The sequence below is a fragment of the Corylus avellana genome, chromosome 5 (assembly GCF_965113065.1).
Source record: "Corylus avellana chromosome 5, dhCorAvel1.hap1.2, whole genome shotgun sequence".
In the NCBI taxonomy this organism is placed as follows: domain Eukaryota; kingdom Viridiplantae; phylum Streptophyta; class Magnoliopsida; order Fagales; family Betulaceae; genus Corylus; species Corylus avellana.
The window spans coordinates 21,135,212-21,190,667 of record NC_142494.1 but is presented as its reverse complement, the minus strand read 5'-3'; the positions used below and the strand labels follow the sequence as shown (position 1 = coordinate 21,190,667).

Genomic DNA, 55,456 nt, shown 5'->3' with positions numbered 1-55,456 from the left:
AGACAAAACTAAAAAATTATAAATTAAAATTTATTGTATCATTATATATAACATCCTTATTACTTTTCCGCACAAAAATGAGCAATAACATTCTAGGAAAAAATATTATATTATGAATCAACTGAAAAGTCAATTAATAACACTATAAACTTGACATATCAAGATTAGAAAAATCATAACTCTTTCAATTTAACTCTGAATGACACGAATTTTATTTTGAAATTCTCTTCATTTAAAGGCTCACGAGATATCAAAAAATCATAGCAACCCAAAAATATTTGATACCTTAAAAATCCCTTAACATTATGTGGCTTTATTTGACTAAAATTTCAGTTTTGACCTTTGCATTTCTAAAAATCATAGCTCCTCCACAAGGGTCCAAAAATTATGAAACTACTTCTAAAATCTTTATTTCTCATTATTTTATAAGGTCACTTATTGAATTTTCGGCGTCCAAAACAATGTGACTTTTCGTTCGATAACTATATATATTTTTAACTAGCAATTTCCATCATCTTTCATGTTAAGTATATTTACCTAACTCCATATAAATTTTAATAAAATTGCAAATCCTCCTTATCCTTGATATTAAGATCACCTGTATAAATTTCCGGGTATTACACCTTGGCCTAAAACACAAAACCATAATTTCTTATATACCTGATCATTGGTAAGTTTTATGAGATTCTTTTTCTCCTGTAAAGCGGCCATCCTTATAATTTTTTTTCTCCAAAATCCTGTTTCATTCTATGTAAAGCAAAGCGTCAACACTATAAGCATATACGTCTGATTCATTAGGCTTACATTCAGCAATAAGCTGTTGCGCAGATAATATCGATTTATTATGCTTGAATTCATCATTAAGTTGTTGCGCAGACAATATCTTCAAAAGTTGAATTGGATCTTGAACTTTAATAGCTCCAGTTAGGCGCTCTGTAGCAACCAATGCCCAAAACACAAAACCCTAATTTCTGATCGTTGGATAGTTCTGTCGTATTCTTTTTTTTCTCCAATAAAGGAGTCATCCTTATAATTGTTTTTCTCCAAAATGTCGTTTCATTCTATGTAAAGCAAAGCAGCGTCAACATTATAAGCATATACATCTGATTCATTAGGCTTGCATTCATCAATAAGTTGTTGCACAGACAATATCTTCAAAGGTTGAGTTGGATCTTGAACTTTAATAGCTTTTGGTAGACACTCTGGAGCAACCAATGCCCAATAGCATACTACAACAACAACAAAATATATATAATTAATTCCTAAAAAATGGTAAGATAATGTCAAATTTGAATAAGAGATTATACAATCCGTTAAATATTTTTTTATTTTTCTATTTTGTATAGTGATGAATCAAATTCAACACCTAAAAATTATACATTTTAAGTGACCAAGCTAAAAAATTAAAAAAAAATGATAAATTAAAATTTGTTGTATTATTATATAACATCCTTATTACTTTTCCGCACAAAAATGAGCAATAACATACTATCTTTCTTCTTCTTGAAGAGTAACTCTCTCGAGATAGTCAATTTCCTTTACTATTGCTTACATCCACGATGTATTCCATTCCTTTCATCATCCATATATCTATTTAACTATTATATATATATATATATATATATATATATATATATATATATATATATATATAACTCCTTCCATCTTTACAAGCATAATTCAAGAAGTATATTACAAAAATCATGGCCCATAGTTGATAGTCCTCCAAATCCACCTTGAATATGGGTCCATGTACGTAGGGAATGAGATCCTCTCAAATGCAAGGGAGCTAGTTCCCTATTTTATATAAATTACGTAATTTATTTATTGGATAAATACAAAATAAATACAGATCACTCCCTCAATTTTTAAATCCTCAAATATAAATTAGCAACACCTGTATATGAAAAATTCAATTGAATCCTTCTCCATATGTTTTTTTGTCCAAATTAGCAACGCCTGTCGTCTACCCCATGCTATCAAAGCCACGTCAGCATTTTGCCACCTCAGCCACGCCTCTCTTTCGTTTTAAGATTTTAATTGTAATATTTCTAATATTTTTTTATTTTAGAATTTATTTCCTAATAAAATAAAATAAATTAGGGAAAAATGCAGTTTACCCCCCTGAAGTTTCAGGAGTTTTTCAATTTTAACTCCAAAGTTCAAAAATTGGCAATCAATCCCTCTGAAGTTTCAAAAATTGACAATTTAAACCTTCCATTATTAATTTCTGTTAAATTGGACGGAAATTTTTTTAAAAAAGCCTGAGGATAATGATGTAATTTCATAGATTTCTGTCCATTTAGACTAAAAAAATTTAACGGAGGGTTTAAATTGCCAATTTTTTAAACTTCTAGAGGGTAAATTGCCAATTTTTGAACTTTGGGGTTAAAATTAAAAAACCCTTAAAACTTCAGGGGGTAAACTGCATTTTTCCCAAAAAAATTATTACTTTAACCTAATGTGGCCAAAATGATGATGTGGCACTCACGAGCGCCAATTATTTGGACAGAAAACACATGGAAGGCTCCAATTGAAAATCTTAAAAAAAAATATAAAGTTTTAAAAAATCAAAATTAAAAATCGAGAGAGTAATCTGTTTTGAAGCATTTACTTCGAGATTTATGTTATATTTACCTTTATTTATTTGTTAATATATTTATCATTTTTAGTAAAATGAAAGTCGATCATTGGTGATGATGAGAAGAAAAAAAAAAAAACTAAAACAATTATATATAACACATTATTATCCTACTATATTAACGTGTCATTTGCTAATTTATCATTTTTTTTTTCTTTTGATAAAAATAAATTGGCAATACCACGTCAGCGTAAAAGTAATGCTATACACAAAAGGGTGCTAACTCACACTTAAATTTTTCTTTTTCTTAACATTAGTTGTTATAAGAATAACTTGTATAGCAGCATTCATTTACTCACAAAATTATATAACGCAATTTGTTTTTATTAAGAGGTACTTTTTTTTTTTTTTGAATAGTGACTGATTTCATTAAAATCAACCGAGCTTACTCGTGAAACACGGCTTCGCGAATACAATCTGGAATAGACTCATTCCACAACATATCCTCACCTATGACTAAAGCCATACGTGCAAGCCTATGAGCAGCTATATTTGCTGAACGTTTAACATGACTAAACTGCCATTGCTGTCCATTTGAGAGAATATCTTTGACATCATCAATTAAATGCCCATATTTTCGCCAGCAAGGACCTTCTTTTTGCAGATCTTGAATCACCTGTAATGCATCACCGTCCACTACTACCTTTTGCATCCCCAACTGATTAATTAGTGCTGCAGATTGCCATGCTCCCATTGCTTCTGCTACGGCAGGGTCTGAAATATGAGGTCTGGTCATGCATTGACAGCCAATAAAACACCCTCCTGATCACGAACTACTATACCCACTCCCATCCGTCTACCATTCGTATCCAATGATGCGTCCCAATTGAGCTTATTAAGAGGTACTTTAATTCGCTAGAATCACGCCTAAGAAAGTAAAAATTACTAATTTAAATCTTCATACTCTATATATATATATATATATATATATTGGAAGTATCTGCACATCCATAGTGGTGGTTGACTTTTAAATGGCGTAAAGGTAATAATATAACACGTATCCCGAGTATATAGGATGACCACATGTCCTACCGTATGCCTAAAACGTGTAAAATCAAAACTCTTCTAGTGTTAGGCATCTAAATTATTCACATCCAGAAATAGATAAAAGCCTTTAATTTCAAGCGCCTTAAAATGTGCAAAAAGGCTTCCCGTATTCCACTTGCTTCAAATACAATTTTAGATGTATTCGGCTTCTACAATACTCTCCTAATTTATTTTTATTTTTAATCATGATTTTGATACTAAGCTAAATTAAGAATATATATATATATATATATGAAAGATATTGTTTATGTTATATATATATATATAAATCAATTTTAGCAATATTAAATGAAAAATGGAAACAGAAAAAGCATGAGCAATTATCAGATTCAACTTTCCTTATTTGATTTATTACTGTTTGGGGCCTTAGCCGAAGGGAGGTGATCCTATCCCTATGTATATGCCCATTTGGTGAGTTCACGTCCTTGGTCCGGGCCGGGCTTGCTTCGGGGCCCGTGTTTCTTTGGGTTGGGCCCATTAAACCTTGCAGTAATCTTGTCACTCCATAATTAAACCGACCCCAATCATAAAACTGGGATGAATAGAATAACGCTCCCTTTTTTTTTTTTTTCTTTCTTTTTTGTTGTGTTTTGTTTTTTTTCCTCTCCACCAAGAAACGCAAAGGGCGGTGCTGACAGTGACGGATTTAGTAGATAATTAAATTCTGACGGATCCCAAAGCCTGTGTTTTGGTGATCTGTATCTCCTAGCTTTCTGCCGAATGTAATTCCTGATCATGTGCCATGCTTCTCACCCTATGCATGGACTACATTTTCCAGATCTTTTTCTTCTTTTTTATTTTATTTTATTTTTTCTTTAAGGTGTAACATACCTTAAATATCTTTTATCTATTTGCTTTGCTTTTTAAAAGGTGTAAATAAAGAAAGAAAAACAACTGTAATATTGTAATCGAGAAAAAGAATATTGAATTAAATGAAGATCAAGAAAAAAAAATCTATAATTGCTAATTAATATATAGTATTAAATGAAGATCAAGAAAAAAAAATCTATAATTGCTAATTAATATATAGTATTAAATGAAGATCAAAAGAGGCATCATTGAGATTTGAAACGCATCCTTACAAAAATAAAATAATATCAAGAGACGACGAAATATATTTTTGTCATTAAGAGAGAAGATTAAAGGTAACTTAATTACTTAACGTTTAACTTTTTCAAAATGTTCATTTAATCGCCTATGGAGAGTAGACTTTTATCTTTAATATTCTATTTTATTTGCAACTCTATCTATTTTTTATTTCTTTTTCCTCCTCTTTTCTTTCACAACTCTCACTCTCATCTTCTATCAACCTTTCAATATCTTACAATTTGTCCATTTTGTACTTCATCTCTTAAAAAAAAAAAAAAATGTTATACCATTATATTAAAATTATAGATTCCTCACCAATTGTTTTTTTTTTAATATATAATTAAAAAATATAAGAGATAGCGACCACCATGACTACGGTTTAAAAAACCTAATACATTCTCTCAAAACCTCGACGCCAATTGAGCCATAACCTAATTGTCTTAAACCAATGTGTGACCTAGAGTTTGAAAATGGGTTAAAAGTAGATGTTACCCCAGCTGACATTTTGCCTATAAATGAAGATATTCTCCACACATCTCAATGCAAAATATAGAGAGAGAGAGATGGAAACCTATTATACTCTGAGAAATCCAATTTCATGCCATCTTCTCTCAATTCTTGTTACTTTTCTTTTCCTCTCAAACCTTCATACAACCTTAGCAGCAACAACCAACCCATCTTCCACCAAAAATAACACAAGTTATATCAAAAATGCTTGTAGTTCAACCATATACCCAAAAGTCTGCTACAATTCACTCTCCCCCTACGCATCCAAAATCAAAGCAAACCCCCAAAAACTCTGCAACACCGCCCTCTCAGTGGCCCTGAAAGCCGCGCGCAACGCATCGTCGACGATATCAGCGATATCGAAGCAGAAGGGACTGACGCAAAGCGAAGCCGGGATCGTTAAGGATTGCATCGAGAACATCAGGGACAGCATCGACGAGCTCAAACAATCTATAAACGAAATGGGGAATCTCGGAAAGTCCGATGTGAAACTTCAGATAGATGATATAAAGACTTGGGTCAGCGCCGCCATAACGGATGAAGGCACGTGCACTGACGGGTTCGATGAGCGGAAGGTGAGCGCGAAGGTAGAGAGCAAAATCAGGAAGATTATTCTCAATGTTGCCATGCCGACAAGCAATGCTTTGTCCATCATTGACACTCTCTATTCCTACTAAATAATTCAACTTCATCAACCCTTTCGTCGTGATCATGGCTTTTCTTTTCCTTAATTTTGGCGTTTTTTGCCTTTCTTATTTATATTGGCTAAATTAAGAGTTTGTCTTTCTCAGTTACTATATTTTGTAAGTAAAAAGTTAAAAGGGATTTGTAATGGCTTCTCGATGTACAAGAACGGTTGTGTTTTGTTAGGTTAATATATTAATGCTTCTATTTGCCATTCTTTTTTTGGTCGACAAAATGAGGCCCCAACCATCATGGTTATTTTGTTGTGTTCCTTGATGAGAATAAGTTTCTTAACATCAACCGGATCTGTATAAGACAGGTATTTAGGTTACATTTGTTTCGATATATATATATATATATATATATATATATATATATATATATATTTGGTACAACAAAAAATTGTGATTGAATCAAAAAATTCAATTAATTAACCAAAAAAACATTTTAAAATTGTTTCCCATTTTTGAAATTATAAATAATTTTTGAAGTTTAAAATTCTCATTTTCACACTCTTTCTCGCAATTCATTCTCCACGTTCATTGAAAGTCATTGGTTGTCACCAGTTGCCACCACAACCAAAAGTTGCCGAAATTCGCTATTGGCGGTCGTCGGAATCCACAATTGGAGGTCATCAGCCCCCGGCCATAGTCAAAAATCGCCTGCCATCACTAATTTTACCTACAAACTAAACACCGAAAAATGATGAAAAAAAAAAAAGGATAAAAATTAAATAAAACTTATTTACATAACATAAGAAGGGAAGCCACATGGCCCCCAACAACAACAACTCGGATGGCACAACATTTCAAGCAGGAACAGCAAGGTAGACTTGTAGAGCAACCAAGTCAACTAAATATCACATTATTCGGTTAACATCTGTTCTAAACGAGCCGTGTATTAAAAGCAGAAGACTAGAAAACCAGAAAGAGAATCAACCCTCAACCACAAACCCCAAACACAGATAATTACTAATCAACGACTATAGTTAAAACCCTCGGAAGCGTCAAAATAAAACTTTTTGAGATATAACAACATTAATGGAACAAAAACTGTTTGTTAAAAAAGTAATATTCTGAATTAAGAACTTGTCCTAACACGATCGAACACTTGTGAAACTTAGTAAACCCGGCCCTCTCCCCCCCTACTGTTCATTCAGTCCTCCAGAAAATATCTATGGGGAGCCAAAAAAATGGGATGGGATGGGATGTGGGAGGGGGCCCTGTTTGGAAACTAAAAGAAAATGGGTCATAACCAATGACAAAGATCAGAAAGTTGTCGCGGGTATTCCCATTGAGAAAGGTTATCAGCGACAACTGTTGTCTTTGCGGATAATGTTATTGTTGCTGATGATTGAAGCACCATGAACTGACATGCCGTTGCTAGTCATAATATTACACCTACGATTAATGTTATTATCAACGACAACGATTTAGGCACCGCTGATAAAAATCTATCACTGACAACTAACTTCTTGTTCTTGAGACCAATCGTTTCTAATAATGTTAATACTTGTCACCAAACATATCAACGATGACAATGATGAAATTTGGAGTTGAAGATATAAGCAATGACAACCATCAATAATAAGTTTGGATTTGTTTTTTTTCACAAATTTGAATTTTTCTTTTTAATTTTTATATATATATATATATATGTGCGCGCGTGCGAATTGCCGATGTATTTTTCATCTAGAAAAATTGCAAACTCTTTAAGGTTGAACACATTAAATTGAGAATTTTTAAACTTGAAAGAGTACGGATTGCAAAAGCGATGAAAGTTCTTCTATTTTTTATTAGATGATTGTACATTATATTTATGGATAAATTTTGAGTACCTATTATTAGTAAAAAAAATGAAATTTTATATAAAGATAAACTATTTTCCACTGCAAAAGAATTATTAACCTAAATTATTTTCACCTATTAAACTATTTTTCATCCTAACATACTTTCACCCAATAAACTAATAACAATGAGCATACATAATAATAATAATACATTTCACCCGTGATAATGAAAATAAAATAATTCTATAAAAAAGGAAAATATTTTAGATTCCTCTATATATGCTTTATCCGATTTTACAAATTTAGCTCCGGTTTTCAATTCTATACAAATTTAATATCTTGGTTTGTACGTTTCATTTCTTAATATATCTCCAATCTCCATGAACTTATTAATTATTATGGGATTTTCTTAGACAGAAAACTACTGATGTGGTCATGTGGTCCCACTTGACAAAGCTGTAAATTTTTAATAGAAAAAACTGCTGACATGCTTGACTGGCTTTTCAAATATTTAATTAATAATAATTTTACTAATGTTGCTATTTCATCCATTTTTTATATTTTTAAAATATTAAAAAAATTAAGATAGCCAGTCACCCCAAAATACTCTTGAGGTGATCAAACTACCCCTAAAGTTGTTTTAAGGGTAAGCTGACCCCCTTATAAATGATCAAACAATCCAAGATTGTTCTAGGTGATCGGCCATTACAAGGTTTATCACTCTTAATTTTTTAATATTAAAAAAAATATAAAATTGTTGAAATAATTGACAAAAATTAACTGGGAACCAATTTAATAAAGTAACATATATTTTTTTAACATTTGAGAAACACATGTTATTTTTAATAATATGTATTTTTCAATTATTTTTTTTTAATAATTAAGGGACACATGTCATTTTATTAGATTAGTTTATATGAATTAACTAATAGCTATAAACCAGTTTGTAGTTAATTTCTATCCAAAATAGTCATGTCAATAATTTTTATTGTTAAATAATTTAGAAATGACCATGAACTAAGATCTTTAAAAAAATTGTTCTTAAGAAGTAGCTTAATCAGCTGGAATCACGCATTATAAAGCGGAGATCACTAGTTCGAATCCTCCTCCTCTTTTGTGCGGATATGTTAAAAAAAAAATCTTTAAAAAATTAGGTAAAATATAAAAAGATTTTTTTAAAAAATAAAAATAATAAAATAAAAAATAAAAAATAAAAACAGAAGAAGGTGGGACCAATTCGGCCGTGCACCATACGCACTTGGCCCCATTGCTTAATTTATCATCCAAATCCACAATCGACGTGGCCTTGTGCTTTGATTTCAAACGTCCTTTCCCCAATCCAAGGCAAAACCGCTCACGTGGTCACAGTCTGTCAGTCCCGAAAGACTGCAAGAGTCCCCGCAAGACGTCCTATTTGTCCCCTTTATTTTTCGGCTCCTTTGTGTTTTCGGCCATGCTCTAACCTTTTGCTTTCATGCTTTCACAGCTTCGTCAGCCGAGCCTAACATATTGTCCTCATATATTAATATAATACAAAAGATTTGGCCATCCCTTATCAACTTGCATGTACTTCTTGTTTGGTAACTATGCATAATCAAGCATGGATCATGGATGGGTGGCCATTACTTGGATGGCAAAATTGTATGTCTTTTTTATTTTTTATAATAAAGAGAAAGAGAAATCTAATATACATAATTAGTTATAGAATTATACTCTACCAAAGGCATATTACACTAAAATGATAATTACTTAGAAATAAGAATAAGAATTTCTAGAATTACAAGAGGCCATAATTGTATTGCATGTCATTCCTATTTATTCATTTGGTGATTGTTGGAAGCATTTTTGGGTTGGGGTTGTTAATAAGTACGAGAGTCATGCTCAACACTCAAGTAAGTTCGACAAACTATCTGATATAAGGGCAATGAGGGCAATGAGGCTTATAGTTAGGAACGGAGCTAACTTTAAATTTGAGGGGACCAAGAGCCAAAATATTTTTGGGGAAGGATCAATTGGCAAAAAATATCTTAAATTATATTTTTTTACTTGAACTTTTTTTTTTTTTGGCCTTATTTTTCTTGTAATTTGGAGGAGACCAAGGCCATTGCCGGTCCCCCCCTCAATCGGATTCGGATTCCCTGGAGTTCCTAGGGGAATTATAGTTTCTTAAATTTCTAAAGAAATTATAGTTTATGAAATTTCAGATCCAAACTATTCATTTTTATCTAAGAGTCATTATCCTGTCATGTGTCCCACTACTATTAAAATAATAAAATAACGATGATTATTTATATTAATAATAACATTACATATTTATTAATAGTATAACACGTGACAGGATAATAGATGGTTTGTATCTGAAATTTCAGAAATTAAAATTCTCGTAAAATTTGATGAGAATCCGGATTCCCCTCAATTCGTCACTGCTTACCATTAAATCAAGGGATGTACGGATTCTCACGATAAAGACCTGAGAGGGTCTATACAAATAGCCTATGAGAGTAAAAGAGATTGCCTAAAGTATATGGTGTAATGATGAATTGTTCAATGGACTTGTCGTGGATCAGTGGGTATCTGGGCATATCAATTATATAAAGTGAAATACTTATTATGCTTAATCAAATGATATCTAAGAGTTTTACGAGCAGTGTGATCCCAGTGGGTCATTTTCAATTTCTTCAACTTTAACTTCATCCTCTTCTTCTTGTTTTTTTGAAATATATTTCATTATGTGCGACTAGCCGACTAGGGACTTTGACGAATCTTTGTCTTTTATTCTTTTATTTCAACTAGAGAAAAGATTAAAAAATTGGATGCACTTCCCCAACCAAAAAAAATTATTTCCATCTACCAAATATTACGAGGACCACCAAAGTAGAGATATTTGTACGTCCATAATATTATATAGCATTACTCTTTGAGACATCATCAGTTAATTTTACAGATTTTGATATTTTAACTATAAAGTTGGGAGATTCTCTAAAAAGATATTTTAACCATATGTTAATGGTGAAACAGAAACAAGAAGGGTGAGAGACTAATGGAATTGACTATTGAGTCATGAACTCACGATTAATTATTGATCATCCACTGAATACACTTGGGGAATCGGAGACTTTTGTCACTTCCACACTCCATTATTCCGAGCCTATCCCTTAAATCACGGGATGGCCATTTTAAAACTCAACCAAGCTTTTAGACCAATTCAAAAAGGCAAGATAGAAGACAACTATGGCAGACAGTAGGCAGAAACCAGAAACATATATAGATAGATACAGAAGCAGTTCTATATATATTTTATGCCATAATACAAGCCACAACATTCACTGAAATATACATAAAAAAAAAAAAAAAAAGGCTAAACCATAACCAACAACCCTACAAAAAGTACTTCACGTTGAAAGTGGCTCAGTGCTTTGAGGCATAGCGATTGGTTAGTGCCAGCGCATTACTGGTGACCTGGGCAACATTAACAACCCGTGCCTTGATGGAAGCCTTGACTTTGCCGTCCAACGCCCGGCCGGCGAACCCATCAACGCAAGTGTTCTCGTCGGTCAGCGCTGCGCTGACCCAAGTCTGCACGTTACTCATGTGCCACAGAAAGTCCTGACCCTTGGCCTGACCAATGTGCTTCAGCTCCTGAAAGGACCGGCTGAGCCGGTCCACGCTGTCGCCCATCTGATCCAAGCAATCCTTAATAGCCGCGTACTCCCTAGCCTTAAGCCCCTTGAATTTTGCCATTTTTGAGACGAATGTGTTGGTGGACTGTGCCCTTGCGATGCTCACGGACAAGGCGGTCTGCGCCAGCTGGCGTGGGCTCTGCTTGATTTCTGCCGCGTGGGAGGAGAGAGATTGCACGCAGAGGGAGGGATAGCTGGTGGCGCTGCATGAAACCTTGATGAAATTGACGGCGGCACCGGCGCTAGAAGTGGCTGCAGATTTGGCTGTGCCGGCGAAGTATATGAAAGAGAACAGTAGGCAAAGATGGGAAACTTTAGCCATAGCTATAGGGCAGGAAAAAGTGGTCTTAGAGTGGATGATTGGTTGAGTGGGAGATATATGGGTTATGGGTATGAATTTATAGAGGGCCTTGAGAAATGGGTAGTAATGGAAAAGAATCCGCCAATCAAGCGTAAGAAGGACGGCCGAAATCTTTGTCAAATTTTTGGAAATTTAAGTACATGGTATTTTATTTTATGTAATAATTTCACCGTCTTCCTACCGACATGACTACTACCGGATTTTGGAGTTATTAGTTATTTATATTTGGAGTAATCAATGTAATTAGCTGGGGCCTACTGAAGAGGCCCTTCGTCCCGTCGACAGAGAAATCCTTTGAATTATATAAATATTGAGAAATAATTCCAAACGAAGAAATATGGAAGGGAGGGGGGGGCCCACCACGTGGTGTACAAATGTGAGCACGTTCCATGCAGTGTAATATCAATTATATATATAATTACTTTAATCAATATTCAGGAATGGGGAAATTCTAACTTAAAGCTAAAGCTGCCGATGACCCCCAACTTCTTTTTTTTTTTTTCGTCTGTTGAGTAACATGCCCTCCAACTTGGACCAAAGCCAAATCTGATCAATGCATGGTTAAAAAATCTTCACCTTGTCTGGTTCCGTTCGAAGAAAAAAAAATATATGGGTGGGTCTTTATTTTGTATTTTTGTATTTGTTTTTGGTGGTGCCATTGTTATTTGAAAGGACACCCATTTCATAGTAAACAATAGTATTTGAGATGTTCCAATAAAATTGAGATCCTCTATAATACATAAGGGGATGATGATTTGATTTAATAATCTCTGTTTTATGAGTCGTAGTTTTTACTGATTGAATTATCCTTTAGAGATTGTGATATTACTTTGTAACAAAGAATCCAAGATATACAAATCTCACCGATCCTGATATTACTTTGTAACAAAGAATCCAAAATATACAAATCAATTCAATTAAGGCCCAATTGTAATCTTCTTAAATATAAATAATTGTGTTGTATATCTATATCGTGCTTATTTCTTGTCCATTTCTCTTGTGAATCTATTATTAAATTTACAGGACTTACATGTGGTCCTACAAATTTAGTGATAAATTCGTTCTTCTCTAGATTGACAAAAAATAAGCAAAAGATATAAAACCAAACATTTCTGTAAATAATAATCAAGTTCAACCTACATATATCCCCACGATCAACAGCTAGTTCTTATAAAATAGTATCATGAAAATATTACCCAATTAAGTCAAAGTACAGCTAGAAATTTCTATGCAATTCCGCATAATCAACACGAATTTCACATGTTATCAAAGTGCACAACTATCACGTAAACCAAATTGACGCTAAGGATATGGATGACAACAAATAAATTGAAGAATCATCATCTAGTTCATCACGGAATCTATCTCAACATAAACCTCCAGCCAATGATGATCTTTGTTAGTGCAATTTTCTGGACGGTTGGACCGGCAATGAATTACCTACAAAATAAAGAAAATTTTCACAAAGTCTGGCAATCCCGATAAAATTAGAACACTCTGATGCATATTCTTGAGATACAGTAGAGTTTTTTGAGAGACCGAGAGTCCCATTTTACCTAATACTAGGCTTCTTTTTATATTATTAAGTATTTGTTTATATACATTTGATTATTTGAACATAATTTGTTAATCATAGTCATATGGTATTAAATCACTACTTATTTTAAAAGTTTAAATTAATACAAACAAGTAAAATTAATCATTTATAATCAATATTTTAATACATACATATTATAAAAATCTATTATGAATAAAAGAAAAAAAAAATTAATTAAGTAAATTTCAGGTAAAAAAATTAATCATGTAAAGCCGATTGACAAACGAATATATAGATGTGAAACCGTTCAAAGGGCACGCACAAAAGTAATGCGAAATGATTCAGGTGGAAGCAAATTTAACGGAACAACCGACCAACTTTCCGAAAAGTAAAAGTAATTACTCGGGGTTAATTTTATTTCAAAGATAATTATGTGTCTCTCTCTATCTTCATCTGTCCTGTTCTCACCTTGCCGACCAAACTGGTCAAGCATAAATTCACTTGTGGCTAGCTAGGAATGGTCACAGTCAGATGACAGAGGCGAGCATTAATTAAAGGCTTGAAAACTCTCTTACGTACATTTATTGTGAGCTGTAAAAGGTGTTTTAATCAATCAAAGCACAAAGGACGGAAGTTGTCGAATAATGCAATTGAGAAATTGGGCTTTCGTAAATAATTCTTTTTTTTGGCCTCAAGTCAAAAGACAAGGTTTTTTATTATTTTTTTTTATTTTTATTTTTTTAAAGTAAATTGTAAGTTGGAGGTGTTTGTTTGTGTATGTTATATATTTTAAAAAGAAAACTAGATTTATAGAAGTTCTTTTTCTTTCTTTTTTTTTTTTTTGTCTTATTAATTAGTCAAATGAGAATGCACTTACAAATAGTGGACCCATAGGCCATAGGGGAAAGAATGGTTATGGCTAGAGCTCTAAAGTGATCCACACTATTCAATGATCAACTAGATTTATTTCTGGTTATTATTAGTTTTGTTTCATGTCATCCATCAGATTTTTTTTATTTTTTATTTTATTTTTTATGAGATTACGTACAATAAACAATAAAGAGCTGAGCAATTCAACAATAAGCTAAAAAACGATCTTTTTAAGTATGAATAAACAAAAATTAAAAGAGAATCCATTAAATAAATGATGGGATCTTATATTTTTTTGACACGAAGACCAAAAAACTTAGCCACCAATAAGGTAGTTTGAAAAGGTGCATCAGAAATGTTGCACACAAGAAATATACAACTATAGTCTATAGTGGTAAAGGAGAGTTATAGCAGTATAGAAAACCCTGATGATGGTCGAATCAAAGCGAATTAAAAAGAAAACCAACATGAAGTCTAGGTGATATCGGATAACAATCTGCAACCAGATCTAAAGAGCACCAAAAAGGTGAATATAACATTTAAAGCCATGAAACTACAACGGAACAAAATTAAAAACAGTAACATCAGTGGAAGGCAGGAATGGGAAATAGTGGACCCATAGGCCATAGGGGAACGAATGATTCTGGCTAGAGCTCTAAAGTGATCCACACAATTCAATGATCAACTAGATTTATTTCTAGTTATTAGTTTTCCTTCATGTCATCCATCCGATTCATGTCCATGGTTTTTGAGGCCTTGCTGTCGGGAGATGTGTTACACACAGTAGTGCACAGTTTTTAATGTGATAATTTAAATTTTTTATCCCTTATTAAATTATTAATGTCAAGTTCAAAAAATGTACACATATGTATATCATCTCTTTTGGATGCCGGGGTTTAAAAAGTTCCCAATTCTATGAATATGTTACTCAAACTATCGTAATATAAACGCAAGGTGATCAATTCCTAATAAGCAGTCTGATAATTAATGCTAATACACATTTGTCGGGGAAAAAAAGGGAGGGCTCTTGATGATTGTTAGAGATCATACGCTTGCTTTGTTTTGGGATTTTAATTGTTTGATTTTATAACAATTATATCACTACCATGCTTTCATAAGCTGTTCATATGGACCACTTTATTTGACTATTGTCTAAGACTCTAAAGTGCTCTGAGATTAATTTTTTTTTTTTTTTAAAAAAAAAAAGGGACAAAGAAAAAGAAAAAAGACCATGGTACAGCAACCATGTTCCCACCATGGAGGTTGGTCCTCAACAACCACAACCTGTGGTTGGCCGTGCAGTGCCTAGCCCCACCATTGCTAAGCTATTGTCCATTCATTGTTATCGTCATGCCTGAGCAAACTCCTGCATGGATGTGGAAGAAAATTATTGTGTTACCCTAAAAGATTAGCCTTGCATTAAAAATATGAATTGTTCACATTGAGCGATCAATTGATTATAAATGTATTCATGGATGCTGAGTCCCACATTATGCTAAACTTTATAAATTATTTTAGGGAGCTCTAATCCCATAATCATTTGTGATAGCACACATATGTTTAACGCTTTTCCTATGCCATGTATTGCCACATTGAGTGCACGAAGGTTAATCAGGTAGCCTAAATTGATTATTTCTATAGTCACAGGTTGAGAATTGGTCATTAAGGATTACACGTAACTCCAAGCATACATAATGTAATAGTATGCGAGGCCTAGTACAAAGTAAAAAAAAAAAAAATTAAGTTCAGATTCATGTAAATTTAAAGTAAAATTATTTTTATATGTTGAATTTGATCTTTTATATATACCACATTTCAATTCTACAATTATCTCACAATGTTGATGTGTCAATTCCAACCAACCTTTGATTTTTTTTTATTTTTTTTTTAACATGATTGATCAAATAGTTACTGGAGACTGTCATATTAACATTTAATTGGTTGAGAATGTTATTATTGAGCCTTTTGCTGACCTATTTTGTTTTGTTTTTTTTTTTTTTTTCCATGTTTTGAAGTGAACTAGGAGGTCAGATTATACACTTAGTTATCATGTCATGTTATTTAAAATTTTTAGTAAGTGGCTTGGAGCACAAAAGATACCTTTTGATACTTTATCTTTATATTTTTGTAGCAAATATTTTATGTTATGCATTTAGTTTACTTATTTATTGCTGTTCAGATTCCTATTAAATGTCTTTTTGCCTCTTGAGCTTTGAAGTTAAGAAAACTTAGTCGTAGCGGGTTGGAGGTGTTACAATGACCATGACCGAAGACTTGGCTCGATCTAGCACAACTATGGTCATAACAGCCCAATCATGGTAGGGCTGAATTGGTCCAACCATGACCGTGGTTGGGTGACATCCTTCATGACCATGACCATGGAGCCGGAGGCTGACCTCCATGGCCGTGCCCTTCACGGCCATGAAGGTTGAGCTTCTTGCATGGGGCATTTTGGTGGTCTTTTGACCGTTCCACATCAATAGCTTTTTGTCAATAATTTGACAAAAAGTCTAACAAATGTTCGATTTACAAAAATTTATAGCTTAATTAGGTTTTAATTTCTTCAAATTAAGGTTCAAGATCTTAATGTCAAAAAATGCAAAAGCATAGGGACTGATGACATAATTTCTATTTTATTTATTTATTTACTTTTAGGTTGTAAATTATGAACTTTTATTTTAGAAATATAAACCAATTCGTGTAACTAAACACTCAATCAAACAATTAGTTCGACCCTTCCTTCTCGTTATAAAGAGCTAATGCCATGTGCACGTGTATTAATATATTTAAAAAGTATATCATGAGAAGCATGTACTATTAAACAAAAAATGGCGTTCTCTCTTGTTAAGAAATACATAACACTTTAAGAGACTAGCTAGATTGAAAAAAAAAAAAATTCAACGCAATTTGGACGAAATGTTTGTCCTTAGATAAGTTTTTTGAATTTCTTCTAAACACATGATATTCTTACGCCAATCTGCCAAAATTGCAATTGTCAATATTATTTTTTTAAAATTTGGTCTTTAAAAGTGATATGTGTCTTGTTTTAAAAAAAAAAAAAAAAAAAAAAAAAAAAAAAAAGTGACATGATATGTCTTTTAAACATGCATGTGAGAGTCCCCAAGAGATAGTTCAATCGGCTGGGACCACACTTAATGAAGTGGAGGTCCCTAGTTCGAATCCCCCTCCCCCTCTCTTGTACGGACAATTCAAAAAAAAAAAAAAAAAAGCATGCATATGAGAAGCACATGTATTTCTTTTATTATTAATTATATTAAAAAACATGTGAGAATCAAACATTACTAAGTGCATCTTGTATGCATGTTAAGGGACACATACATAACACTTCTAGAAAATAATAATAATAATAATAATAATAATAAAATAAAAATAAAAATTCCTCCAACTACTTATTAATTTAAAGGAAATTTCTATCCATAGATACATTAATTTTACAAGTAAGTTTTCGGAATTTATTGTAAACCCATGAGAGATTCTTAGGTTGATTGCTGCCAAAAATGCAATTGTCAAAAGAATTTCTTAACCGACAAGAAACAGTAGATGAAGGAAGTTGCTTCCACCTTCTTTAAGACAATTTAGTTGTAAACGATGGAACCATTATTATAAACAAATTTATTTTGTTTTTTTTGTTTTTTTACATGTCCACACAAGAGGGGAGGAGAGATTCAAACTAGTTACCTTCGCTTCATAAGGCGTGGTCTCTAGCCGATTGAGCTATCTCTTGGAGACATAAACAAATTTAATATTGAATCAACATCAAGAGAGATATTTATGATGTATAGTGTGTACGTACAGTACATGTTTACATGAATTATTAGGGCAACAGACAAGAAGTCTTGTTTGGCGATGAATTAATTACGGAAATCTCTAATTTGTTGATCACGTGCAATGTATCTCGTACAAGATTTATGGGGCGATGCTGGAGAAATAATGTGTTTATTTATTTTCGGCAATAGCTTCTATGATTTCATTGGAAGGATTAGAAGCAATCCTGCACATGTATCATCAGCAAAGGCTGTCCCATTAACTGTCATTGCTCAACATTCTCGAGCACAATCTTTTAATTTATAATGCTGCCAATGCCCATTATACACTTTTAATTATACATTGAATTTGGCTCAACTATTTAGATGTAATTCCAAATTTGTCACAAAAAGTGAAAGAAAATTAAATTAAATCTCAATCATTTATGCTTTAGGATTTTTTTTTTTTTTTTTTTTTTGAACTACCTAAGAGCTTATTTCGGATTGCGTTTAAGAAATAGAGCTTTTGAGCAAAATCCTCATTTTTTAAACTTTTGCCAAAAGTGCATTTTAACAATTTTTAAGCTTTTTGAACTCAATTTTTTTACCAAACAAATACATTTTTCTTCAAACGAACTTTTTAAGTGTTAAAGCATTTTTAAGCCTTTCAAACGCAATGCCAAACAGACCCTAAGTCAAATCTTAATACATATCATACCATCCCAATGGGTAGCTCAATTAGCTAGGGGTCACGCATTATGAAGCAGAAGTCACTGATTGGAATCTCTACTCCTCTTTCTTGTGTGGACATAAAAAAATAAATAAATAAAAAAGGTACCATACCGTAACAATATCAGGGTCCATTGTTACTTTCTAAACCATAAACACCCCTTCCAATTCCATTGAAGTTACGCTATTAATTTAATTGCCTTTGTAGACATGATTGGGTACAGAAATGTTTCATTTTTTTTAATTTTTTTTTTTGAAAATGATAGTAGCTTCATTAATTAGCTCAGGTACCCTTGTTCAAAGGCAAGAAGATCTTTAATACAATCCGGTAGGTCAGTGAACCACTCACTGTCCATGCATTGTTTTGATGCCCTTCTTGCTAAGACGTGAGCTATTTGGTTTGCTTTTCTTGTCACATTTAGCATCTTCCAGTGAGAAAAGGATCGGGTAGCTGTCCTAATCGCCTCAATAATATGGCCCTTATTACTCTAGTCAGGTTCATCTGTTGTCACCGCCTGCACCACCACCTTCGCATCACCCACAAACTGAATCCAGTCATGGCCCAATCTGCTGCAAAAATGAATGGTTTCCAAAGCAGCTATTGCCTCAGCAACTGTTGGGTCTAAAGCTCCCAACCGAGAGGAGCACTTTGCTGCTATCATCCGCCATGTATGGTCCCTTAGGATCACCCCCATTCCCCACCTTCCTTGCTGTTTATTGATCACTGCGTCCCAGTTTGCCATTATCCAGCCCACCGGCGGTGCCTCCCACTGTGTGGATCTCATTGTGCTGGTTGGAAATCCTCCCTCCACGTGAGCTACATGATATTCCATAATAGCATCCGTAGTGGACTTGACCACCGCTGCTGGAGAGGCAAAAGGGCCCCCATGGACAACTTCATTTCGCCTTAGCCATAGTCTCCTTGCGATGCCTGCAAACTGAATTATTTCCTCCCGATCACACCTTACAAACATTTCCTCGGCCACTTGTAAGAAAGTCCAATCATGGGAAGAGCTTTTCTGGAATATTCTTTCCCCTATGCCCTAGACATCCGCAACTGAGGGGCAATTCCAAAGAACATGGGCCGCCGTTTCATCTTCTAATTCACAGATTGGGCACTTTGGGTTCGCAATAATTTTGCGCCTGAATAGGTTGGCTCTAGTCGGAAGGATTTCATGACAGGCCCTCCATAGAAAGTTCTTTTCCACGTTTGGGATCAACAGTTTCCACAGCTTCTCCCAAATTGCACTAGGCTGACCCCCATGGGAACTTTCAGCTTGAGTAGCCTTTTCCACCTCTTTTTGTATATAGTAAGCACTACGAACGAAGAAGACCCCCTTGGCCGTATCCCTCCATACAAGTACATCATCTTGCCGTGAGCCACTAAGTGGTAAAGAGAGGATGAGTTGGGACTCCTCACGTGAGAAAATCTGATTCACCAAACTCTGATTCCACCCTAGTGTTGCATTGTCCAATAGTTCACTAACTGTGGTTGTAGGAGCTAACAGAGACGGTTAGGATTGAACCTTAAAAGTGTGAGGTTGAGGAATCCACCTATCTTGCCATGTACGTATTTTTTCACCGCACCCCACTCTCCAAATTAACCATTCTCGAAGCAAACCGCACGAGCTTCGTATGCTTCGCCACGCAAATGACGGTTTTCTTCCTAATTGGGCTTCCAAAATCGAACACTCCGAAAAATACTTGGCTTTCATAATTTTTGCAATAAGGCTATCCGGCACCTTCCATATCCTCCAACATTGCTTTGCCAAAAGGGCTGTAATAAAACAAGTAAAATCTCGAAAACCCATGCCCCCACGCCTTTTTGAAAGCCCTATTCTGCTCCAACTCATCCAAGCGATCCGTTTGTCATTCTCCTTTTGACCCGATCAAAACTTTTGCATTACTGAGTTTATCTCCGAACATAGTGATTTCGGAAGACGAAACACACTCATACAGTAAATTGGAATAGCTTAAATTACCGCCTTCAAAAGGATCTCTTTCCCAGCTTGAGACAAGAATTTCAACTTCCAATCTTTTAATCGCTTACCAACCCTGTCAATGATACTTCGAAAATATGATGTTCTCGACTTACCCACTAAGGCGGGAAGTCTCAAATAGGTGTCATATCTTTGTGAAGCTGGTATTCATGCAAGTTCCAACACTTGATCTTTGTCGGCCGGCAGAGTGTTGTTGCTAAAAAAGATTGCCGTCTTATCTTGGTTCAATTTTTGTCCCAAGGCCACTTCATACACTCTTAAGATGCTTGTCAAGTTGCTCCATTGATATTTGCCATGCAAAACAATAAGCTATCATCTGCAAAAAATAGGTGGCTAACATGAGGACCCCTTTTGAAAGTGGGGACCCCCGTCAGCAACCCATCGGTATTCGCCTTAGTCAACAACGAACTCAACGCCTCAGCACAAAGCAAAAACAAATAAGGTGATATGGGGTCTCGCTGTTGGATACCCCTAGAAGGGGTAATACTTCCACAGGGCGTCCCATTCACTAAAACTACGTACTTTGCATAGGTAATACACATCATAATCAAATTAATCCACCTTGTATCAAATCCCATACGCCGCATGACTACCTCCAAAAACCTTCACTCCACCCTGTCATAAGCCTTGCTCATGTCAAACTTGACCGACATAAATCCCTTTTTCTCCTTCATTCCGTTGTGCATAGTATGAAGCGTCTCATATGCAGCCAATATGTTGTCCGAAATCAGGCGACCTGAGATAAAAACACTTTGTGTTGGAGAAATTATATGAGGAAAGACCTTTTTCAATCTATTAGCCAGCACCTTAGACAGCAATTTATAAGTGTTTCATAATATGTACACATAACATTTTTGTGTTCCAATCTTTAATGGCTACAGGAGTTGAACATAAATATGAATGAATTAAAATAGACACATGGGTCTAGCAAAAATCCAACCCTCTTTCCACCATCACCACTCTCACTCTTTCCACATCCGCCAATCTACCCGCATTGCGATAAATTTTCATCAAAAGCTCATAATTATGTTCATTATCCAGCTCCAATTCAAAAAGTTTTTCAGCTGCAATTTCTCCAATATCTACATTTCCATGAAGAAAGCAAGCATATAGCAATGCCCCCCACACTGTTGGGCCAGCCTCAAATTCCATTGTCTCCACTATGATGGCATAAGCCTCTTTGATCAGTCCTGCCCTCCCATAAAGATTAACCATGCAAGCATAATGTTCCATGATTGGGCTTATTCCATATTTTCCTCTCATCACTGAATACATTCTCTCCCCATCCTTCACCAAGCCCAAATGGGCGCAAGCTGATAGCATGGACACAAATGTGATGCTATCTGGCAAAGCACCAGCATTCTCCATCTGCTCAAAGTACGTTACAACTTTCAGGTCTCTAGAGTGAGCAGAAATTATAGAGTTCCATGACACAACATCCCTCTCAGGCATTTGGTCAAATAACCAGCGTGCTTGATCCAACTTTCCGTGATTTGAGTACACAGCAATCAATGAATTGGAAATAGACAAATTCCACTCGAATCCTCTACGAAGAACCCAGCCGTGTATGTGGAGTGCAAGCTTCAATGACGACAAACTGGTGAGAATTGTGGATATAGCAACCGAGTCTGGCTCATAGCCCTGTTTAAGCATTTGGCCAAAGATGTCCAATGCCTCCACCAAAAGCCCATGACGAATATAACCCGTGAGCATGGCATTCCATGAGATCAAGTCCCGGAAAGTAATCTTGTCAAATACCTTCCGAGCCTTTACAATGTCGCCACACTTGGCATACATGTCAACAAGAGCATTGAGCACAAACCCATCATTTGCAAAGCCCGAACGAACCACATGCCGATGCACCTCCTCCCCAACACGAATCGACCCAATTCCCCCACAAGCTTTCAACACACGAGGGAACGTGAACGAGTCCGGCTCAACACCATCCTCCGCCATTTGAAAGTAAAGCGCCATGGCATCTTCATAAAGACCCAATTCAGCATACCCCGAGATAAGAGAATTCCACGGGAAAGCCGATTCATCTCGCTTAGCCATTTGGTCAAACACCTGGTGAGCCTCGTCGACATGTCCACATGACGCATAGAGACGAAGCAGCTTCGACGATAGGCCAACATTTCTACGTAAAAGGTTTGCTGGAATAACGCGGTGAATTCGGATACCATGCTCAATGGCTTGCAAATGGTAGCACGTCTCTAAGAGAGAAGAAAATATTTCGGTGTCAATTTTTAAGCCTTTCTCCACAGAGGCTTCTAGGTCATCAACGACAGCGTCAAGGGCCTGGATTTTTGTTTGGGTGTAGGGTTTTTGGTTAATTAAGAGTGGGGTTGGGGTTGATTTTGGAAAGGAGAGGCCGCTGATCCCTTTGTTCTGCTGGATTTGTTTTGGTTTCTTGATTTTCTTGCTCTTGGAAGAGCAGTAGAGGATAAAAGAATTTCTGTGGAAAGTGGTTTCCATTTTGGGAAAAGGGATTAATAAAGAAAAATGGCAAATTGGAGGGAGTTGATTTGTATTCATTTGCATGGGGGAATACCTTTCAGTGCAATGTAACGTTCAGCCCCATTGCACAAGACATGATGTCAAATTGTGTGTCGCATCTAAATCAAATATATATCTCTCTTAAGCCTTCTCCCTTTTTACATCAAAACCATTTAAAAAAAAAAAAAAAACCCTATTTCCAAGAATTTACATCCACATGATAAATCACAATCATTTTAAATTTTAACTTTATAGTTTTGAATTTTAATTTATCTTGTTTTGTAATACAAAATGGAAACCATATGAAAAAGTATTTTAACTTCGGTTGTCTCAAATATATTTAAACTATATTTTATGTTATATGTTATATTTTTGTCCCACAACTATCACACAATGCTGACATGCTAATCTCAATCAACCATTGAATTTTAATGACAATCCAAGAGTTGGTTGAAACTCTCACATTAGTATTGTGAGTAGGGGTGGGCGCGGATCGGGTGGGCCGAGTAATGGCCATTCGAGCACTCAGCTTGCAACATATGGGTTTTAAAATTTTAACCTGTCACTTGGCTACAGTAGATTTTATCCGCCAGGTACCGGGTTTTCGGGGCGGGTGAGAATGAGGCGAATAATGCGGGTTCGGGTTGATTCCGTGGGAAGTTCCAGCAACAGAGAGAGAGAGAGAGAGAGAGAGAGAGAATGAAAGAGACAAACTTGCTGGAGCTCCAATGGACGCTAAGCACAGCTAAGCAAGAGCGGGAGCAGCACAAGGGAGGTACCGTACCGGCGCAGGGAAAGTGAATAAGCAACTAGGTTAGGTTTGAACTTTGAAAGTTTGGAGGTTCCATCTGCGTGAGATGAGAGTAAGGATTAAGGGAGGCTACGTCTACGTGAGATCATGTGAGGACTAAGAGAGGCGTGAGAATGAGATATTTTGGGTTTTGGGTTATTAGGTTTAGGGTAAAGCGGGGCAAGATGGGTATCCAGGATTTTTAAAAAACTCAACCCGCAATCCAACCCGACACCTACGAATAATTGGAAAATCAACCCAAATCCGCATTTTCCTTAGGGAAAATGGGCGGGATGGGTTTTGCGGATTTTGCAAGTATTTGCCCACCCCTAATTGTAAGATAATTTTCTACTTTCTAGCACTACTCAATTTCATACACACATACATGACTTGGTAAGCAAATTAGTGCATTTTATGGTCTTAATTTATTTGTTAAAGAAAAAGAAGTGATTTTATCCGATTTAATAAATCTTATTGTGAGTTCAAATCAAATATTTGTAAGTGATTTAAAAAAAAAAAAAATCTATCGGCAATTCTCTTTCTCAATGCACCCAAACTCCACTTCGTTGGGATTGCCCAGCAGAAAAAAAAAATAAAAATTTTAAAATTTTAAAATAAATAAAATTTTAAATTTTAAAAATTTTAAAAATTTTAAAAAAAAATCCATGACCATCTTGGCAACCAGCTTCAAGCATTGTTTTGATTCACCTGTTACACAGTTCTAAAACACTTCTTGTCAATGATAGAATCGTTGAATGTAATTAAGACTCCGTTTGTTTCGACATAAACCTTTCATGTTCCGTTGAACATGAAAAAGGCATCACTTCTGTTTTCTGATATACTGCAATCATTAAATAAATCTGTTTCCCATAGAACCTTTTTCATAATATAGAACAATATTGAGCTTCTTTTTTTTTTTTTGTTGGGGGTGGGGGGTTGGGTGTGATTTAAGAATAGAGAAGTCGAGCTGCAACACTGCACAGTTCTATTGCAGCATAAACAGTGTATATTACCATCAAAATAATAACAGTTAAAGGACATTTACCCTCTAGGCTGATTCTGAATACCCAGACAAATTAAGCTGAGAATTCCCATTCCTTGAAAGGCTTGTAGCAAGCCAACCAACCTCTGGCCATCTCAGCCAATTGCGGCAGAACTCCCAACTAAAACCCGGCACTGCCCGCGTTTGTACTTTTGTTTGACACACACAATTAACTTTCACTTAATCACCTGCTCCAGAATAAAATCCAAGTCATTGTCCTTCAAGGAACAGCAGGGTCTTTGAATTAATCTGCTGTAAAGTGACGTAAACATTATTTTCCGATTGAGTACAGGTAAAGCACAAGGTGAGTCTCATACAGTACCTATTTTACTGCTCATGACAAGTAAAGTAGCTAAATGACAAGGGGCAAATTTTTGATGAGTGATACAATAAGCACTTAAAAGGTAAATATCAATAGTAAAACATACCTCACATGCAGCAAAAAGCGGGCGAACTTGTTCAAATATTTCATCTTCTGTTCCTAATGCGCTGATCTGCACATATTGGCTTCTGTTATGACATCATGCAATCAATCCCAAAAAAAGGAAATGGAATGCTATAAACTCATCAAAAGATGGGGAAGAAAATAAGACAGACACATGCACAAAGGCGAACGACGCTGATTAGATTATGTATGCATGTACATGAGAAGGCTGTGGGACTCAAAAACCACCAACTAAAAAGATCTAATATAATCCCCGAATACATCATTTACTTATTAAATTACCTTATGAAGTTTTCCTTTCTCTGCATAGTAATTGATTACAGGAAGATTCCATGCTTCAAACACTTTAAGACGTTTCTTCATTGTGTCTAGATTATCATCAACTCGGCCCTACAACAAAACACATCATACCCTTGAATAAAGGTTTCTACCTAATCTGACTATATGAAGAAATAGAATGCATAAGAACCTGATTACGGCTTAGCACTCGTTTCACCATCTCTTCTTCCGGGCAATCAAAGAATAGGACTATATTTGGTTCTGCTCCCATCTGCTTTTAGAACAATATGGGTTATGTTTCATACAAGTTGTGTAATAAGCTAGTGATGAAAAATCATTTGGTTTGAAATGGAATTATTACTGCTCCTTACACCCTTACTAGAGTTTTCATTCCTGATCTCTTTCATTTCCTAGTTTATCCATCTACAAAAACCATAACTTTGCTAACTCTTCCTTGTAGGTGTAAAAATATTTCCGTTGACCAAAAGTATAAATTGGAAGGCAAAGTGCATGGCAAGCTGAGTTCACCTGATTATTATGATGAATGGAGAACAATTGTATTTTTTCCTGTTTAAAGGGGACAAATATTTGAGAGACACTCACGATTCGTTCAAATGCTATGCGGTTTTCCTCACTTCGTGGGAAGCCATCAATAAGAAATTTGTGATTGTCACTTGATTCCATCTCCCTTTGTATCAGTTTGACCGTCACTTCTGAAGGAACAATTCGTCCTTCTTTAATTGTATTCAGAATCGTGGAGCTGGAATTTAATTCAATCATCAAAAAACTTCATAAATTTAACAATGTGCTAAAAGAATATTCTGAACAATGAAGATCAAACATCATTACCCATATTTACTATTACAAGCTATTTCCCTCCTTAACAGATCTCCTGCACTAAGATGTTTAAATCCAAAAGTCTCAACAATCTTTGCGCATTGTGTACCTTTCCCACTACCAGGGCCACCTGAGAGAACGTGAAAAAAATTTAATAAAAGCATTAAAAATCTCACCATTTCAACAATTTTGCAAAAGACTTCATACTTTTTTGTACAAGTAAACGAAACATCATTAAAAGTGCAAACGTTGGATTTTGCGAGTTGTTCCAACCACTGCTAGGGTTTAGGGTTTAGAGTGCGATTCAAATACACAAAAAGTATGCAGAAGAAACATCTAGCTAGATAGAGAGAACAAGCCAAGAAAATCATAAAAACTAAGCAATTTATGAACTAAAGCAATTGTCCAGTAGTAAAGAGTTTTGAAAAAGAGAGACTTAAGTTCCACTATCGTCCTCTCACGATTTTCAAAACTTCTATAATCTATTTCCCTCCAAAGACACCACAAAAGATAGGACAAAACCATCTTCCACACTACTATGCTCTGCGGACTGCCTTCCAACCCTACACAGCTGACTCAAGCTAACCCAACATAATTGAAAATAGCACTCCACAAAGCACTAACAATCTCACAATAGATAAAAAGATGATCCCTAGACTACCTACTCCTTTTCCAGGCAAAAAACACAGCTCTCAAGGGAGCCTATTCTGCCAAATACTCTTCCTAGGGAAGTGGGTGCTATCATGAGGAACAATGATGTTACAGAAAGATCTAACGTCTAATATCCCTCTCTTGGAAGGTTCTCAACGAAGCTTGTCTTTAACTTCCTACCTCAGTCTACAGAAATACAAGTTTAAAAAAAAAAAAGAAAAAAAAAAAAGCAAAGATATCCACCTCCCAATCGTGAGCATTTCTAATAAGACTTGCATTCCACTTGTGGTAATCACTAGATGACTCCAAGTAATCAGCCACGAAAGCCTTTTTTATGCAAGCAATACTATACAAATCTGAGAAAATATCCTTAAGGACCTGATCCCCACACCACTTGTCATGCCAGAATCTAATTTTGAGTCATCTCCCACCTCAAATATAGTATGACTAGAAAACTCTTCCAACCCTCCTGATATTTTTCGACAAACCCGCCCCATATGACCTGTGAACCTCATTAGAACACCACTCACTCCACAAATTGCCATATTTGGCATCCACTACGACTTTCAACAAGGCTTCTATCTCATGCACATAACGCCAAAGCACTTCTCCAAAACAAAACGATTGAACAAAAAAACGTTTTAGACCCCCAACGCTCCCTCAGCAATAAGTGAGAAAATATTGGACCATCATACCAAGTGAAATTTGAACTCATTAAGAAAACTCGCTTGTAACTTTTCTATGCGATTTGCAACGCCAGCAGGAATTAGTTAAAGAGACAAGAAATATGTAAACAAATTAGACACCATGCTCTTTATTAAGGTAATCCTTCCACCCTTAGATAGGTACATCCTCTTCCACCCAACTAGAAAACGCTCGATCTTTTCAATAACCCATCCGAAATAGATTTGGCCTTAAAAGGAGCTCCCAATGAAAAGCTAAGATACTTCATAGGCAAAGAAGACACCGCGCATCCCAAAATACTGGCTAAGCCATCAACATAATTGTTCAAACTTGGCAAAAGTTTCATACTAGGAAAATCAAATCACTGAAGTTAAAAGCTCTTTTATATATTTATTTTATTTCTCAATTTGTTTTTTATTTTTTTATTGGGGGAAAAAAGGGGGGCGGGGGGGATGTAAGAGGAGAATTTGCTTTACTACATGTTCATGGAAAATGTGTTACAAACTCGGTTGTTCTATATGTCTGCTAAGTCTTCATATAGACATTGAGGATGCAAAAACTGATATCTTCACTGCCATTCTAGGATGTTAGTTTGTCGACAGACAAACCAGCGTACCACTGAATCCAAGATATTTTATTGACATATAGACTATAATAATAGTATGTTCACCTCGCTAACTAAAATATCTTCCAAAGTTACCAGCAAAGCAAATTTTCTGGTGTATGGTTTGCCATGCAACACATGATGTTTCACTGCATTTAATTAGCCCAAATGGCTCAAGCTACATCAATATACTACATGCCTTATACCTTTTACTTAAGATGGAGATTCATCACCAACAGTTCTTATTAATAAATGCTTGTGTCTATGATGGATCATCTACCACCAGCATTTGTAGCTAAGTGGTAATTCTCCTCCTTTGGTGGGAGTTCAAGTATTCAGTTACACCTTGGGGTTTGGAGGGCTAGGGAGTTCCTATCATATGACCAAAAGAAACTAAGTGATCATCTGATCTTGAAAATGAAGACCACTTAAGAACAATCTGGAAACAAGTTTTATTCTCAAGAATGTTTAAATACTGTAGCCAACTACATGGAGTGAATTTCTCTAGCAAGCTATGCTGAGCTAATGTCATTTTGAGATTCTTAACGTCTCAAATTCATAACAAATCATCTAGTTTTAAACTACAAATATTATCTTAGCGAAAAACATTTTCTAGTTCCATATATCACTAGCATATAGAATAATATTTTCCTAACTTGTTAACTTGGAAGTAGTAAATCTCTCTACAAGTGGTTAGTGCAAGAAGCAAACATGCAGTGAGCCTCAAGAAGTGAGGCTCAAGGAATGAAATCAAGTTAAAACAAGTTCTGATATCTGTTTCTTCAGACCCCAAGGTAAGCCTTCTAAAAGAATGATTTAAACCAAGGTACCTTTAAGAACAGAAATTATTTTTTTCATAACAGTATATATATGAATATGGGATCTCATTACTTACCAAAAGGAAAAGGAAAAGGAAAAGAAAATAATATGGGATCCCATTATTCAGCCACGCAATAATGCATACTTATTACCTAAGACAAAAGTTATGAATGGGGTGCAATCATGGGTGGAAATTCCATGTCTTGCCTGCATCAAAATAAGAAACAAACATGAAAGTGATTCCCTTGACAACAATGAAGCTCAATAATCGGAAACTTCAAACATAAATTTCATATTAAAAAATTTGAAAGCCCATTTAGCAGATATTTTATACCCAGGAAAAGGAATATGGTTCAAACAGTATTTTACGGGCAATAACTGCAATATCAAGGATCAGACCAGGTTTAACATGAGGAATAAGCTGTTGTTCTGTCACCATCTAACAAATACTTGACTTAAACCCCAATCTGCCAATCTAATCAAAAACATGCAACTCAACATCACAAGGCAGGTCTCTACGCCCGATGATTTAACAAAGAGAAAAATGGTGCCAAAGTCTTCATTTAGCACGGTCAAATAGCTTAAACAAGGCTGTGCCAAGGACAGAACTATTTTCTTTCAAAACGCAATCATAGACAAATGGCATTTACCACAGGCATTAAAAGAACGTCTCTTTTTTTCTGATAAGTAATTGGCCCTAAGGGGATTTATCATAGGCATTAAAAGATCATCTCTTAAATGTAGTCACCACTACTTTCAAAAGCTTCAGCGCTAATATCTAATTCTTTGGTAAAATTCATAGATAGAAACCATAACTAGAAAGTAGTAAACACTAACAGTTCTTTATGACATTAGCAGCACTGTAAAAAGAAGTCCTTATCCTAAACAACAATACCAGGATAGGTGTCTCTGTGGTCAATGATTTCCAAATCTTCAATGTGGATGCTGGCTGGAGTCAATAACAGAAAACAAAAAATCAAAAGCAGGCCTAAAGTCTGGACACAGAGTCAAAAAGTTAAGGGATGAAAAATTCACATGGAGATCTTAGAAACTAATAAAGTTCCCAGCTGCTGGAAAATAAAATGCCTATAGAAAAATTTCCTAAAAAATTAAACCAACTAATAAGGATACCAGAACCCACTTTTCAACCCTCATTATTGTTATGTATGAATGTGTATATATAGGTACGTTTATATGTATATGTATGAGCGTATATGTGCCAATACTATATACATGTACATACTCTGCATTTAGCTAACTCATTTTCGTCATGTGACCATTACTCGGTCGTGATCTTGTAACATGTCAAAGTGGAACCATGTGAAGTATATTACCGTTGGATCTGAATGCATAGCATAATTAATTCCAAGTTGGTCTAACATCCCTGAATGAACACAGGCATAAATCCATTTAGACTAAAGAAACAAAGAAGACAACTAAACCGTCAAAGTATCCCCAGCCCACCCAACTTTTGGTTTACTCCTTAACCCCAAATTTACAAGGGGGGATCCCATCCAATTGCGCAGCGTGATGATAAACTACACGAAGGAATATCAGGACGCTTCTGATATTCTTATTAAACTTGACCTCGCATGATTTCAGGGAAAAACAAATCATAGTAATTCAACTACCATGATCCAGCAAAGACGCCCCATTCACAATGAAATCTACGCTCAAAGTCATTTTTGTTTTTCTTCCTTTACATATATTTTTCCACTGAAAGATGGTGAGTGAGCCTGAAGTTGTTACCTGGTTGAGAATGGATGATTTGCTGGAAGAAACCAATGCGGTAAGTGAAGTTACGAGCCTCCACATCTCCCCTGTCCTCTCTCTCTCTCTCTTCCCGGGGTGGTCTTGATCTGGGTTCTTCGTTTTGGTCTTCGTTTTGTTTTTGGATTGAGAATGGGTTAATTGAGTGAGATATTACGTCGAACATGTAGCACGCAATACCTATTATTCAGCTCCACGTGCACCTGGTACGTTGGCAACTTGGCAGTGCAGAACGGGTGAGCTGCACGCCTTTAGCCCGCTATGATTCTATGAACATCAAACGTTTAGATTTTTTTTTTATTTTTTTTGAAGAGTATATATATATAATTTTTTTTTTCCTAATTGAATGAAGGAAAATTAGTATATTTAAGCTCTCAAACTATTTCCTATTTACAATGTTTCATTCAATTTTTTTAATTTTTGCAATGTCTCTTAATCTATTTTTGAGGTGCAATATTTTCTTCTGCATCTAAAATGACCAAAAAAAAAAAATGTAAATAAAAAACGAAAAAAGCAAAACTTTAAGAAAAACGAAAGAAAAAAAAAAGGGGGGCTACAAAATTGAAGAAATGATAGATTTGAGATATTTTAATCATTTTGGATAATCAAAAGGAATAATAAAAACCTAATGGTAAATTAGGGGAACATTGTAAAAATTAAGGTATGGTTTTATAATTTCTCATTTAATATTTTAATTTTTGCAATGTCACTTAATTTACTATTGGGTTCCTTCCGCATCCAAAATGATAAAAATAAAAATACAAAAAAAAAAAAAAAAAAAAAAAGAAAAAAGGGAGGGTTGGGGGGAATCAAGAATCATTTTGGATATGTGAAAATGGACATTGCAACCCAAAAGTAAATTGGGAGAATATTTCATTTGACAACTCATTTTAAGGAAGCAAAAACATTAACAAATAATTCAACACATAAAATAATTAAAATTATTTTCACATTAATGTTACGTCAAAATAATTTTAAAAAAGGAAAAAAAAAATCATGTAAATAGTTATATCATACTAACCTTTAAACATTGATGAACGTGACACCCCTAGTCTAGAGAGAGGCTCTACCTTCTCTCTAGGATTATTCTCTCTCCCTCCAAGTAACATAAAGAAAAAGAATAAATCACAAAGATAAGTAGCAGTGTTTAGTATCTTCTCTGTAGTCTCTTCGAGTTTCCATTTTTGGCAGGTGTGTTTTAAATCTAGATCTAGTTTCTTCAAAGTTAGATTTCATCTTCTTCATCAACCAAGGCATGTCTTCTCGAGGATGTCTACGATGATGTGCTCTTCCGCTGTTGTTTGTGGGAATTTTTATTTTATTTTTGAGTTTTTTCCTTTGATTTTTTTTTATTCTTTTTGTTCTGGCTTTCTGGTCAAGTATGTGAATTGTCTCATGAGCTTTGGGCCGAGGAGTAGATCGGTGTGGGGGGTTTATCTCTCACGGTCTAGTTTTTAGTTTTTTTTTGTTGTTTTATTTTTTTGTAACTCATTTCCTAGATTTAGTCTACTCAGAGCATATATGTTCCTTAATTGTAGTCGTACATAGGTTAACGGAAACTTGAAGTCATAAAAATTTTATGATTGTATCTATGACTTTGTACCCTCGTAGCATTTGGTTATGATTTCTCTCTTGATAATGAAATCTACACATTTCCTTTAAAAATAAATAAAAATTTGAGGAACGTTAACGAGGGCTAAATATTGTTTTCCAATTAGAGAGAGAGGTCATTATTATCTAGGTGGACTCGTTGATTTGGGCCGACTGGGAGGCCTGTAGCTGTCTCTCCCCGCCCAACGTTGTACTATGGACTAAGTTTCATTTGAGGTCGGGTTTGGATTGAGCTTGGTGACTAGGCTGGATGATTGGTCGGAACTGAAAGTTGAACTCTAATTTTCCGTTGTCCAATATTTAAAATACTCCCACTACGATGCAAACATGAGTGGTGTTGGGCCTCAGCTTTCATATAGAAACACTGACTTGCCTCATCTCAAGAAAGCCCATAGTTGGAATTCCTTATGGACCATACCAAAAATTAATATAAAAAAAAAAAGAAAAAAGATGGCACTTCATCTTTTCAAGCACGTGTGCCTAATTGAGAGCGGGGACATTCTCTCTATCACAAAATTCAAATCAACTTGTATGATACTACCAGGAGTCCTCCTAATATTTCTCCTAATATTAATTAGTAAAGACGTAGAAATACAGCTTGGACATATTATACCAAGTATAAATTTGTTTTTTTTTTTTTTTTAATTTATAACTTCAAATTTCCATTAATTAGTTTTTTTTTTTGTCAGTAGTGATAATCATGATGTTTGTTGGAAATAAATCCACACTATAAACCCACCAAATTCTGAGCCTAATGGCCAATGATAGGCTCATGAAGATATTAATTAAATAGCAAGGACTATTTAATTAATTGATAGTTTTATATTCCAATTAGGATAATATTGGAATAAAGACGTCATACTTTTCTCTACAAGATGACTACTCAAGATTATCTTTACATGATATCTGTTCAATGTTTATCTCTACATGATAGCTGTTGAGTTCTATCTCAACTCTGAACTCTCAAACCAATTCAAATAAGAAGATTCAGTCCAAGTCTACTTCATCTCTCGGAGCCTATAAATAGGCCCTTACACAAGGTACTAAAGGATCTTGAATCTTGAAATATCCTCACACATATTATTGAGCGTATTGAATTATTGTGCGCCGAAGTACAATATTTCTCTTAGAAACTTTCTGACTTTGGCATCGGAGTGTCCCCGGGAAACCGGGGACCCCCTTGACAATGCTGTCTTTTTTGTAGTGATTTGGAGTGTACGCATCCACCGTGTTAAAAACTGTTCTAACAGTAATTCAATGGTGATAATAAATTCAATGGTAATGATAATATATAAATTCAATGGTAATTATAAGTATAAAATCAATGGTAATGGCAATGATAATATATAGTTGTTCCATTTGTGATAATACATATTGTTTCAGCAATAGCAATAATGGTGAATTCAGCAGTGTTAACCATGACAGTAAAAAAACTACGCATTCATCAATAATAGTACCAAGGTCGGCTCAATGTATTTTGGGGCCTTGGGCGAAACTTTGAAATTGAGCCTTATTTTTAAAAAAAAAGTAAAATAATAATAATAATAATAATAATATATTTTTATTTAAAAATCATTCTTCACGCTTTTTGAAATGCAAAATTACTGATTAAGTTTTTATATTCAAGATTTTTTAACATCTTTTTTTTCAATTGATAATATGGCTAATCCATTTAATTCCTCTTGTGACATTGTTGATCTGATGTAGGATTTTATCAATTTTAATTTTGAAAAACTTCTTTCTACAGAAGCAATTGTATCAGGTATTGTTAATAAAATTCTATAAGCGATACATGCATTTAGAAAAGAAAGTCTTTTTATATAATTTAATATGTCAATTGGAGCACTTTTTTCTATTTGTAAAATTTCTCTTAAAACTTTTAATTCTGAAAATAAACCCAAACCATCAAGATCATGTTTTAGGAAACCTTCGAGATGAAGACATTTATTTTGCAAGCCATTATCATCTAATGATTTTAATTTCTTAAAATTAAATAAAAAACCAAAAATATTTCCGTATATTTGAAATTATTCAAACCTACTTTGAATTGAAGAAATAGCTTAATCTACTATATATAAGAAGTAAACAATTCTAAAAGATTCTTCAGCAGATTGTGTTATCTCGTCATTAGCATTCTCATCAATATTTTGATGAATTTCTTGTTCATTTATGAGTTTTTCACCTAAATTATCCTCAATCTTTTGTTTATTGCTAATAACAAATTTATTTAGAGCTCCTCTTCGAGATTGTTTTTTCTTTTTTTAAGTTTTTCATATCCAGATGCATATTTTCTAGTAGACATGTTTAATTAAAAATATTAACAAATTAAACAAACACGATTTATCAAAAAAAAAAAAATTATGACTATAATAAAAAAAAAAAAAAAAAAAGAACAATAAAACTTGATTTGACAAATGAATTATGAAACAGTTCTTGGAGATTCGAAGAGGAAGAGAAAATTAGTAGTTTATCACTTAGCAGATAGGCAAAGAAGAGAAACTCAAAAAAGGGCGAGGAAAGAGGAAAGGCAGATAGACTGAAAGTGGTATTTAAAATGCCCCAAGTAGCCAGTATTATACTCTATGGAGTCTATGTTTTTGGCCGTTGCCTATCCCTAGATAATATAATAAGAAATAAATCTATAATATTTTATTTGTAATGATTAGAATTTCTCACCAAATTCTCATCGTTTATAATAAATCGGTTTTTTTTTTCTTGAATTATTTTTAGAATTTATAATGGACTTATTAATTTGGGCCTTACTAAATTGAGGCCCTAAATTTTGATGATTTTTTTTTTTTTTTTTTGGGTCTTATTAAAAAAAATTTTGGCCTTAAATTTTTTTGTTTTTTGTTTTTTGGCCTTTTTAAATTGAGGCCTTATTTATATTACTTACTTATCATGATTAGAGGCCTTAAGTTTTTATGAAAATAAAATAATAATAAAATAAAATAAAATTGGGCCTTAATTTTTTTTTGGTCCAAAAAAATTTTTTTTTGCCCAAATTTTTTTTTTTGGCCTTAATAAATTGGGGACCCTAGGCGAGTTCTTGCCTAGGGCTTGAGCCAGCCCTGAATAGTACATATATGCACTTTCTACATCAATTGACAACAATAGTTGGCTAGTTTCCTTTTCAATTGTAATTGTAGATGCTCGTCTAGCAGTAATGGTAGATACGCATCTAGGAGTTGGCTAGTTGTTTGTCGTGGTAGTGTATTGGGGTTTTGGAGCGTGTTTGAGATTTGGATGGCTTATGTAAGGCCGGCAATTTAACCCGCAACACGTAAATCCGACACGAACACGACAAATGATTTTAAGGTTACTGTTTATAACACGTTTAATAAACTTGTCAGGTCGCACGTTTGACCCATATATATTTTATTTTATTTTAATTTTTTTTTTGTTTGGTTGTTGGGATTTTACCATTTTGGTTTGGCTATAAAAATTAAAATGACTTTAAACGTGTTCAAGGGTTGGGTTGTGTCGGGTTAGAACCTATTAACATCTAGATTAAACATGTTACACGTGTTGTGTTTTGGTTTGGGTGTTCGACACGTTTAGTTCGTGTTCGGGTTTGGCATAAACAGGTTCGTGTTATAAACGGGTTGACACGAACCCGACACGCCAACACGTTTTGCCAGCCCTAGGCTCATGATGTGGAGGGGTTTAGTGGTTGTGGGGTCGGTATGGTGGCAAAAGGTTTAACACGTGCATGGACTATTACATCAATTTATTTAAACATAAAAAATCATTACAAAAGGTGTAATATTAATAACCGACCCTCAAATTCCAAGGGAAGATTGAGATTTGCTACAACTATCGTACGTGTAAAAAGATTAATTGCATGTTGAACAAATTGATATGTAAGAGCATTCTTAGCAGCCTCAGCAATTTTACTCACCAAAATAACCAAAAGTATATATATATATATATATATATATATATATATATATATTTTTTTTTTTTCTATTTTAGCTACCCACTTTTTTAAAGCACACTTAGCATTGTCACAATTTTAACTTACAATTTTTACTATTCTATTTAAATATTATTTTTCAAATACTTTTATATATATATTTTACTTTTTCAAAGAACATGGAAGGAGATAAATTTCATATTATTTCTTATTCATTTGGTGAGTGATCAGTAGTATTCACTAAAGATAATGAGTACTGTTCACTCACTTTTTATTTTTGGTTAAAATAGTGAGGCTGAAAATTGAGAATTTTAGTTACTTTTGGTAAATTGGCTAACCAAAATAACTCAAAAATAATTTTGATGAGCTTGCAAGGAATGCTCTAAGAGTAGTGGTTAATTTAACACCCAAAGTAATATTCATGGTCTTATATCATATATATCATCTAACAATTAATCTCGAAATTTTACACTCTGCTTAATTCCTTTAAAGCCCAGATGAAAATTAATGATGGTAATTGTCGGTCCAATAATTATAAATATTGGGGTCCTCCCCATTTGAACCCAATTAGACCATATATATATATATATATATATATATATATATATATATATAGCTGGGCCATCACGGTCATTTAGTCAAGATCAAACAACAACAATTATAATAAAATATAAAAATGCATACGTACAGTATTCTCCATCATTTTTAGCGTGACTTGAATAGTGAAATGGAATCCCTATGTATCGTAATCGGCAGTCCGTCTCCATGAATGAAAACAATTGTGTCACGTGTCATTTGTGATGTGTCATGCGTATGTGCCTTTCGACCCATCATCATCATCACCAAACGCTCAATTTAAGTCATTTTATACCAAACACTACCAAACATTTTTTACGTCATTTCAGATGGTGGTAGTCTCGTAGAGGTAGAACCTTTCGCTTATCTATCAACAGTTAAAGGCTGCACCCTGCATACGCTTGTATCCTTCAATATTATATACTCCATACGTTTTATTTTACTTATGCAAATCGTGTGCAGATCGCAGATGTGTCTTACTGTGACCCACATTTTTTGCATATATAATTTATATATTTAATAATATATTTTTGTCGTAGAAAATATTGTGGACTGCATGGGAAATTAAAGGATATTGTTGCGGCATTAACACTCCAAAGGATGGGGCGGGGACAAGTCTCTAGTCAGACTCTCCCCCACCATATATACCAACCAAAAAGAATCTTGAAATTTCTAAACCTAAACCTGCCTTTGAAACATAAACTAAGATTTTTTTTTAATGATCATTTTTAATTAGCTTGTTCTTCTGTCAGGGCAATCAGTTTTATGACGACACCGACACCCACTCATTACGTCATTAATCGCCAAAATGCTGTTGTATATATATATATATGGTCGTTTTATGTTATGATAAATTTTCTTAGGACTCATTAATGGGAAAGGTGAAATCAAGCACTTGAATTACAGTACTAAAAGCTTCCAAAGGGTCTAAATTGTTTTGAGTTAAACGTGGTCGTTTTACAACACTTAAAACTCCTTAACTATAAGCCTAAATTCGACGCCGTTTAAGAGGGTACGTAGGAGAACGTCTTGAAAAAAAACCTCTCTCTCTCTCAGCCCCGGCCATATCCTAAATTATAGGGAAAAATATAAAATTAGTCATTGCATATTGTGCTTTACCTGATTTATAATGAGCTCTTTGTGCTATCAAAATGAACTCAAAGGTTCCTGGAATATGCCAAAATAATAATTTAGTCCCTACAGTCAAATTTCGTTTACTAATTTAATAGATTCTGCTAGTGTGACACTGACTTAAATATGACAAATATCACAATTTTATTGGCTCTAATGTTTCATACTATCATAATCTATTGAGTCAATGAACATAATTTAGTTATAGGGACTAAATTATTTTTTTGGCATATTTGAAGGACCTTTAAATTTATTTTGATACCACAAAGAATTAATTGCAAATCAAATAAATTACATGATTTTACATTTTTTTTCCTAAATTATATCTATATGGCGGCTCTCCTAAATTATAAGTCCAATGCATGGAGCCAAATTTTAAAATTTTAATCATGATTTGAGAGCTGCCGTACTTGGGTCTTAAAACAAATGCATATTATTGGGTACTTGTAACATAGCAAATAGTTTTCTACCACGTCTCCTCATTTCACCCCAACTCATTGACTGATGATTTAGTAGTTTCCATTAGCTATTTCTAAAAATATAATCAAAAGGACGATGGACACAATCAGCCCATAGAAATGGGGGCTTGAGATGGAATGTAGTGTCTAATTACATTACTTTTCTATGAACTTATCCTAAAACTTCAAGCAAATAAGAAAAAGTCTATTTAATTATTTAATTAATATTATTCTTCTACGATAGTAGCGAGGTCTAAATCAAATAGTTTGGGTGCAAAATACTTTCATATTCTACTCTCATTTTTATATGTTATATCGTTGCTTATTCTAAAGGCTTAAACGTATAAGAAAGAGTCAATTCAATTATTTAATTAACATTGCTCTTCTACAATAGTAGAGAGGTCTAAATCAAATAGTTTGGGTGGAAAACATTTCATATTTTAGTCGCATTTTTCTATTTCTAGATTTATCTATATTAAATTATTGCTTATCCTAACCGTTTAAGCGGAAAACAAGAGTTAATTTAATTATTTTATTAATATTTCAACAATCTCTGACTCCGACTTGCATATATATATATGTCATTTGAATATGGCAAAAAATTTAATTATTTCTCAACTGTGTGCTTAGCATGGTTGCAGCTGGTGGATAGATCTTTCAAAAGTATGTCCAAAGTATTAAAATCAAAGGTAAATGTATTTTTTTTTTTTTTGGGAGCAACAACCAGAGAAGAAGGGGGAAGGGACAATTACATCTGCATAAAACACAAAAAAGGGGTTTGGAGAATCCAACAATAAGCTCCAACACAACTAGATCAATGCAGAAAAACTTAAATTAAAATGAAATGCGTCAAATGAATGACAGGTCCTATGGAGTATGGATACTTGGTAGAAAAGCTAAGAAAAGTGGTCACTAGTTAAGACAATTTGAGGTAGCATACCAGAGATGACTCAAAAATGGGCACGAACTTCAAAAGGTCCTTCAACCATTTATGAACCCCCACATGCATCAACAAGGACGACATTGACAGTAGTTAGAACAAAGCCATCGATGAGAGACACAAACACAATATCTATAGCAAAAGTCAATCTATTAAATCAAACCACATAAGAACTGGGCTCATGAAGTTATGTAGACATGATAATGTATTGTTTTATATGACCAGAGATGTGTCCATAGTCTTGTTTGATTTGCGGAATAGACCCAATAGGTAGTTGGCCACTCTTTTTCTTTCTTTTTCTTTTTTTTTTTTTAATTTTTTTTATGTGAGTTTGAAAAAAAAGAAGAAGAGGTTTTTCGTAATTTTGATTCAATTCCATTTTTTTTGCATGTGTGTTGTTTCCAAATTAAGGAATAAGAATAACTATTATATTCTACACTTTCTATTCCTAGGAGTAGCTATTTATTTTTCAATAGACTAGACATTCTGTGAACCAAACGACACCTTAATATGGGATGCAATGAATGGAGTTAACGTTGGACAAAAAATATCGAAAATTTCAAAACAAAAACAAATTAAAATTTTGATATATATGAAAACTCACTAACAACTTTCTCATTTTATTGATATCATATCTGAAAAGCACATCGACGACTAAAATGATAATATCCTCACACGCTGAACATGTATTAGGATAAAAGTAAAAGTAAAGTACCTACATGAATAGAGAGCCCTTACTATCAGGTTCATCTTGATAACGCTCCTTTTACAGCTTCCAATTACTATGTGACACATCATCAATTTAAGAAAAATGCAAAAAATAAAAGTGAGAACAATCGCATCAAATCAGAGAAAAAAACAAAAAAAAAAAACCTATACATATAACTCTTTCTTTCTCTAGCTAGCTAGCGTCCTTCATTTTTATATCTCCCTTAATTGCAAGTCAATTGTATTTGGTATAATATTAGTTGTTCGCCCAACTCTATCCAAAGTAGCTAGGAAACAAAAAGGGGCCATGCTTATCCCTCCACCTCCATCTTGATGCCTACTTGTTCGCCCTACCACTGTGCACAATGGAAATGCAAGTTGAATTTTTTGCTTTGGTTTTGAAAAAAATTTGATTATAATTTAGAGAAATGATAGGGGAAACAAATCTTTTATCACTCGTCTTACCATACTGATCATATGTAACTTATTTATTGGAGAGAAACAAAACAATTTGGTACCCCTAGCAATTCTCTATAATTTATGCTGGTTAGATTATCTAAAAGAAATTATTAAGAAAAGCTCAATTTAACCTTTATTTTCTTGGAGTAAAATTCTTTTACTTTTTCTTTATTTGTGGGTACTATACTTGCCCAAATTAAGATTATGCTAATATTATTAGTAAGAAATTAATAATATCTTTTTTTTTTTTTTTTTTTTTTTTTTTTTTTTACCCCTCCCTCTTGTCTCCCGATAGAATAGGTAGTGGTGGAAGGGGACAGTGACGCAATGTTCATCAAGAACAGAATTTGGTGATGCGCGGTTGAAACAAGATGGTGTTGTATATAATTGGTTTCAGTGTTAAGTAGTTTTGACCCAGAAAAATAAAATTAAATAAAAACAAAAATAATAAAGTCAGTTGTTTTGTGTTGAGGATTTGTGCCAATGGTTGTTGGACATCCCCCACGCGTGGGTCCCGATGAGTTCGGAGGAAAAACTCGGATTCACTGAATTTGGGGGGCGGCTTGGACTCCTTTGATGGTGGCTTGTTGGGTGTTTTCTGTTTTTTTTTTTTTGTTTTTTTTTTTTTATTAATAATTACAACAATATATAAAATAATGAAGAAAAAGTTTAGAATTCCACTTTGAATAATTAGAGGCGTTAGATTATACGAGGTATAATTACAAAGAATATTGAAAACACCCAAGTATTAAAAGAATTATATAATTTGTAATTAAGGATTATTAGTAGTGCATTTTGATAAAAAGAATAAAAAACAAAATCTCCTATATAATTTGTATCACATTCTACCTTATTAAATATGGGCAAGTGGGTTTTTTTTGGAAGGAATAGTCATAGATAATTATTGTTCATCACATTATTGATTAGGATTGGTAATTTTGACACGATTTGCAAATTCGATACGAATTCAATACAAAATTAAAAGATTAAGATTGAAACTTTTGACTCATTTAACTAAATGAGTCTAGTTAAGATTGACTTATACAGCATTATACACATGTTTCGACACGATCCAAACTTGACACGCGACATAATGACATATAATTTTTTATATGACTCACGAACCCGACATGAATTGAATATAAATTGGAATGTTAGAATTGAGAGATTTGACTCGTTTAATTAAATTAGTCGAGTTATGGTTAACTTATATAATCTTATACACTTAAATTAACACAATCCGTACACGATACGCGAACTCGAATTATCACCTCTATTATTGATCTATGTTCGAAATTTTTTTGACTGAATACGTAGATGAGGAACAAATTAAATAATTTGTTTTTATTTATGTATTAAGACAGTATAAACCTTGTATGATTGACTATTAAGAAAAAAAGGGAAAAAAAAAAATGAAAGAAATGAGGCTGCAGGGATGCTGACGAAAGGAGTGATGAAATGCTTGAGTAAGAGTGAAAAAAAGGACGCATTTGGACTGTGGTTGGGTGCACCACTTTCCACCATCATAATCATGGACCCCGCATCCTTAATTCCTTATTTAGAATCATATCAAAGGGAGCAAAGTAAATCTTAGGTCCCACGCTGCTTTCAGAAACTGATGGTGGGGAAACCCACTCTCTCCGCCCCACAAGTCACAATTCCACACAGGTGCGTACACTCACGCGCCAAACTATTCAAACCTTTTTGTCATTTTACTCCATTCATTTTTAACTTCATCATACTTTAAAGATTTTTGTAGTGAAAATTACTATTATATTTATAATTTAATAGTAATTTATTTAATATTAAATAATAAAATTTACTGTCACGTTTCGGAGCGTGAATTTAAAAGTGTCGGTAGCATTTCATTTCGTCAAAATACACATTAATGAATTTTGGCAATTTTTCTAAAGGCGGAAACTTATTTATTCTTTTTATTTACATAAAAAAAGAAAAAATCTTTGTCAAAATCTCATACCACAAGAATAAAAAATACATTTATCTCAAAATACAAAATGAGATGTATTTTTCAAGAGTCGTTGCAGTAGAAATGGGCAAGGGCACCCCTCATTTTCTTGTCATGATTTCCTTGGAAGGGGCTTTGTGTGGGCTTACAAAGGGTTGAGATTGAGTACTAAATATATATATTTTTTCTTCCACGCGAAGAAAACTCTCTTTCTCCTAATTAGTTTTGCGATTCTTGTCTTTAGTTTAAATCCAAATTAAAACTAAACTTAATTAACATGATTATGAATTAAGAAAAGTTAACACTAAGACATAGTAGAATATGCATTTTCTACAAAAGATTTTAATTCATCGAGCTTAATTTGTTATGATGAGGTTGTCTACTTGTAATTATTATGTTCTATTTCAAAAAATCCCTAATATTACAGTCTAGATTTTGTTTGTAATTTAGAGTCTGTTTGAGATTGCGTTTGAGACATAGAGTTTTTAGGCAAAAACTTTATTTTTAAGTTTTTGCCAAAAGTGCGTTTTAACAATTTTTAGGCTTTTTGGACCCTTAAAAGTACTTTTAATTTTTTTACCAAACAAATATATATATATTTTTTTTAAATGAACTTTTTTAGTGTTAAAAACACATTTGGGTCCATTAAACACAATCTCAAACAGTCCCTTAATATGGTACATGGTGTTATGCATGTTATTTAAAATTTTAAATGAAGTAACAACATATTCATCAATTTAGTAACATATATACAATTAAATTTATAAAATCTAATATGAACCATAAAATCTATTAATTCACTTCAAAAAATCCTTATGCCCCACTGTCATAAAAGTAACTAGCGTTCATTTATCAATTTTTTTTGGGGGAGAAACGTTAGATACTATAATTCTATCCAACAAGGCTGACGTAACACTTTCCTTGTTAATAAATAAAGACAAAAAAAAAAAGAATCCAACAATTTTGAGTGTCACGTCACATTTGAAAAGAGACTCAAAGAGTCTAGTCCTCGTTCTAGCATTATTTATGTTATATGCCACATTTTTTTCTCACAATATTGACATGGCCGTCCCAATAATTTTTGGATTTTTTTAAACAATTAATTATTCAAAGATTGATCTGAATTACCCCATAAAATTGTAAGATAATTATAAGGTAAAAAGAATATTGGTTTGTTAATTTACATTGCAAGCCATTGGACAGGTTCACGCACATCCAAGACAAGCGTGAGAGTGGCTGGGCTCCAAGATAAACATATGATTTTTCCCCCAAGAAAGGGAAATCACTAGTATTTAAAGGTGGGTGAGGGGGGCTTGAGTTCTCCTGGAGTTGGTGGACTGGTGTGCCAAATACTACTGCCTCTAAAGTGATGGGTAGGCAACCTTGCTGTGACAAGCTTGGAGTGAAGAAAGGGCCATGGACGGTTGAGGAGGACAAGAAGCTCGTCAATTTCATCCTCACCCACGGCCAATGTTGTTGGCGTGCCGTGCCCAAGCTTGCCGGACTCCGCCGCTGTGGCAAGAGCTGCCGTCTCCGGTGGACTAACTACCTGCGCCCGGACTTGAAGCGTGGCCTACTTACTGAAGACGAGGAGCAACTTGTTATTGATCTTCATGCCCGTCTTGGCAATAGGTGTTTCTTCTTAATTTGCTACTTCTCTTTGTGATTTTTCATTCTTCCGAGGTTTTTGTCATCATATATAGTGCATCTTTTTCTAACATGTTATTTGAAAATTTTGGTCTGTGTTTTTTTGGGCTTTAATGATTTGATGTGTACTGAAACATGCATGCGAATCAAATTGAGACCTTATTTTTCAAAAGCCTTGTAAATAAGTCAAAGATGATAATGTAATATTGTCACGACTTTTTTCATTCACCATCGCAACTTATTATTTCAATATTCCACCATTTTCTTGGCTGAAGATTTCAAATCCCACACAAGAAATTGGAAGAAATAATAGATGTTTTGTTTAGTAATATTATTTATTAAAGATATGTCTATATATATATAAGTCCTTGTCACTTTCATTTTCTTTAGGTGGTCGAAAATTGCAGCAAGATTGCCGGGAAGAACCGACAACGAGATCAAGAATCATTGGAACACCCACATCAAGAAAAAGCTTATTAAGATGGGGATTGATCCACTTACGCATGAGCCACTCAATAAAGAAGCCACCCCACAACATAATCATGATGATCGTCATGATCTCGAAGTCAATCATGAGGAGTCACAAAAACTATGTAGCCATGTCTCCTCCAGCGACAATTCTAATGCCCCAACTGAAAATTCTTCGACCGACGAATCTCGGTCAACGTCGGACCTCGGCGATGATGATTTGTTAATGAATTACATATGGTCGGAGACAATATTTCTCGATGATTCCTTCTGGAATATTTCCCCGGAAACTAGCGGAAGCTACAGTAATTTTGGGTTGCCGTCATCGGAGGATAACTTCGATCAATGGTTATTGGATTACAAGAAGGACTTTGGCGATGAAGATTTTGGGCTGGGTTGTTTAAGCAACATGGACATGAACTCTGGCACGCACTAACAAGTACAAAAAAAAGCGCCGAGGGGTTCATGATCGATGGACACTTTTTGGTCCCGAAATTCCAATATTCTCCAAATAATTAATCTGGTTTAGTTTTTTTATTTTATTTTTAAAAAAAATATTTAATGACACCAAAACTTATGCAATTAGAAAGCCTATAGAAATTTTAGTTGGTCAGTCCCATCAAGGGTATATATGGGTTGGTAAGGGGTCATGTCACTTTGGCAAATATTTAGGGTTTCTAATTGCATAGGGCAAAAGAGATATGCTACCAAAAGCAATTTCTATCTGTTTTTTTTTTTTTTTTTTTTTTCTTTTTTTTTTTGGTTTTAGATAAATGTGGCTCCCAAAAGCTCACCCCACTCAAAAGAGTTGTGTGGTTGAAGCACAGGACATTGATGTAAATGATAGTCCTATGTAAGATCTGTAATGCAATAAGACTCAACTTAAATTAAACAATACATAATGGGTATGTAATCTTCATGAGTTTGTCCCAAAATAATTCCTTAAGCTTATTATTATTATTATTATTATTATTATTATTATTTATTTCCTCCATTTGCATGGACCATGCATTAACTAACCATTTCTTGCTCCAAATTTTTTTGAAGACCCGATGTGAGAAGACTTTGAGTGCAATATGAACAACCACACGCAAGTTATCTTCCCTTTTCACCCAAGCATCCTTATACTTGGCTGTGGTTTTGGTATGGTTACAAGTCAATTGAGTAGTATTCTTTTTGTCAAGGATAGAAGATTTTGACAACCCAACCAATCTTTCCCTAATAATGAGTTTGACTTGCTCGGTTAAGGCTCTCACCTTGTTTCAAACCCGGGTTCATCTTTCATAGGTGAAGTTTAATTTTGTGATCTAAGTTGAAAATTTGGTCTAGCTAGTGTGAATAATTATCCTACAATAGTGACATGTACCAACAAACTTAATTGAAGTTTGTTTCTTATATAGAGCCTTGGTTTTGGACTTTCACATGCAGTCATTCCACGTAGGCTACATTAGCCTTAACTTTTCCAGCTTTTACAAGCTAAACAAATGTAGTCTTTCTTTCAAAATTAGAAACAACATATTCATGTGGAGTAGAAGCACTAAATTTATCAAAACCCATACCATATGTATCATAATTAGGCTTTTGACCAAACAACAATTGTTTTCAGTTTATCACTATATAAATTTTTCAAGTGTTCCTTGGAATCTTTCAATTCATTCTCAAGCTACTTTATCTTATCAACAAGCATGACATTTTCAGATTGCAAAACATCACAAGCAACATAAGAATTTAGGTAGTTAATATGCCTAAGTGGGCCCAAGCCCATTAGCTTAGGCTTTTAATTGGGCTAGAATAGTGTTCAAATATGTATATTATTAATGTACTCTTAGTAAAGACTTTAAAATTGTTTATCTCCTCAACACGTCACTTAGTCCATGCTAATGCTGCCTACTCTAGGGACTTCTAGAGATATCTGTCACCTAAATCGTCACCTAATACGTGTTGAAGTTGTCTGTTCCAGGGACTTCCAAAGATTTCCGTCACCTGGGCAATCACCTAGGCCATGTGGACGCTGAACTATCACTGAAAGTTAGCTATGAAACCCTAACTTCTGTGCTTACACTTTTCAAGTCGTCCTTAAGCTACAAGAAAAGCTGCATGAACCTTTTCCCCTATCCTATAAATAGAATAGGATGCCCATTTTATACGTGTAAAGCCTAGACTATGCTTTAGCCCTAAAACCTCTTGAAAAGATTCATTGTTTCACCTCTATGAGCTAAGAGAGTTTGTTGATAGCCATTGTAGCTTTCACTTTCTTCGTTTGTTTTAAACCACATCCATTACACTTCCTTCAACTACTTAAAGTCTACCGAAAGGTCGGTAAGGATTGGAATTCATATAGAGAAGACTAACCAAAGAGGAGCTTGAGCCTATTAGGGAGATAGGGAGGTAAGCAGAGATCTTGTTATCATAGTAATTTTACAAAGGTTGTAAGTTTTACTATTCCTATACATTGTGTGTTTTTTAGCGATTGATTTCATGAGTTTGACTGCCCAAAATAGTTTTACCTTTGAGAAAAAATTTGTAGTAAAAAGTTTGAGGTCGATATGGCACACAGGGGTATAAAATTTGTTGGGCTTTGAGAGAGAAAATGGGAGAGATAATAGATGAAATTAATTTACTATGATAACTAAATGAATAAACTAATTAATAAAGGAAATTAATCAAATGAATAAAGATAAAAATTAAGATGTTACAGATAACTCTAACTAGGATAAAATTTCTCAGGCATCGGGACGGAGCGCTTTGCAAGGAATAAGAAAGAATGATCGAGCGTCAATAAGTAAATCTTCCCAATAATAAAATAATTGTTTATCATGAAGTTCTTTAATCATGTATATACGATTGAAAAGAATGCATGCATAGTTTCTCATGTGATAATGAGCCCTTCACTTTTAAATATTTTATCATGCCACTGTATATGTGCAGGTTATACTGAGATTTACGTATTTGACAAGGAATGGAATTTAAAGATTTTATTATTATTATTATTATTTTCTCATCGGTTGTGTTGGCCCAACCGATGAGAATTAATATTGTCATCTCCAAAACTAGCAAACTACAAGAAAAATAAATTGCTAAGGTAGGGTGGAAATTTGAATCATACTAATCCTGGATTTTCATCTAAAGTAGCAAACCAATGTCTTTGCAATAGCCAATCAAACATTATAATTAGCACGAGGAAGTGCTTTTGTTGCTTCTGTGATTGACTGAAAGGGTAAGCAAAGACATTAAAATGACAAGGTGAATAAAATCTCTTGGGGAGCAATAAAAATTTCAGGGGGGCAAGTTTTTTTTGTAAAAGTCTCCCAACTAGGAATTAACAAGAAAATAAATAATTAAAAAAAACTTCAAATACCATCTCCTAATCACCATTCCAACATACTTGCTTTGATTACATTAGTGCATATAGGAATAGAAGACTACCCTTACTTTTCTTCTCAAAAGGTAGGAGGAGGTGACCAATTGTAGTTACTCTAATTGTCAAAAAACTTGGACAAAGTTAAAATGTATGACCTTTTGCCTTGCAAGTGTATCCCAATTAATATCCTTGAAGAAAGGATGTGCCTTCACCTGAGAGGAAAGTCAAGGATCTGCTTAGTTTTATCATCATTATTACTTGCAAAAAAGATTATGCCAATGGCCTTTAAAAATTTACCTCCCTGGCTCCTGTTGCACCTAGTCTTTGCACTGGATTTTCAGTCAGAAATCTGAAATGGAGTGCACTAGCAATCTTAGGTAATATGAAGATAAGTATTATAATTCCAAGGTAGAAGGGGGCCTAGCTCATAAGAACAATCAATGACGTAACAAATCTAATAGTCTTGGGGATGTAGCAGCCAGCCATAGAAGGTAACCAAGATGCGGCCAGCAATCAGCATAGGTGTTTTCAGCTGACTATTTTGAAGAATACTCGTGTAGAAAAGTCAAACCTAGGATAATAAGCTGCTTCAGGATTTTTGTTAGCATAGTTATTAACTAAGTAGTTGGTTGTTGTGGTGATGGTTTCATAGGTTTATTAGATCCGTAGTTAGGTGTTTCCAGCTGACTATTTTGAAGAATACTCGTGTAGAAAAGTCAAACCTAGGATAATAAGCTGCTTCAGGATTTTTGTTAGCATAGTTATTAACTAAGTAGTTGGTTGTTGTGGTGATGGTTTCATAGGTTTATTAGATTCGTAGTTAGTTACTCATGGTGAAAGCAGTTCACCATGAAGGAGATTAAGGGTGAAGAAAGCTAGTTACTTCTTGCTGGTAGTTGCTATTTTTAAAAGTGTGCAGGCAGCTAGTGAGCTGTACCAGTTGCGTTTTATATTGGAACTGTGAGAGTACTTCCTTATGAAATATATATTCGAACTAGTAATCTCTGCTTCATAAGGCATAATTCCCAACCGATTAAGCTACTATTTGGGGACGGTAATCTGCTTCATTACTTGGACATAAGTTGAACTCTCTATTCTAAAAGAGCTATATACTAATGAGACTAGAACACGTATTATAACCAAGGCAAAAACAGCATTTACAGCAACAGCTTCTTGCTCACACTAGATTTAAAATGAACACTGTCCTAGGTCCATGTACCTAGTTCCCACCCCTGTACTTTGCCGCCAACCAGATTTAATCTCTAACTCATAAGTTAATTCCACACTCCATTTCTGAAATTCAATCCCTAATCAAGAGGACCTCTAACTTGGTGCTTTTCTTTCCCTTTTTGGCTAACAACAGAATTTTATTACGTTCTTCTCCTTCCTAGGCACTTTAATATACTTCAACTTGCATAATGAAGATGAGGAATCTTTGGAAAATCTGCCGCATAGTCATACTTTGAATATTCTTAGAAGAAACAATTTAGAAGTAGCCTATTGCTTATATTAGAAATAACAGAATCTCTGCAAAGCAAAACTGATCAAATGACGTATGAAGAGAGTTAAAAAATCCCTTAGATTTTGAAAACAACACTTCTGAGTAACTGAATGTCCACTTGACTGTCACGTATTTCAATAAAGTATGAAGTAACAATGCAACCCAATTTTGATCACATAAAAGAAGCCATCAAGAATGAGTACAACATAAATTGTGATTCCAATGGCTATTTGCATCTACAAAATTGATAATAACAAGGAGCACTCTTCAGATAAAAAAAACCCCTAAATTATATGTTCAGAAAATGAAGAAATCAACTTAGAAGACATACTTGTCAACCAAATCATACGCTTCATTGCTCATCTCCTCAGGTATCTTGGGCCAAGGTATATCTCTGTTTATTATGTTGTCAAAAACTTGCTGAAAATACAGAGGATCCATTGGTATCAATTTCGAGATCTAGACCCATGATTATCAAATGATACACTAAATGCTACAATTCCCTGTTCTAAGATTCAAAAAAAAAAAAAAAAAATCATTCAAATGTAGGCAAACCATAAAATTAGTATGAAGTTCCCTGAAGTGTTAAAGTTGGTCCTTTTTGAGCAATAAGGTCAAGGTTGGAGTCAAAAAGAACAACCAATTGAAAAACTACAACCACAAAAGTCTTGAAGAAACACACAAACTACCAAGATACGAACTGCCAGGATTTGTACAGAATACACAAAGGGAATAAAAGATGAAACAAAGAATTAAGATGAATTAAGGTGAGACAAAAGGTAAAAACCTACAAGAGCTCATTAAGGTGAGACATGTCACAATGTTGATAGATGAACACTCAACACTTCAGCATCGCTCAGCAAACCGAATACCATCTATTATAGATGCATGATTCAGTGCATCAGAAAATATGGCAATTTTCTCTTCCTCCAAAAGTGTTCTGCCTGCAGCCAAGAGAGCAACAATATTTCCTTATGCTACCATTAAGGCCATATTGGCTGCAAACCCAGTAGGACAAAGAAGGCAATCCTATGGCATAAATTTTAAACAAGAATGCATCAGCTTTCAGTCGAAATAACTAGAAAGGTTAAACGAATTACAAATGGTGATCAAGAGAACACAACCAAAACTATTAAACCTCCAAGAAAACCTCATCATTCATTTAATCATAACACGTTCTGTAAATCCATGATCTGAACAACAATCATCATTGGAACCAGGTCAATCATGGAAGTAGAATTCCAACACTCTAGATAATATTCTTTCACACCCAGCCTCATGCCAACATTTCTAACTGCCTTATATATTTTTTGGTTATATTTCTATGAACAAGTTGGCTTTATTAACAAATGGTTTAATATTATTAAGGTATTATTATTGTTGTATAATTTTCAAGGAAATACTTAGAGAGAAAGAGAAGGCCGGAAAATCTTAGGTAGCCTCTCTCACTCATATAACCATTTAGTTTATGAGGTTTGATACAGACACAACACAAACCCAACTCATGGCCAACTTCTCTCTTACGTGTAAAAAAAATTTGAATTTTAAACCAAACAAATTGTCTTTTTTCCCAAATTTTCAGAATCCTAAAATCCTCTCTCTCAATTTTTTTTTTTAAGATGACACGTAGGAGAGAAGTTGACCATAAGTTGGATTTGTGTTGTGACCTTAACATTTTCTTTATTTTAACACTCTCCCTCATATGTAAGCTCAAACTTTCCTACAACAACTGAGACCCAACACATGGAATATTTAACTGAAATTTGGGGTAAATAATGGAAAGGTAGACTAGTCGATCATATATATATTCTTGACTCGTCCCTCACCCAGCTGAAAAAACCGGTTTCTTTTCTTAAGGCTTCAAACTACTAGTCATTAAGCCAAATACGAAAGATAAGTAAAGAAGTCTTTTTTGTCAAGGTTTAAATTCAAGATCTTTGCTTTGATACCATATTGTAGAATTTGCATGAAAATACTTAGAAAGAGAAGGCTAACAAATCTTACGCAGCCTCTCTCACCCCTTTATTATATAAATATTAAAATTCAATACAATGACCAAAATACCCCTGTAACAAATCCCTATCACTAACAGATTCTTCTAATCCTAACAAACTCTTCTAACAATAGGTATCCACTTTTACCTCTTTTTTCTTCAGATTTGCCAAGCTTGACTCTAGTAGCTTATGGTAATTGGTATAGCCGCAAAATAGAGTAGAACCCCTTGGGCTGCCTGGTTTACAATAATTCATGATGTTATAGCAGTGTGTTCGGGAGAAGGGGGAAATTTTAAAAATAATAATAATAATAACAAAACCTATGAATCTGGTAAAAGTACACTTTGAGAAAATAAATATCATCAAGCACACCTTTGCAGCAGCATTTCCAATTGTCGGATGTGAGCTCAAGCCTAGATAATCATTTCCAGAGAACAGAAGTAGCCTTTTGGACTGCTGAGGACAAGCTTTTTCTTCATTATCAGTTACTTCATCTCCACACAAAGCCTCGTCTCCTTCAATGATCAGCACCAATAAGAATGATAAGAAGCTAAATCTTAGTAATATTCATGGTCTAGCAGTTTCTTAACACCAAAAGTTAAGACATCTTTTATACCCTATTGACACCATTAAGATTACTCGGTGAAAGCAAAGATATCACACATTTAATTATGAAAAAAGTTTCAATCACAGCATAATCGATCAAAATTCAAATATTCTCGGTCACTATATTCCTCAATATCTTTCCCCCAAATTTCCCATTAAATCAAAATTACTTCTGCTGACCTCATCCGAACTCTCTTGTAATCTGTCGTGCATCATTTACCAAGAGCATTAGACACCCTCATTCACATTCCATTATTGCCATCTCACATCATGATCAAAAAACAGAGTTGCATGTAACAATGAAATAAACGAAACCAATTTCACCTTGCAATCCTTATTAGGCGACTAAAATCTCTCTATAAATTTTCTCACCATCTACGCATATACATAATATACTATTGATTTTACAATGACGCGTTAATACAATAGTGGTCGACGTTTATTTATCATTTTTTTTTGGTATGAAAATAAAAAATTAAAGGCAAAAAGTCGTTAAGTTCGAAGTTCAGATAAGCAGCGCACATTCAAGTTTCAAACATCATTCACAAAATTGGAAAAAAAAACAAAAAACAAAAAAAACAAAAAAACAAATTAAAGCAACTAACGACAGGAATAGGAGGAACAAGAAGCGTACCAGTACTGGGAAGGTCTCGGATCCATCTTTGAAACGTTTCTTCTGCCACCTGAACCTCCACATAGGACCGGTCCCAGGGCTGCATTTTATCAAACACCTGGAAGAATTGGTTTCCTTTTTCTTCTTGTTCGGAATTCGAGGAGTATTGAGTTTCATTTTCAATGGCTTTTGGTGGCTGGTGACTGGGGAGGTGAATGGGTCTTAGAGGCTGGAGGAGTTCCAAAGATTGAAGCTTTGCTAGTGCCTCTTCGACCAAGTTGTCCCACAAGCTCATTGTCTCCATTAGCAGACCCAACTATATATCAACGTTTCAGCATAACTTTGACCGACCCAACTCCCAAATCCCAATGATTCGGCAGAATTAACCCACAAACCCAAATGATTCAGCAGAGAAATCCCAACTATTGAGCAGAACTTACCCACAAAACCAACAGCCAAAGGCGACCCACATCCCCATTGGGTATTTGATATATCTAATTGGTGGAAAAACTTTTGAGGCCGTCGCTTGGCTATGTTACAGCGCCGCTGCTGCACACAACACCCTTCCCGCTTTCCTGCCAAAAAAAAACTGTCTGGCGGTAAAAAATGAAAATTCCACTTTTACCTTTTGCTGCTTAACCCCTTAAAAACATCGAACGGCTCCCAAGCATTCATCCCAACGACCACAATCAGATCACTACCATTGCTTCGGACTACCCAATTCACCTTTCTCTCAAGCAAATCAAATATAAAAAAACAATGCGTGAAATCACTTCACAGGAACCAACCAGAACCAGTCACCAGTCTCAGTGTTTCACCACCAAGAAAAACCCAGCCCAAAAAAAAGAAAACACACAAATCTCTAAGACGACGCGTCGTCGAGGCCACTGTAGACATTAACCGACTATAGATTTCGGCACGTCATCTATCTATCATTAATTACATATAACGGTCATATTGGAAAGGCACTGCGAAGTCGAAATATAAAAGGAGGGGGGGGGGGGGGGGTCATATGTCCAGATTATGATTTATGTATGTGCGAAATTGCGTTCCATAATCTGTCCGCCGATAATCGTTTCTAGGGTTTCTAGTCTTCTACGATAAGAGAAAGGAGTGATCGATCTAAAGAAAGGAAAGATGAAGATGCTGACGGGATTTCGTTTTCGGCCCTCTAACGATGAGCTTATAAACCACTATTTGTTGGGGAAGGTCAGGGGAGAAGAGATCACTTGGGATGGCATTCGTGAGTTTGAGCTTTATGGAGAGAAGATCCCCTGGGAACTTTTCGGTGATCTTGACAGTGAGGAGGAGGAAAAGCATTACATTTTCACGAGGCTCAAGAAATCCGGCAAACGCGTGTCAAGAACAGCCGGGTGTGGGACTTGGCATGAAAGCTCTTGCAACCAAGTATATGATAATGAGGGTCAATGTGTGATTGGACTCAAGAAGTAGTTCTGTTTCAAGGTTAAACGCGAATCGCGAGTGGAGAAATCCCACTGGATCATGCATGAGTTCTCCTTGGCGGGTGTCTTTGAGCAAGAACGGTGTAACAACTGGGTTCTATGCGCCGTAAACAAGAAGGGGACAGAAACAAAAAAAGTGGTGAAGAGACGTTTCCAGGATGTTCAGATTCCCAGCACCATCGTCCCTGTTGAAGCTCCAACTCCATCCCTTGAAGTTGAAAGCCCCCAAGCCGAGAATACAAACCTTTTGCTACTTGAGGATGAAACCCAGGTGGGAAAAAGGATGCGTTGGGATGTCCAATCTGATGCATCTGAAGTTGCTGATCAAATGCCATTCTCATGTGTATTCCAATCAAAGAGCTCTCAATGTGAACACACACTCTCACCGAATTCTGTGGATGTTGAGGAAGACAATACTCTGATGTCAGATTTGGAAACCCAAAAGGGCTGTGTGGCAACCATTGATACTGCTGATTTTGGGTTTGATACTGCCGATTATGGGTTTGATGAATCTGAATTTTCACTGCTACAGAGTTTTATGGATAGTGGGGAAAACAACACTCAGATGACTGATTTGGAAACCCACAACATGGGCTGTCCACCAACCGACGATAACGCTGATTCTGAGTTTTATGGTTCATACGGTTGTCTCCCACCGCCATCTACTCTAGAGAGGGAACATCTGCCACTTGATACATGGATGAATATTTGCAATGATGAGTTGTTTGATTCTCGTATTTGTTTAGTTTGCAACTTCCTTTGTAAGCAAGCAAAACTCTTGTATGCTTTTTTGTTCAACAAAATGTTGATCAAAAGGAATTGTAAAATCATTCTTTGAAATGACAAGTTTCTTTTTTCATGTTTTTGGTTTTTCTTTTTCTCAATCCATAATTTTGTTTCTTAGTCCGCAAAAGAAAAGGAAA

General features: G+C 34.6%; 6 protein-coding genes and 1 pseudogene across 13 annotated transcripts; 2 read left to right on the top strand and 5 right to left on the bottom strand.

Moving 5' to 3' along the window:
• Nucleotides 1-5,340: 5,340 nt before the first annotated feature.
• Nucleotides 5,341-6,114, top strand: LOC132183222 (pectinesterase inhibitor 4 pseudogene; annotated as a pseudogene).
• A 4,914-nt stretch (nt 6,115-11,028) lies between these two features.
• On the bottom strand, nt 11,029-11,899 carry LOC132181165 (21 kDa protein-like). The gene has a single exon (XM_059594252.2). It carries the CDS (start codon nt 11,757-11,759, stop codon nt 11,166-11,168), a length of 594 nt encoding a protein of 197 aa, XP_059450235.1. The 5' UTR covers nt 11,760-11,899; the 3' UTR covers nt 11,029-11,165.
• Nucleotides 11,900-19,186: 7,287 nt separating this feature from the next.
• Nucleotides 19,187-19,672, bottom strand: LOC148585910 (uncharacterized). Its single transcript, XM_088516822.1, has one exon. The coding sequence runs from the start codon at nt 19,670-19,672 to the stop codon at nt 19,187-19,189; it is 486 nt and encodes a 161-aa protein (XP_088372948.1).
• Nucleotides 19,673-21,509: 1,837 nt separating this feature from the next.
• Nucleotides 21,510-23,271, bottom strand: OTP70 (Tetratricopeptide repeat (TPR)-like superfamily protein). Its single transcript, XM_059595733.2, has one exon. The coding sequence runs from the start codon at nt 23,237-23,239 to the stop codon at nt 21,623-21,625; it is 1,617 nt and encodes a 538-aa protein (XP_059451716.2). The 5' UTR covers nt 23,240-23,271; the 3' UTR covers nt 21,510-21,622.
• A 1,645-nt stretch (nt 23,272-24,916) lies between these two features.
• LOC132181178 (P-loop containing nucleoside triphosphate hydrolases superfamily protein) lies at nt 24,917-31,356 on the bottom strand. Of its 5 annotated transcripts, XM_059594279.2 has the most exons (9): nt 31,095-31,244; nt 30,241-30,294; nt 29,498-29,552; nt 26,600-26,717; nt 26,354-26,510; nt 25,941-26,021; nt 25,754-25,861; nt 25,455-25,520; nt 24,917-25,278 (listed from the first exon to the last, which is right to left on the bottom strand). In XM_059594279.2, exons 1-9 carry the CDS (start codon nt 31,158-31,160, stop codon nt 25,237-25,239), a joined length of 747 nt encoding a protein of 248 aa, XP_059450262.1. In that variant the 5' UTR covers nt 31,161-31,244; the 3' UTR covers nt 24,917-25,236. The 5 variants fall into 5 exon arrangements, with proteins under 5 accessions (XP_059450262.1, XP_059450257.1, XP_059450259.1 ...); XM_059594274.2 differs by lacking the exon at nt 29,498-29,552 and having other exon boundaries at nt 31,095-31,356; XM_059594276.2 differs by lacking the exon at nt 29,498-29,552 and having other exon boundaries at nt 24,917-25,275; nt 31,095-31,356.
• Nucleotides 31,357-44,154: 12,798 nt separating this feature from the next.
• LOC132182913 (MYB-like transcription factor ODO1) lies at nt 44,155-45,720 on the top strand. The gene is made up of 2 exons (XM_059596282.2): nt 44,155-44,512; nt 44,918-45,720. Exons 1-2 carry the CDS (start codon nt 44,250-44,252, stop codon nt 45,429-45,431), a joined length of 777 nt encoding a protein of 258 aa, XP_059452265.2. The 5' UTR covers nt 44,155-44,249; the 3' UTR covers nt 45,432-45,720.
• A 2,325-nt stretch (nt 45,721-48,045) lies between these two features.
• On the bottom strand, nt 48,046-53,828 carry LOC132180307 (8-amino-7-oxononanoate synthase). 4 transcript variants are annotated; one of them, XR_015912035.1, is made up of 7 exons: nt 53,092-53,828; nt 52,224-52,366; nt 51,999-52,087; nt 50,649-50,886; nt 50,189-50,277; nt 48,654-48,705; nt 48,046-48,568 (listed from the first exon to the last, which is right to left on the bottom strand). XR_015912035.1 is itself a non-coding variant. In XM_088516163.1 (4 exons), the coding sequence occupies exons 1-3, from the start codon at nt 53,372-53,374 to the stop codon at nt 52,031-52,033; spliced, it is 483 nt and encodes a 160-aa protein (XP_088372289.1). In that variant the 5' UTR covers nt 53,375-53,827; the 3' UTR covers nt 50,420-50,801; nt 51,999-52,030. The 4 variants fall into 4 exon arrangements, 1 of the variants encoding a protein (XP_088372289.1); XR_015912034.1 differs by having other exon boundaries at nt 50,649-50,801; nt 53,092-53,827; XR_015912036.1 differs by lacking the exon at nt 50,649-50,886 and having other exon boundaries at nt 53,092-53,827.
• Nucleotides 53,829-55,456: the final 1,628 nt, after the last annotated feature.

Coding starts and splice junctions, on each gene's coding strand:
- LOC132181165 (XM_059594252.2), bottom strand. CDS start 11,759: ATGGCTAAAGTTTCCCATCTTTGCCTACTGTTCTCTTTCATATACTTC.
- LOC148585910 (XM_088516822.1), bottom strand. CDS start 19,672: ATGTTTGTAAGGTGTGATCGGGAGGAAATAATTCAGTTTGCAGGCATC.
- OTP70 (XM_059595733.2), bottom strand. CDS start 23,239: ATGCAAATGAATACAAATCAACTCCCTCCAATTTGCCATTTTTCTTTA.
- LOC132181178 (XM_059594274.2), bottom strand. CDS start 31,281: ATGTTCGACGTAATATCTCACTCAATTAACCCATTCTCAATCCAAAAA. Junction 26,022..26,353: donor GCATAGCATTTGAACGAATC/GTGAGTGTCTCT, acceptor TTCTAAAAGCAG/ATGGGAGCAGAACCAAATAT. Junction 25,279..25,454: donor CGCTTTTTGCTGCATGTGAG/GTATGTTTTACT, acceptor GTCACTTTACAG/CAGATTAATTCAAAGACCCT.
- LOC132182913 (XM_059596282.2), top strand. CDS start 44,250: ATGGGTAGGCAACCTTGCTGTGACAAGCTTGGAGTGAAGAAAGGGCCA. Junction 44,513..44,917: donor CATGCCCGTCTTGGCAATAG/GTGTTTCTTCTT, acceptor CATTTTCTTTAG/GTGGTCGAAAATTGCAGCAA.
- LOC132180307 (XM_088516163.1), bottom strand. CDS start 53,374: ATGGAGACAATGAGCTTGTGGGACAACTTGGTCGAAGAGGCACTAGCA. Junction 52,367..53,091: donor CCGAGACCTTCCCAGTACTG/GTACGCTTCTTG, acceptor TGATCATTGAAG/GAGACGAGGCTTTGTGTGGA. Junction 52,088..52,223: donor TTGGAAATGCTGCTGCAAAG/GTGTGCTTGATG, acceptor ATTGTAAACCAG/GCAGCCCAAGGGGTTCTACT.